General features: G+C 43.0%; 1 protein-coding gene across 2 annotated transcripts; it reads right to left on the reverse strand.

Moving 5' to 3' along the window:
- Positions 1-51,018: 51,018 nt before the first annotated feature.
- On the reverse strand, positions 51,019-60,158 carry FAM174A (family with sequence similarity 174 member A). 2 transcript variants are annotated; one of them, XR_010352813.1, is made up of 4 exons: positions 59,798-60,158; positions 54,992-55,126; positions 54,775-54,887; positions 51,019-51,580 (listed from the first exon to the last, which is right to left on the reverse strand). XR_010352813.1 is itself a non-coding variant. In XM_064403998.1 (3 exons), exons 1-3 carry the CDS (start codon positions 60,106-60,108, stop codon positions 51,559-51,561), a joined length of 468 nt encoding a protein of 155 aa, XP_064260068.1. In that variant the 5' UTR covers positions 60,109-60,158; the 3' UTR covers positions 51,019-51,558. The 2 variants fall into 2 exon arrangements, 1 of the variants encoding a protein (XP_064260068.1); XM_064403998.1 differs by lacking the exon at positions 54,775-54,887.
- Between the last annotated feature and the right edge of the window lie 790 nt (positions 60,159-60,948).

The following is a 60,948-nucleotide window of genomic DNA, read 5'->3' on the forward strand; positions in this document are numbered from 1 at the left end:
TCCACTCCAGGATTAGTAGAGGGTCTCGAAGTTGAGTGTCCCATTGAAAAATCAGTCCATGGAACCTAGGTGCTTTTCCCAGAATGACGAACTGGAAAGGCAGGCTGGGCTCGAAGCAATGGGCTTTGCGTGAAGACAGGGCTTCTTGGACCTTGGTGATGGCATCTCGGGCCTCTGGTGTTAGAGTGCATGGAGAGTCCAGATTCTCCTTGCCCCGAAGAAGGCTGAACAGTGGAGCGAGGTCCTCTGTTGTAATTCCTAGCAGTGGACGTACCCAGTTGATGGATCCGCACAGACTGTGTAAGTCTCTCAGGGTTTTTGGGTCGTCTCGGATGGTGAGCTGCTGCGGTACGATGGTCCGTTCCCGGATCTGGAGTCCAAGGTAAGTCCATGGGTTGGTGTACTGTATTTTGTCCTCACGGATCTCAAATTCTGCCTTTTCTATGGTTTCAATAGTCCTTTTAACCGCTTTGTCCAAGTAAGCTTTTTCTGGTGCACAGACCAGGATATCGTCCATATAGTGATGGATGATCGCATCTGGGAATAGGTTCCGAACAGGAGACAGGATGTGAGCAACATACCACTGGCATATACTGGGATTGCATCTAAGTCCTTGAGGAAGAAAACGCCAGTGATACCTTTTGAGTGGAGCCTCTCTGTTAAGAGAGGGAACGGAGAAGGCAAACCGTGGAGCGTCCTGGGGATGCAGCGGGATGCTGAAGAAACAGTCTTTAATATCAATGATAGCAAGTGTCCAGTCTCTAGGCAGCATCGATGGTGAGGGCAGGCCAGGCTGGAGGGGACCCATGTCCTCGATGACCTCGTTGATTTTGTGAAGATCGTGGAGGAGCCTCCACCTGTCTGTTCCAGGCTTTTGTAGTACGAAGACTGGAGAATTCCAAGGGCTGGTGGTCTCTACGATGTGGCCTTTGGCGAGCTGTTCATCCACAAGGGCATGTAGTGCGCGCAGTTTGACTTTAGAGAGGGGCTCGATCCAGATCGGGTCATGGCATTTCCAGGTGAGACGAGGAGTGTCTGGCAGTGCGTGCTCCTCAGTGGCCCCAGTTAGAAATCCGGACTGGGAATACGTAGGGAGGCTCCCCACTGACATAAAATGTGCCGTCCATACAAGGTGATGGGGGCCCTTACCACGAATGGGCGGATGGTTGCCAACTTGCCTTCAGGCCCTTCGACGAGGATGTTGTTCTTGCTCTGCATGGAAACTGTAGCTCCACCGATCCCTGTAATCATGCCTGCCACAGGTTGTAGCTCCCAGTGCGCTGGCCATTCAGAGCGGGCGATGATGGTCACGTCTGCACCGGGTGTCCAGCATCCCTGGTAGGTGGAACTTCTCTCCTCTGCAGGTAAGACCGCACTCGATGACAGGCTTACTCGGTCCCACAACTTGTATCCACATTGCTGTGGGGTTGAGAGGAAGCTGTCCCCTGTGATTCTTAGGGAGTAGAAAGGCCTGTGCAAATGGGGTACCCTTTGGAAGAAAATATGGTAAGTCTGTGCAGTACACCTGGACAAAGATTTCTTGTCCCGGGTGCACTGTTTGTACTTCTGGAACAACAAATATTTCCTTTGGGCTATGGAGAGAATCACCTATAATTAGGATGTTAGAAGGACCTCCTTTTGGCCCACGTTTGCCTGTGGGAGCACGATAAACATTGTCATTTTTAAAGTCAATGGACAGTGCAGTTACCAGCTGACGGCGCGTTCCCTTTGGTATTGCTCCATGTGTTGGATCCTCCTCATGTGGTCTGGAATCTCCTGGGATGGTGCGTGACTGGGTCTGGATGGCCTTTGATTTGGTGTCCTTGCGTGGGGCCCCACCACGCTCCGATGGAAGTTTCCCGGACGCGGCTGATAGTGCTGCTGATTCTGGGGCCTTTGGTAAAAATTGCGAGGGTACCTGGGAGGTGACCTCTCTGGACGGTCCTTTATAAAATGTCCAAAATCTCCGCAGTGGTAGCAGCGGACCTGGTCTTTAGAAGCTATTACTGCATATGCACTAGAAACTCCTTCTGTAACACCCTTAGTAACTGCTTGGGCCACTGTATCTTCAGTGGACAGGTGGCATGTGCAGCTTTCCAGCATTTGCTCTATGGTAGGTTCTGTGTCTAAGGGTAAGGCTCTCAGAATTGCTTTACATTTTTCATTCGCATTACTCATGGCAAGTTTACACAACAGTTCTTTTCTTGCCTCTGTGCTCTCTATCTGTTTTTCCAGAGCATCCTTAATTCTATCCACAAATTTGATAAAGCTTTCATCTATTCCTTGTTTGATAGTAGAAAAATATTGGGTGGGGGTAGAATCATCTGGGGTGAGAAGTAAGGAGGTTTTTCTGCTATAGCCACGTCTTGTAATGTTGCCTTAGGTAAAGTATCAGCTTGGTCAGAGGGTTTCTGCAAATCCCCTTCACCAGCCAGCTGTTCGAGTGTAAAATTTGACTTATCAGCATCTGCAGCATAGTTATCTGATAATGTTTTTAATTGCTTTTTCCAATGCCTTTCCCAAAGCATGTACTCGGCGGGAGAAAGGAGGCACTGGGCAATATTTTTAATATCATGGGGTACCAGAACATGTGCTGAGAACGTAGCTTCTAGGAAATTTCTGAAAATATGTGAACTTCTACCATGTTCTGTGGCTGTATTTCTTAATTGCACAAGTTCTTTATTTGTAATAGGTTCCCATGTCTTTCTAGTGGTGGCACCTCCTCGTTTTCCCTTCTTATATTCTACTGGAAAGGCAGTAATTCTCTGAGCTAATTGCCAGTCCCCTGCCTGTGTGGCTTCCATTTTTATTTTTGCCCAAGGATCTACATATTGTATTTCCAAATCAGAATCGCTGTCACTGCTGTCATCAGATGACGGCAAGTGAGGGCTAGCAAGTCGTGCCTTATGTTTCTTATGGCTGGCTGGAGCACCATTTGGCAGAGGTGCATGTGGCTGGACAGGGTATAAGGCAGCACATGGCAGAACGTGGCTACAGGGAGGCCGCATGGCCGGGGTGGCTGTGCAATGCGTGATACAGCAGGCACAGGACTGGGGGGCGTGGGGAGGGGGGGCAGAACTGAGGGAAGTCTGGGGGGTCCCGACCGGGGGCTGCGGAGCGTGGGTATGGGGTTGCGCAGCAAGGGTATGGGGGCAGGGGAGGTGCTGGATGTAGGAGGCGGCGGGACTGAGGGAGGGTGCGGCGGATACAGGATGGCTTGGATCTGGGGCGGATACGCGGGCGGGCACGATTCCGGCGGCAGGCAAAAGCGCGATGGTGGGGGGGGGGCGCGGGTGCGCAGGCGGGCTGATCCGGTGCCGCAGCAGGGATGATGCCGGGGGCAGGGAAAGACGCGATGGTAGCGGGGGGGGCGAGGGCGGGGGAGGGAGTGGGGGCGGGCGCGGCAGGGACAGGAGGGACGGCAAAGGGGGTGGGGGGGGGCCCCAGCAGGGTCGGGGGGAGCAGGGGGAGGGGTGGGGTTTGGGTCGGTCCTGGCGGGAACTGGCGCAGATGCTCTCGGAGATAACACAGAGCAAGGAGGCGCGCAGGGTGTAGCTCCCGAGGGGAAGGCGGGGGGGAAGAGGGGGTGGGGAGGGGCCGTGGGCGCCCTGGGGTCGGGGGATTGCGGCGCAGATGGCGGGACCCTAGGACGCAGAGGAGTGCTGGATTCCAGGGTGGAGGGGGTGTTATCTCCTCCATTAGCATTTGAAATAGGCGCTTCTGTTGAGGCAGATAAGAACTTTCCGTTTCGTTGACAGAATTTAGCCCTGAAGTTACAATCTTTTTGTTAGTTTTTTCTACAGCTTTAGTGATAGCGTGAAATATACGTAAAAACCGGGTTACAGAAAAGTCTTGGTTAGTTTGAAACTTATATATCGTGGTCCCAATTGTATCCCAAAAGGAGTCTAAGGTAATAGTCTGTGTATTAGTATCTGGGAAGTGGCAGAGAATCCACTTTATAAATTTTTTCAGGTTAGTTTTTGAAAGGTTACCTTTAGAAAAAGAAAAGTTGTTAGAAGATAGGATTTCTAGGATTAGGGAATATAAATCTCTCTCGTTCTGGGATCGCTTAAACGTACTAAGCTTTGATCCCATTTTTCAGTTCCCGCCAGCAGAAAAAAGAGAAAAAAAAGAAAAAACCCAAAAAAAAAGGACCCAAGGAAAAAATATTTTTGCGCGCAAGAGAGGCTGTGTTAAACTTTTCAGCCTGTTGTGGGTCAAAGTTCTGCTGGGGGTCGTCTGCTCGTCAGCCTCCACGGACACTCGCGTGCCCAGGTGTTGGGGTGCGGGTCGGCTGACCTCCTGTTCAGAAAAGTCCTTCTAAAACGAAGAGCTTCTCCTTCCAGGATCCCTGGCGAGCGGAGGCAGTGACAATTTCACGAAGAAATGCTGCTCCTCTGAAATGCCAGGTCCAGCATTCAGTTCCGCGGCCAGGACATCGCGGCGGTTCAGATGTCGGCCCAGGGGCCCCTCGCTTGTTCGGGCGTCCGCTATGTTCGGTGCGCCAGCTCTGTTCGGTGCGCCAGCTATGACTGGCTATTCCCCTCAGGGCAGAAGCCCAGCGGGGAACGCCGGCCGGCCAGGATAGCTCAACGAGGGTCCAGGATCGCCCAGCGGGGGGGCTCAGGCAACCCAGGCAAGCTATAGTGATTTGCAGCTCAGCTCTTTAGTGATTTCAGCTCTTTTAGCTCGCCTGGGGCCGTCGGTACCGCCGCCGCAGCAGACGCAGAGAGAGAGGGAGCAGCGCTGTATGGGTTCCGCAGGGTTCTTTTATTGGGGTCTCCGCGAAGGGTCCAGTGACAGCTCTCCTCTGCCGAACCGGGCAGAGTTTAGGGGTTTTTATACCTTACGGGGTATTGAAAAACTGTCCAATAGTAAGGGTCAGGGGAAAAGTGACCTATGGATATACAGGGAGATAACAGGGTCCGAAAGGCAGAAGAGAGGGGCTTCTAAAACCTTAGTCATGCTGACTTTGGTATTTCCTAGCTCAGGCTTCTGATCGCCAAGGCCTTGCAGGCCTTGTGCCTGCTACATAGGATGATGTTGGCATGTGTGGATTGGTTCATAGAGAAGGTGCACTTGCCAACAAGGGCAGAAAGTATTGGAAATTAAAGGTAAATATCTAATACGTAGTTTTCACTATAAAAGAGACAACCGCCCCATGGGCGGGAGAGAGTGCTCTTGGCTGTCTTGCTGATCAGACCTCGGCTGGACAGACAGAAAAACTTTGTAGATAAGGAACAATAAACTCAACTGAAGACCAAAAGCAAGAGTCCAGACTCCTTCTTCAAGAGTGCGGCCTGCCCGGAACCACCTTTTCCCATGCTGGGGAAGAGACAACTAACAGCCGACCCCAGCAAGTCTCCTCCCGGGAGACTGCCCCCCTTTATAAACTGTTGTAATCCCATTCTCTTTGTTCTCTTCTGCGTGTGCTCCGTTTCATTGTATCATCCCGCCGCTTCTCCCTCGGGGGAAGAATAAACGTCTTGGAACTTTGCCACCAGAGAGTCCCTCTCTCCCTTTGCGTCACTCACCATCGAGGAGGAACCTCTCCGGGTGCCCACCTTCAGCCAGGCCAGGTGGAAGGGGAGGTTCCAGCCGAAAGGCCAAACCGCTACCCTGGGCCCCGGCTAAAGGAGCTCGAGGCGGGGAGCGGCCACTCGGTAGTGCCGCTTAGAGGAAAAGGGCTGGGCAGCTCGCTAGTTACGAGGCTCGCCCTTTCTCCCGGGGTCCAGGCCGCGGCATCATCTGATGGCAGAGCTGATACTGAGGAGTAATGACAAATCCTTGCTTCCTCCAAGCAGGGACAGTGCCTCTCGAACTCCTGCTCTGTGAAGGCCCTAGCCTTTGGTTTTGGTAGCTAATGTTTGGAGGAAATGTCTGAAGAGTGCTAGGTGTTGACTCCTACACTTTACCCAATATCTTTTTGAAGTGGTATTGGGACTTTCAACGGTACTTCATTTGTGCTATGAATTACGCAGGTAGTATTCCAGTAATAAAATTCAAAAATCTATTCTGTTACAATGTTAAACTTTCCAAAGGCAATTTTAGGGGGCCAGAAACTCAGATCCAGTTTAATACTTAGAAACTGGGTTCTGAAAACTGATTCCAATAGATGGCTTCCTATCCTTTTTAGGAAGAATGAAGACTGTTCACTGCCAGTGTGCCAAAAACCAGCCCAGTTTGTGTTAATTAACCATACCAGCAAAGGAAATTGCGAAGGGAAGATCTAAATGAGCACCATGAATCAGAAAAATAAAAAGAAAACTTAAACCTTGGATCTTCGTCAGGGCTTGTTTTTCCCCTTCTATTCTTTAATGAGTCCTCTAGGTCTGACTACTTTTTCTTTACTTTTCATTTCTACCATGTATTGGATAAGCTGATCCTCTGAAAATGAAGATGGAAACCATTATTTTTTTCAGTAAACTCTTATAAATATGTTTAACCAACTAAGGATTTGTAATACTATCAGCTCCTTCAAAACTGATTTTTATGTTGATTTGGGCGGGGGGGGGTTTGTTGTTTTTGTGTTTTTTGTGGGGTTTTTTTGTTTGTTTGGTTTGGTTTGGTGTTTTTTTTTAACATAAGCAAATGCTTCGTGAAATAGGAGATAGTCAAAGCATTTTAAGAAAGTCATCCCCAGCTGCACTAGAGATGCTGCATTAATTCTGTTAGTAAAATTTTGGGATTAAATAAAATTTAGTTCTGAATGATCAAATGGTTAGCCAATCACAGCTCATTTGTGTGATGCCAACTGCTGGGGTGGAGTGCCTGTGTTAGAAGATCAAAATTTAGTCTACTGGATTTCCCTAATATGGGTTTAGAAATAACTCAGTAAGTCAGACATAGAAAAGATCATTCATTCTGTGGAGTTTTTCAGCCTTTCAGAGAAGTTCATAATAAGAAATTATTGGAAAGTGAAATTAGGCAAAATCAACCATGAATGCAACTGCCATTTCCTAGACATGGCATCCGGCTCTGGAAAAATGTATCAGAGAATAACAGGATCTCAGGATCTCTCTCACTCCTTCAGGGGGAGAAAAAAAAAAAAAAAAAAAACCAAAAAAAAAAAAAAAAAAAAAAAAAAAAACTAAATGAGAGGTAAAGACAGGATTGGAAAGAAAAAGGGAAGAAAATCTAGTCCAGCCATAATGTAAACATTAGATGCTAGGTGCAATGTGTAGTTAGTGTGAATTGTAGAATATGTGCAGGCAGGCAGTTACAGCTTCCTAGGGAGGTGGTCGATGCCTCAAGCCTGTCAGTGTTTAAGAGGCATTTGGATAGTACTTTTAATACCATGCTTTAATTTTTGGTCAGCCCTGAATTTCTCAGGCACTTGGAGTACGTTGTCACTATAGGTCGCCTCCAACTGAACTATTATATCTTTGTCTATTTTAGATCCTTATGCAATGCTACTAATACTGGACCTCCAGTATCTGCCCTGTTCTTTGCCAAGTTTTATTCCAGAAATAAATTATTCTTCTGCCATACCAGATTGCCTCCAAAAGCACAGTCTTTTACCACATTTATAAATTTTCTTGGAATAAACATCTTTCTTTTGAGATTAACAATCCCTGTGTATTTCATGGGTATGGGCCTTTGTAAAAAGTTTGGTGTTTGTTTCAGACCACCACATGGTGAATTATGATTGCATTTGAAATTTCTACTTTTGAAGTTTCTGCTTTTTAAGTACTCTCTCTACTGAAGAATAATTGCATTGGAAGAATGGATCAAAAAGAAAATAATTTTAATCCTACGTTCGCACAGAGTGATAATTTGAAAGAATTTTGGAGCTGGAAAGCTGTTGAGATTTTTGTCGTGCAAAAGCCCTAAGATGTTGTAAATAGGCAGCCTAACAGTTTCACAGGAATAAAACTGAACTTAAATGTCTGCATACCTGCTGTGCTCACAAAAGTCCACACTGTTTTCCTAATTTCTTCAGGCTAAACTCCCAATTTCTTCACACATACATACATACATACATACATACATGTATAATGAAAGCTTTGGCAGTTTGATAGAATGTACACTGCTAGTGTGGCCAAAGGAAAAAATAATTCCATATTCAATTGAACTTTTACATTCTGGTTTCCATAGAACACTTGATGTTGTGTTTGAAAGATTAAATTTTTGTCTCTTCTCTATTTGACTACCACTTTTTATCTTTTATTTTTTATGTATAGGAAGATAATGCCTTCAAGGACTCCCTTTCTCAGGGCCAGTATTTTCTTTATTAAGAGAAGCTAGCAGAAAGACTTTTGTACCCATGCAGATAACGCAGTCATGTTTGTTCCCTTAGGAAGATAGGCTAAACCCAGGAACTTAAAATCACAATTCCACTTCAATACTGTGTAATCAAGCTGAGATCCAAAGAAAAGCAGAGATATTTGATGTTTCATTCTACTGGGAATTATTTTTTGCATTAAAAAATTGCTTGACAGACAACTTCACAGTAATTGTAACAAAAAAAAATTATGTCTGGAAAAGGTGCAATTTTACATACAAATAGGAATAGGATTCTATCAAGATAAAAACATAATTTACAGTCCATCCAGTAATACAAAATATTTATCATACAAAAGTGTACATCTATGTATTTTATTATTTCCAAAACATATTTTGGAACACATTTTTTGGTAACGTAAATCCAAATACAAACTGCTATCCATAATGATGAGATATCAGTACTTCAGATTTATGTTAAATTTATCATTTTGAATATTATCCAATAGACATTTATGCTCAAAAACCCAAATCCAATTTCATGTGTTTGATGATATTTAAAATACGTATTAGAACCAAAAAAAAAGTTCTTCAAAGGAGGAAAGAATGCTATCTGCAAGGTTAAACTTAATGGAGGACCTTGTCCTTATCTTTCCTCAGGTATTTTTTATTCTGTCCTGTTGAATCCTCCACAAATTAGATGTTCTGGCAGGAACAGAAAGTATAGTCTGAATTTGGCAGATATAATTATTTTTCAGATTTTATTAGTCACCAAACAAGTACACAAAGCTTTTACTGAAAGTAGCACACAGGATTGACATGACTCCTGAATAATAGTACAGAAATAGTGTCAGGACACTGGGCAGGATGCAAGAGAGCTCTTTGTGCCTCACTGTATGTGCAATAAAGCGCCAGTTTGCTTGTTTGAAGAGAAATAGAAAACAATGAACATTATAGCTCAGTGAAATACATGAGTTGCTTATGCATTCTTAATTGCTGTTGCAAATTCTCAGAGAAAGCTACTGCATTAATGCCATAGTGTGCATCTTTGTGTGTATTTAAGAAATATAACTAAGAATGGAAAGAGAGTGAATGGTTATGTATGGATCAGATAATTGTATGAAGACTACAAATTTCTCCATGTCCTTTCACTCACTATATGTGATTTCTCATTAAACTGAAGATTTTCTGAGTGTATATTTTTTATAAATACTAGTTCTACTTATGTAAAAATGCTCAAAAGCTACCCTTTTCCAAGATAGTTTGTGTGTACTAGAAATTATTTTTTCCATTGTTAAAAACAGCTACAGACAGAAAAGAATGCTGGACACTCAGAATTTTTATTAATATGTCATATTTATCACACCTTTCAAATTTTGAACATGTGCCTACAGAGGCATTTTCTACCTTACTAATGTTGCTAATCTCACTGGTGAAAAGCAAAGGCTCTTTAGACCAAAGGTTGTTCTCTAACATATAGCAGATTATTAAACATGCTCTCCAAAGTAACTGAAGTATGGCATTCAGCTCTGTTAGATATGTGCAATAAATAAAAGACATTTTAAAAAGAGATTTTTAGAATCTTTTACTGTTTCAGACCAAAGACAAATACAAAAATGAAATTCTAAAGAGGACATACAATAAAGACCTAAATACTTAAAGAGGTTGCTTATGCAGCGCCTTTTCCCTAGGGGTATGATTTAAAGCAGGCCCAGCTGAGGACAAAGAAGAGCAAATATAAAAAAATGCTCAAACCTTGAGGAAACATGAAACTCCATTGAATGGATGCATAGATATAAAGCAAATAAAGCAGCTGGCTTACACAATCAATTAGGAAAAATATCTGGAAAATTATAAAAAATTATAATATTATTTTGTTCATCATAAAAAATTCAGTAATAGGAGTACCGCCTAGTAAAACAAAGATAATTCAGAGAAAAAAAATTATTTCTCTTTGCCAAACTGGTTGCATCAATTTACAAAAATATGTCCATTTGTCCATTATAAGCTTGCTGCAGGCATTGCCAATAAGTGTTGTTGTCAGTTTTGACATCACAAGTATCTGTCAGTGTGCCGCTTCTCTTTCCTTGCCTAGCTGATGACAAGAAGGGGGGGGGCGGCATGTTCCCCCTGGAGCTCTGTTGAATCCCAGTCGTCAATTGTTTCGGCGCAATATAAAACACAGGCAGCACATGCAGGTCCCAGGGAAACTTTATTTGATGGTAAACTTCCCCTTTTCCTCTGCTGGGACCCTGATCAAGGGGCAAACAAAGACTTATATGTGGGGGAAGGTCAGGAAAAGGCGTTAACTTTCAACAAATCAGGAGAGTTGGGAGTAAAAAACCTAGGCGGGGATAACAATAGTGAACCAATAAACTTCCAAGGGAGGAAAAACGGTTTCAATAAATGGCTAAAGTTTGGAGAAGTAGAAACTAGCTGACGAAATAACTGGGAAAAGGCGGAGACAAAAGGAAAACAACCTCAAGGAAAACCACCAAACCACAAATCAAACCATAAACCTACTAATAAAACAAAAAGCACGATACAACACCAGTGGAAATGACAGAGTTGGTGATCAAAGCATAAATGCATTGTAACGTGCAAAGGGTTTGCAATCTGCATATGACTTATGCAGTCAGCAGTGTTCATTTCAGAGAACAAAAATACCTAGGAAGGTGAGGCAGTATAGGCATCTGAACACATGAATCAGAAAGAAAATTAAAGCTGATGAACAATATCCAAAGGACGAATATTCCTGTCTCTCCTCCTTGCTTTGTTAGCTTTTCAGATTTATAAAAAATATAAAACTGAAATACAAAAATACAATGACAAAATCTGAAACTCTTGTGAAGTAAAAATATATTATTAATAATGTGAGTATTTAATGTCTGACCTTCATCCCAAAACACCTGATCTTATGTTAGAGATTTTGGTTCTGAACCTACAAGCTGTCCTGCAGATTCTTTCTTTTTTATTGGTGTACCACACAAACACAAAAATCTGTCTGCAAAACCTAGGTAGAGCAGACCTTGTGAAACTGAGCTGCTACACAGACATGTACTTATTTTTTCTTGCAAAATATGAAATTTTTGCATTATATGTTCAGAGAATTACTCTGCTAGCTGGAAGCATTCCTTTTCCAAATTCCCTCAACTCTTCATCTAGAGCAGGTAAACATTTCTGCTCCTCTTTGGGAGTAGATCAGACTAACATCCATCCATCCATCCATCCATCCATCCATCCATCCATCCATCCATCCATCCATCCATCCATCCATCCATCCATCCATCCTCCTTTCTACCCACTTAATTATATATTGCTTTTACTAAAGGCATCCTAGGGAAGTGATCACAGCACCAAGCCTGACAGAGTTCAAGAAGTGTTTGGACAATGCTCTCAGGCCCATGCAGGAATTCTTGGGATGCCCTGTGCAGGCCCAGGAGTTGGACTAGACGATCGTGATGAGTCCCTTCAAAGCCAGCATATTCGATGAGTGTAAGATTCTAGGATTCTGTGTAAAGTGATGAACCTCTGTGTGTCAGAGGAAATAAAACACAGGTGAGCAGAAATATCACACCTTTTTGTAAACTGAGTATTTGCCCGTTCCTTCTATAAATACAGTCTGCTAAAAGTTCGAATAGGTCTTCAGGTTTTTGACCTATATTTGAATGATTTTGCAGCACAAGTTTTCTGCTCTTGGTTGAAAAGCTATCATCCAGAATACCTAATGTACAAAACTTTGGAGAAATACATGCTATTGAAATTTTAAACAACTGAGGCTGAAAGAAAGATTGTACTTAAAATTTTGGCAATCAGCCACCCTTTCAGACTGACAAATGTTTACTCCTTTTCAATAAAACTCTAGTGATTTTTAAACTCTGAAATTATATGCATTTCTTAGCTTCATATTTAGTTTATTCCATTCTTCACTCCATCAGTATACAAACTTGCTGCTTTGGAGGGTCTTTTTTGGCTGGCTTTAATTTTCTTTCTCTTTTTTTTTTTCATCATGAGTATTCAAGAGGGAAAAAAACATTTGTTAGAGCACATTCCAGTACATTACAAAGTTAACTCTACATTCACATCTACAACCTTCAAGATTTTGCAACAGGGCAGACAGCAGTTGTGCGAATCTTGACTCCATGTTTCAGAAGGCTGATTTATTATATTATATATTATATTAAAATGATACATTAAAACTACAAAAAGAATAGATAGAAAAGGATTCATCAGAAGGCTAGAAAGAACAGGAATGGAATGCAATAACAAAGGCTCCTCACTCCCAGAGTGTCCGAGCCACCTGACTGTGATTGGCCATTAATTAGAAACAACCAACATGCACCAATCACAGATGCACCTGTTGCATTCCACAGCAGATAGTCATTGTTTACATTTCTTTCCTGAGGCTCCTCAGCTTCTCAGGAGAAAAAATCCTAGCAAAGGATTTTTCATAAAATATCATGGCTACAAGCAGTCCCCTTAAGTTGGACATTTCTTCTGGTATGTTTCTCAATAGGTTATGTCCTGGCATCTTCATACCTGCTGCCTAACAACTGAAATAAGATCCAGTATTGGTTTCCATTTGTTATTGAGGAAGTACTCTACACCATGGTGAAGAGGGTCCCGTGGAGAGTTGGCTGAGTAACAACAATCACACCAATATGGCTCCATGTCGTTCTCCTTTTTAAAGCAATTTTGGCATATTTATGCTGCTCTGTACACTGTTTCATGCCACTACTGCTTAATGCTCATTGGTTAAGTGGCTGCATTCACACATACGTGTTATTTAGTGATTGATTATCATGCTATAAGCATTTTTAGCTAAGGTATGCTAAATCAGCAGTTCTCATATCGTGTTTGGCATCTGGCTTTGTCCTTGCACAATGCTCATTCTTCCTTGTTGTATCTATTCGAGGATAGTACATGGTCTTCAAAGTAACTCTGTAATCTGCAGGCCAGGGTTGTGCAGTCCCTGGAGGGGTATAGCATGCCCTTGTTCTGCCAAAAATTCTTCTACACCATGGATTCACAGATTCATTAGGATTGGAAAAGACCTTTAAGAACCTTAAGTCCAACTGTCAAGCCAGCATCACCACCATGTTCACTATTAAACCATATCCTCAATTGCCATATCCACACATACTTTGAACATTTCCAGGGATGGTCACTTCACCACTTCCCTGCAGAGCTTGTTTCAATGTTTGACAACCCATTCTGTAAAGGAATTTTTCCTAATATGCAATCTAAACCTCTCTGGCACCGCTTGAGGCCATTTCCTTTTACCATGTCACTTGTTGCCTGGGAGAAGAGGCTGATCCCCATCTGGCTACAACCTCCTTTCTGATTGTTGTACGGAGTGATAAGGTCCTCCTGACCCTCCTTTTCATTAGGATAAACAACCCAACATCCCTCAGTTGCTCCTCATCAGACCCTTCCTTGTGCTTCAAATGCTCCAGACCCTTGTCCAGGTCCATTGCTCTGGACTTGGTTCAACACCTCAGTGTTCTGAATTGAGTGGCCCAGAACTGAATCCAGTGCCCAAGTTATGGCCTCACCAGTGCTGAGTGCAGAGGAGTGGCCACTGCCCTGGCCTGTTGGCCACAGTATTGCTGATCCAGGCCAGGATGCCATTGGCCTTCTTGGCCACGTGGGCATTTGACATTTCTCCTCAACTTTACTCCACACATTGGTAGTTATGCCTAGGACTGATACGCTGAAGCTATTTCCTCTTGGCTCCTACCTGGTCCCCTAACTGGTATTTTAATACAGACCAAGGGTTGCACAGGTTGTAGCTCAGTTGTGACCTCTGGAATCCACCTTGTTAACTGGATTTTTGGTCATTGATGGTAGATTTGTCACTCAGAATAAAAAGAAACCTTTCTTATTCTCATATTTCATTATTCATCTATGCAGAAGTACACTGGTTAGACATTTTATGGAATCTGCTTTAGCAGAGAAAGCCGGAACCCAGCCACCTAATTTATGTTACATGATAAGATGGGACATACCTTTCACTGATTCAGAAAAGTCACCTTACTTAAAACTGAGCCTTAAACAATTATCCTTATATGATTCTTTTATTTCTCCTTCATTAAGAGGGGAAAAAAAGGAAAAGGAAAAGGAAAAGGAAAAGGAAAAGGAAAAGGAAAAGGAAAAGGAAAAGGAAAAGGAAAAGGAAAAGGAAAAGGAAAAGGAAAAGGAAAAGGAAAGCCTCTGCTCTCACTTTTCTTGAGTGAAAGATCAGACCAGGTCAGCAAATAATTTATTGTTTGCCCCTCTTGGTGCAAAGTTTGTGGCAGATTATAGTGGACTCTACATATTATAGTGGTAAACTGAAGACACTGCTGCTTCTTGTCTATTAAACCTTGTCTGCTTCACTTACTTAATTTCAAAGCTCTTGGTCTGACATATTTATTTGTAAGTAAACCAAATACCAATAGCTGGGAAGGAAACAAAAGAGGTATCTCCAAACAGACCACATAGCTACACCATAGCAAGACAGATTACCGACGTATATGCATAGAAACTGGAATAAAGCATATCCTCAGAGAGAATTTAAAATTTACAATTGCAGATAAATGGTTCCTTCAGCCTTTTGGTGCAGATTTGCAAGAGGTTATTCAAAGGAAATAAATTCAGAATTACTTTATCTTGGATAATGAAATAAATTGAAACCTGTGGAAAACACTCCAAAGACTGTTTTTTATCCTTGAAAACATCATCTCAAATCCCCTACCCTTAAAGAAATCCTTCCTCCTTCAGAGGAATATTTAATAAAGTATTCTATTCCAAAACAATTGCAAATTTAACAGTTGCCAAGTTCATCCTTTTTTTGTTTGGTTGGTTGGTTGTTGATTGGGGTTTTTTTTTTTTTTTTTTGTTTTTTTTTTTTGTTTTTGTTTTTGTTTTTGGTGGGTTTTTTTGACTCCTGAATAGTGGCTTAGTTCTCCAAACACAAATAACTTTTCTTTAATCATAGCAGAAGAAAGTTGCCCCCTTGTGCATATCACGGCAGTACAGCCCTTAGTTACATAATTAGAAAGTATTTTTCCCTCTTCATTCAACATATCAGACTCGGTACAATTGAGGAATGAAGGAGGGATGCACATCTATGTGCTTTATTTCAAGCTTAAAAGGAAAAAGGAAAACAAAAGTGAACAATGCTCTAGAGGAACTGATTCCATTCCAAGCTCTGCCACTGAGTCTCCAAGGGATGTCAAAAGAATCTTTTAACTCAAAATTTGTCCACTTTGCCATTCACAATGTAGTTCTCATTTGTTGATCAGTCAAATTAGCATTCTGTGTCTATAAAATCTCATACAACACAAAAATGAAAAAAACAGCACATACACAGAACATATTAAATGTTTCAACACCCTGGAAAATCATCTCTAGCTGTTTTAACTGAAGAAAACTTACTAAAATTAGTAAAAATTTCATTTCTCATGGTCTTGGTACCTTAACTGTAGAGTGGGAATAAGAACTTCTGGTGTTTCTGTGAAAATTGATTTAGTTTTTATTCATTTGAAGGCCTAAGATACAATTGATGTGGGTGTCTTGAAACAAAACTAAGGAAAAACTAGTTACTCTTCATGTAGAAAAACATTTGAAACCTGGAATGTGGCCTAAATCATGCAAGTGTGTGAGGAAAAGAGTACAATGAGAGTTTATTTATTTCTCCATCTTCCAGTAAACAAGAAAAATCCTGTGGAAAGAAAAATGAGACACAGTCACTAATAATACCATTATGTGTGTAGAGAATTAAAATAAGATTGCTGAGAAAATCTGTACTTTCCCCAAAATTTAAGCACTTGATCTTTTGTTGTAAATTGTAACTGCTTTACAGGCAATAAGGACATACATAAGCCACAAAAGAACCTAACAAAGGTCAGAGGACTTCTGTTTTAAATACTGTCTTTATAAATATCAACAGTCAATTCTCCACTAAGTGATCAAATATGTTATTCTAAAAAGTTTGTATTTAAAATTTAAGATTTAAAATAGCAAGTGTATAAAACCAGATCATTGATACACTTAGTAAATGAAAGTCAGCAGAAAAATCCACAAACTTCTGATCATTAAGACCAAAAACACCACCTTATGGTAACAGCGAGGATTACTTGAAACAGATATTAAGGAATTCATGTATTTCCATCTGTCTTATACAGAGACTCATAGCAAACAAGAATCTTCAAGCAAATTAATTTCTTTTTGACAATATAAAAAATCTTATTGTCTTGTAAAAATTGATTAAATTTTTACTTCAGTATAAAGCAAAGGATAATGTTTAACACATGTAACTAAATTTTTTTATACTTCATACTACTATTAAATATGTAACTGTAAATTTTAAGTCAAGTGTTCTTTTTTGTACACTGAAGCATCTGGCCTTCTGAATGTCTGGGGAGCAACACATATAATCAAAGTGGTTAGCAAGTTCTTCATATGTTGCAAATTTTTATTTAAGTACACCTACTTCAGATTAAGCCAGAACTCTGCCATAAGGCTTACTTAGTACTACTAAGTACACAATTCCCTGACATGAACAGGGTATGGTATCTGCCTGCACACTTTTGACAGGGAATGGCTTTGCAGCGGCCTGGTCTAGTTATCTGATTCTTCCAGAAAAACTGGAATTCCGTTACTACAATTTAAAATGCTTCAAGCTAAGCAGAGACATTAGACATAAAGTTAAATCCAGCTGACCTCCATGGAAATTAGGCACATGAGTAAGTGTTTTGGTAACTTTGGTTATTTTATATAAGCATCAATATTTTTGCTTAGTAAGAACATTGCAATGTCGCTATAGAGTGTGACATAGCGCAAGCACCAAGACTCGGATCAGAAGGCTGTATAGGCTATTTATTAAAGCAACAGGTTGCCTTTATAGTTTTACAGGATGTTTACACTTGCTTAAAAAACACATACACTGCCCATTGGTCATGAAAAAGAAACAAAACTCTCAATAGGTGAAAAGGAGCCACATCACTCTGTGAGCCAACCAAAGTCCATATCTTTTGACTTGCTCTCTTTCTTCACGTTGTCATGGTGATAGCCTTGGTACCTTCCTTGAGAGAGATAAGAGGCTTTCCTTATCTTCAGGAAGCCTTCACTGGCTCACAAGAACAGCACAAAAATGCCTTTCCTACAATTTCCCCTTCTTCTATTTGACCCACAAATGCAACTGCTACTGGCTTCTGCAGGGCCCTTGCAAAAATCCAAGCAGACAGAGGATCCGTTCTTCATTCACTTACAGATAACCAACTTCCACCAACTCCACAACACAGACTCTCACAATCTTAACATTCATATACAAACAAGGCACATAAAAAATAGATCTTCAAATACTGTTATAGACCTCGCAATTTCCAGATGACACATTTATAGCAGAATGTCACCTTCACCTCTAGTCAAATAACTTTCTCCCACACGGAGTCAGAGACCAAGTCATCTGCCTAGTCACCACTTAGAACCTAGTAGCATCCACTTAACTTTACAACTAGTTGCTGCTATCATAATGGGCAACCAACCTAGTTGCTCAAAGTGTGGACTTCAGCTACTAATTCAACCCCTATGGAAAGGCAAAACTTCTCCCTCAGGTCATCAGATTCCCCTATTTTTGAGAGCATTGGTGCCTTGCAAAAGGAAATGGTACAAGACACATTTCTCAGTACTACCAACCTCTCTGTAAGCGGATTCAAGGAAAAGAAGCAAAAGTAACATCCATTAACTTAAATTTTGGATTTTTCAGCATAAACCTATAACTCCCTTTACTCTGTCTCTAATTTCCATTTTTACCAGATTCTTTGAGGGGCCATGCTTCCATCCACCTAATAACCAATGCAATTACCTACTTATTTTGCTTCTGCTGTAGAACCACCCATCCTGTCCTTTCCGGTGTGCTCCAAATAAGGTTTAACACAATGTGCGAGACCCAACGAGGGTCATTTTCTGTTAAAACACATGCATATCCTCTTCCCCAGTTACTAATTCCACTGGGCCAGTCCATTTTCCCATGATTAAAATTTACCCATACCTTAACACCTTTCTGAAACTTTGGCTGTTTTGAATTCAAAGACAAAATTCAAAGACAAAAAAGGATAGAATATAGGGGACAATTGTAAGTCAGGTAAAGGACACAGAACATTTAATACATAAACAACTCTGTCTAATCTCACTTGAGGCGACCCCCTCTGCATTGCTCATTTTTGTTTTTGTACTTGATACTTCAACACACCATGAACACATTCAATAATTGCTTGGCCCATCGAAGCATAAGGAATACCAGTGGAATGATCAACACCCAGGCATGAAAAAGCACTTGCAATTTCTTAGAAAAATACGCCAGGCCTATATTTGTCTTCACATGTGATGGAACCCCTAAGATTGAAAAGGTGCGGCAAAAATGACAAAAAACATCCCAAGCTGTTTCACCTGCCAACACTGAGGCAACCATGGCATGAGAAAAGGTGCCAGTTGTAACATGAACATACTTTAGACAGCCAAATTCAGGCATTTTTGTAACATCTCTTTGCCATTCTTGCAAAGGGAGTAAGCCTCTAGGATTAGTACCATAATATTGTGAAACATGAGACATATGACAATCAGGACAAGAAGAAATAATTGACTTTTCTTCACTATGTGATAATTTAAATTGCTGCCGTGCCTGATCACCCTGATGAAAAAAATGGTGAGATACAACAGCTTGCTGTAACATATTAGGCACTGTTTTTACTGCTGACGCAGCCACAAGGGAATCCACATAGGCATTACCTTCAACAAAAAATCCAGGCAGCAATGTATGGCAAAATAAAATGAGAATATTTTTGATTACGAATAACAGTCCACAATTTCAACAACATAACAAATAATGGTTTCTCCTTCACATTATACAACACAGCTTGATCCAACTGTTTCACTAAATTAGCAACATAAACAGAATCAGTAACAATATTTACAGATCTAAGAAATAAGGTAAAAACCAAAAGTATGGCACAAAGTTCAACTAACTGAGGAGACCCTTCTTCAACCATTACTTCATATTCCCAGTGGTCATCCTTCTTCCAGACTACAGCAGCTTTTCCAGTTTTTCCTGATCTATCTGTAAAAACTTCCACTGGCACAGAAAATGAAGTTGTTTCCCCTGAAAGGGAATCCCCTTAGTGAAATTCAAAACAGGATGAGAAGGCAAATGATAAGCTATTTGACCTGTAAAGGAAGATAAAGTGGATAGCAACTCATGATTGTTTTGAAAACACCACTCAAAATACCATTGTTGTATGGGTATGACAATAGTTACAGGATCACGGCCTAAGATTTCATGTCAGCCTCTGCGACCTTTGATAATAATGTCTGCAAAAACCTCATACAGACCTGGAGATGTTTTTCAGGACCTGAAAGATAAAAATATCCATTCCAAAAGATGCAATTTGGCTTCATATTTATCATTCCATTGATGCAACAATCCACATCATCATCTCTCAAAATAAATAATTGCATAGCAACGGAAACATCTATCTGTAGGAGTGTAGGAGAGTGCCCCCTAATGACAGAGTGGCAAAGCTAGCCTTTGTCCCCCAAAAAAGGAAAGAAGCCCAGAAGTTTCTCCCAACGATCAGGTGAAAAGCCACCTTATAGGACCCCAGAGACTTCACTAAAAGCTTGGGGTCACCTAATTGGATAGAAGCCAAAAAGTCCCACCTGGGCCATAAGGTAGAAAAAGAGGAGGACAAAAGAAGTAAACAGCTTTTGTGAAGGTGTTTGTACCAGGGGCAGACCTCTGTACCTGGCTCGGATTTTCTGTTTGTTATTTTGCCTTTTATTAAACCTTTTTGTTTCTTAACACTGCAGCAGAAGCCATCCTGCTCATTATTTCCCTCCAAAGGTAATAGCTAAGCTATCTTTGGGTGTATTAGGTTCCCTTTTGAAGGCTCATAAAACCCTGGCCCAACAAAATAGAACCTAATATCTATCCTGGTAACAAATTTAAATGTCAAGGCCAATTCAACTTCTTCTATAGCGGTCAAATGTCTCTCATTGACAGAGGAAGTAATCCCTGACAACAGGTCATACAAAGGCTGCAGTTGAGGATTAGTTATCCTCAAGTATGGCCTAACCCAGCCTATTACACCAAACAATTTCTGTACGTCAGCAGCAGTTTTAATTTCAATGTCCAATTTTACAGGTTGAGGCACAATTTGTGTATTGGTGATTATCAACCCCAAATATTTCCAAGGCATCTGTCTTTGAACTTTCTCCGGGACGATAAGCAAACCAAAGGCTTGTAAATTTTTCACAGATCATTGTTAGAGAGCTGATAATTGTAGTTTATTTTCGGATGCCAACAAGATATCATCCATATAGTGATAGCAATAACAATTGCTAAATTGCTCTCGGACCTTAGATAAAGCCTGTGCCACATACCATTGACAAATACTTGGAGAATTTCCTGTTCCTTGAGGCAAAACTGTCCACTGATATCTTTGGCCCAGTTCCTCATGACTTAAAGAAGGCACACTAAAGGCAAAGTTTCCATTATCCTGATCAGCCAAGGGAATTGTAAAAAAGCAGTCTTTCAAATCAATGATAATTATTTCCCATCCTTGTGGAACCATTGTAGGTGTTGGGAGACCTGATTAGAAAGCACCCTTTGTGGCCATCACAGCGTTTATCCGCCGCAAATTGTGAAAAAGTGTCCATTTACCTGATTTCTTTTTTATTACAAACACAGGTGTATTCCATGGGCTAAATAATTTTTCAATATGTCCAGCATGTAATTGTTCTGTCACTAAGCCTCACAGGGCAAGAAGTTTTTCAGTAGGCAGGGGCCACTAATCAATCCAGACAGGCTTATCTGTCAGCCATGTCAAGAATATAACTGGATGTTTAAGGCCCTGCATCTCAGTGGCACCCACTAAAAATCCATTTTAATTTTAACACCTCATTGGGTTAAGCAATCATGTCCCCATAAGTTAGGTTGAGCATTGGTAACATCAGGTCTGATGTTAGCTTTTTGGCCTTCAGGATGCGTTACGGTAATCACAACAACAGATAAAGCACCAGCAGTTGACCCACCTAACACAACAACTCCAAAGGTTGATTGAGTGAGGGGCCATGTTGGAGGCCAAACAAACTGTGAAATTATAGTTACGTCTGCTCCTGTGTCAAGTAAACTTGATACTGTTGCAGTTTCTGGGTGACATCCCTTAGCAGTGACCAAGCATTGTATTTCTGGATGCTCATCTGTCACCTTTTGAGTCCAAAGAACCTCAGGTGGTCCTGTAGATCCAGAACCTCCAGTGCCATGACTCCGGTCCACTACAGTTGGAACAGAACTCATAAAAGGAACAAGATGAGCAATACGAGTGCCTTTCTGAATAACAACAGGAGGTTCACTAACAGACACCATAGCATGAATTTGTCCCACATAATCAGAATGAGTAAGACCTAAATGGACATTAATACCTTGAATAGTGCTACTAGATCTTCCCATCAGAAAACTACTCAAACCTTGGCCTATTGGACCATAGGCATCAAGAGGCACTTTACTTATACCTCTTATCAAAATAGTTACTGTGTCTGCTCTCGGTATATCAATCCCTGGCAAGGCTCTTGTGACTCCTGTGTATCATTCACAAATGGAGAGCTTTGCAGTGCTGGCAGGGCTTGTGATTGTTGTTGCGGTATTTGTGTCTCCATGCACCCCTTTGCATTCTTCTTCCAGTTTCCCTGCACTTGTTGGCCACCTGAAAAAGATCTTGACTTACAAAATTCAGCAATATGGCCAAAGTTACCGCAATGATAACAAGGCACTTTACTGGTCCAAATTACCCTAGAGTGTACAGTGTCCAGCGGTTTGAGGGCATTGTGTCTTCACATGCCCTGATTCTTCACAAGAAGAACATCTGGGTGAAGACTTCATGACTATTGCCAAAGCAGCCATTTTATGCTCAACCAAACCAACCTTTGAGCGTGCAACTACAAGATCAGACAGCGAGGGATCTCCCCGTAAAGAATCAGTAATTCTCCTGCAATCATTGTTTGTGTTGTTCCGGGCTAACTGTCTGCATGAAATTTTCCTTAACTTACCATCTTCTATTTTCTTCTCAAGGGCTGCAGCAACCCTCTCCACAATCTGCAGAAAAGGTTCCTTCACCCCTTGCTGGATGGTAATATACCTTGGTTTAGGAGCTGCAATTTCCATTGTTTTAAGAAAGGCACTCATACCCAGCTGCTGGGCCTGTGCCAAAACCAGGGTGTCCCATCTGGCCTGCAAATCTGGGTTAGAGAATGGTCCATTGCCCAGCAAGGCATCAATTCCCACAGCATGACGTGGATCCTGCTGAGGTAACTCCATATTGTCCAATGCTACTCTTTCAACCATTTGTTTCCAGGTAGCTTGAGACAGACCATACTGCACTGCTAAAACAGAGTCATAGCAAGGTGAACAATATCATAAGGCGCAAGTACATCAGCATTTAGAACATTAATCACTTGCATCACCTGTGAAGAGTTAACACCATACTGACCTACTTTTGACTGGAGATCCTGCACAACCCTCCATGCAGAAACCTGATACCTATCTTGTTGTCCTGAATTAGGAGCAGCTTTGAAAACAGGAAAAGCCACAGGCCCAACAGAAGCAGCAGCACCTGTCTCCATCCTTTTAGGTGGCCCTATTTTCTCTAACAAATTCCAATCTCCCACTTAAGCTGCTTTCATTCTCACATGCTCCCAAAATTGCAAAGGGTGTCAACAAGTCACAGCCACCTGGCAGGGAGGCAGAGTTCAAGAAGCAACAGGCCTGGATCTGCTACAAGGTCTAACAAAAATAGATTTCTCCGTCTTTCTAGATGTACTTATAATCGGCAATTCATCATCAGAACGATCACTCAAATCAGGCATCTGAATTAGGTCTGGACCTCCACAACGTACTTGCTGCCTTCATTCATTTTAGAGTACCCTTCAACTTCTTTTTTTCTCTCTCTTTTTTTTTTTCTCCCCTTTTTTACAGTCCAGTTACAATCATGGCAGGCAGCCACCAGATGTCTCTATAGAGCACAACACGGCACAAGCACCAAGACTCAGCTCAGAAGGCTGTATAGGCTACTTATTAAAGCAACATGTTGCCTTTATAGTTTTACAGGATGTTTACATTTGCTTAACAAACACATACACTGTCCACCGGTCATGAAAAAGAAACAAAATTCTCAATAGTTTGTGGAGTTTGTGAGGGTCTCAGGACAAGGGAAGAGATTAATCTGACTCCATGTTCTCAGAAGGCTGATATATTATATTATATTATATTATATTATATTATATTATATTATATTATATTATATTATATTATATTATATTATATTATATTATATTATATTATATTATATTATATTATATTATATTATATTATATTATATTATATTATATTATATTATATTATATTATATTATATTATATTATATACTAAAACTATACTAAACTATAGAGAAAAGGATGCATCAGAAGGCTTAACAAGAATGAATAATAAACACCCATTACTGACTCTTCAGAGTCCAACACAGCTGATGGTGATTGGTCATTAAGTTAAAACAATTCACATGGAACCAATCAAACAATCACCTACCACATTCCGAAGCAGCAAAACACAAGGAGAAGCAATCAGATAATTATTATTTACATTCCTCTCTGAGGCTTTTCAGCTTCCTAGGAGAAGAAATCCTGGCAAAGAGATTTTTCAGAAAATATCATGGTGACAATAGGTGAAAAGGAGCCACATCACTCTGTAAGCCAACCAAAGTCCATATCTTTTGACTTTCTCTCTTTCTTCATGTTGTCATGGTGATAGCCTTGGTACCTTCCTTGAGAGAGATACGAGGTTTTCCTTATCTTCAGGAAGCCTTCACTGGCTCACAAGAACAGCACAAAAATGTCTCTCCTACATTGCAAGGCAAAGCTGTGAGTAGTGCAGCTATTCTGGAGGTAAATATTTACACAGCTTGTAAGTAAACTGGACCTCCTCTTAGTACACTCTGTTGTCAATGTAGAAGAGTCTATCTCCATTAGACTTCCTTAACAGAGAATTAAATACATGGTAATGAGATATAACCATCATGTCTAGACTGCTCCTTCACTTCAAATCTAGTTTTTAAATGAAAATGTTATAATCTGCCAACTGCCTGTGCTGATATCTATGTAAAATGAGCTAACACAGATGCATTCACCTTGTAAAAAGTAATCTGTCACAAATATGAGCCAATGACCTGCACATGCCTGAGTGACTATGTATAGGTCAGCCAGACATTATTTTCAAGGGTTTATTTGGGCTACACATTTCAACTGTATGCACAAAATATTCCCACATGGAAAAGCACCAATATATCTTCACTTACACTTACACTAACAAAACCACTAAACAGAGGGACCACTAAATCAAGATTTAAAGAGGCATGATTTAAGGCAAAATTTACAAGATTTGCTTTAAGTTTGCCAAGCCTTTTCTGGGCCTCTTTTCACTACCAACTCACCAACTCATCAGCTCCTCTCTCATCTACCTTGGTTTTTTAAGGTGTACCTCCAATTTACCTTCAATGACCACACACATCTCACTGAGGCAGTATGCTGCCATGACAAGATGGAGGTAGATAAGGTAGAGTTTTTACCAAGCAGAATTTCAAGAGACATCTAGTAAAGCATGAGAGAGGCAGCCACTCAATCTACAGCAACTTGGTCAGAAAAAAAAAAAAATACTAAGCTGCTGTCTGAACAGTTTTGAGCTGACAGTTTTTGAGCCTACGTCCACCATTGTTAAACAATTACAGGTATACAGGCTGATCCCCTCAACTTCTGTACCCATAAATTTCTAGGTGCACAAGGTTGCATTCCTGAGCTAGTTTTTGGAGCTGGTGCTCTGTTCAATTTAGTAGCCTCCATTTTCTGGGCTTTTCTTCCAGCAAGCAACACTAACTTTGAAGGGATGAGCTTCATAGCAGTTCAATACTGCAGTTAATGTAGTTACAACAAAGATCTGTGGCACCACCTGAAATATTTAGTGTAAGTGCCACAGAATTGAGGACACATATCATGCGAGCCCATAGATAAGAAATCCAGTGACTAACACAGGGAGCCTGCAGTCTCAATCAAAAGAGCAGTGAGGTCACAGCCGCATCTCAGCAGAACTGTTTCATTCACAGTCACATGAAAATACTGGCTGTAAACACTGATGTGTGTCATGTCAGAACTCTAGCAGTTGTCTCCTCAGATAAGTTGGCACCTGTTCCAAACATGGGACATCAACTACAACATTGTCAACAGCATTACATTACTACTACTGTTCCAGTGGCTAACATGGCTCCAATTCAAATCATCAATGCTACTGGAAATACTTTCCTTAATTTCTGCCAGGTAACCATGAACTGAGCCCCCAGGCATTCCCGTGCACATATAAGGGATGGGAAACCCAGGGCCTGATGTCTGGCAGGTTGGCTTTGATTCTGGATAGCAATTGTGCTTGGGAGAGCATTTCATCGGAAGGATATGGTTCCTTGTCAGCACTTAGTACACAAGAGAAGAGGGTTCCCTTGTTGAAAGAGGAAGGAAGGCAGAGAGGAAGGAGAAAAGAAGGAAGAAGGCAAGACAGGGAAATGTTTATAGTCCAGCAAAATGCAATCACTTGGTTCATACAGTCATTAACAGCACCTTTGTATGATACCTATGCAAGAAGGTTCGCCTTTCCATTCCTTTCATGACTCCTCAAAGGCCTCTTCATATTCCACTGCAGTCCATTTCATTTCTTATTCCTTTACTGGAATACAGCCTCTCATCCTTGAGAAGCAGACAGCACAACAACATAAAATGCAGCATTTACAAGTCATAGACAGAAAGAAAACAAATGCCTTTCTAAGACAGAAAACCTGTACGTTGTAACATGCAACTGCTTTGTTGCTAAAAGTGCCAAATGTATACTTAAATATAAGGGGACAAAATATGTGTAGCAGCACTTCATCCATGTTCCACTGATAGTTGTTTATAACTGAAGGGTACTGCCCTCTCATATTAGTAGGAGTAGTTCACATAGCTTGCCTGCTTTGACCAAATCCTTGTCCGCAGCCGCTTCACAGAATGGCTAGAGGGGCCCATTTTGGGGTCACCCTGACCCTGGGGAAAAATTCACAAAATCCTAAATCAAATATGTTTCTTGAGTGCTTGGCGATAAGGAAGAGGAAGGCTGGCTGATTACAATTCAGTTTGCGAGATACTGCTGAAGAAAAGTCCAAGCAGCCTGACAGCAGATAGTCAAAATAAAGAAAAAAAAGAGGCTTGGTCTAGCAGCCATCTTAGCCAGAGTTAGTAATAGAGTGTCAGGTAGCACATTCCAGAAGAAACATTTTACTGTTTAGCAGTAGCCCCAACAAAGTGGGCACTTGGCTTTCGCTGGTAATGTTAGTAGATGGATGCTCTGTCAATGACAATAGGATACCTGCTGCCACACATCTGCGTTAGATATATCACAGACATTATTAGGAAATATTCTCAGGGGAAAAGCCTGTGAACACTTCTTTTTGCCATTGTTGGTAACAGAACTTCTGAGGCAATATAGGCTGAATGTTGACCCACCGCCTATATTTCTGCAACAGGCAAGGGAAACTCTCATTTTCTTTCCACAGTTAATAACACTGCTTGACGCTGTTGAGTCAGGAACGGAAAGAAAGACTCCAGTCCTCAGGTGGATCAGAAGGTAAAGTGTTTAATGAAAATAGCAGGTCTTTTTATAATGCGACTCATTAAGGTGAGTCTACTTGATTGTTCTCAAAGTAGAAACATCTCACACTATTGGTGCACTATGAATAGCACCAACACTCCAGAGAACTTTATCTATAAACAACGGTTACAGAAAGAGTGATAATAATTGTTTTAATTCTTTCTTCTAAGATTCCCAGGCTCAGCCTGGGAGAAATTATCACTGTTCTTTCTTCAACTGAACTGAGAATATCCACAACTCCTGTGAAAGTCTTGTTGGAGTCAGTTTATTCTGTAAACTTCATGATGGTGGAAGTGGAAGATACTATTCTGCCATGCTAGTTAAGTTTTATAACACATCTATTTCATCCATATGACCTCTTACTGAGATTAAATAACATCATAGGAACTAGATTCCTGATTACTAGGTAGGAAGAAAAGAGACACACTTGGAAACCTTGCTACAGAATTTTTAAGGGGATATTGTCTTTTAGTGTATGGGCACTTCCTGAGAAGTCTGCCATGAATTAGGATTAAATGTCATCAGTTTTGAAAAGTGCAAAGGACATTATTGACACATGCAACAATAGTCAAAATAGGTCAGTCTATTTAACAACCCAAAATGGTCATTGGTCAAGGGCTAAACTTGGACAAAGCATATGTTCTCTTCCTTCCACTATTAAGAGTTACAACTTCACTATGAACCACTAGCCAAGTTTATAATGCTTCTTCTACACAAAAGGCTTGTAGTCAATCTTAGACTTTAAGTAGCTTCTGAATAAAATATTCAAATTAATTCTGAAAATATGAAACTATTATCATCTTGCCATTTAACCAGAGAAAGATTTTAAGAAGCTGTAGATTTTACTTTGCTGAATAAAACATATTCACAGTAGCCTTCCCTTGCTTTTGCTCACTGGAGAATGGTGCATATGCTACCCAAAACTGAACTTGTGTTTGCTGCAAGAAAAGAAACAAAAGACAATCCTAAATGTTTCAACAGGATTTTGCTGTGGAATGTCATATTCAAGGCAAGCCTCACAGCTTGGCATAAGGGGTTTTGAGTACATTTACTTCATTATACTTTGCACTCGAGACCACAGTTGAGGTGACAGAACAGTTACTACAGCAATAGCACACAGATAAAACCCCAAAACTTGCATTTTTAATAATAATTTTGCCCTTTTATGAATTTAGAAAGAAAACAAAACTGAATCTAACATGATTTTTTTCTAATTTAAAATTTGAAACATTACAAATAATTTTGTTTCTGATTTATGGTATCTAGTAATGCAAACGGGCAGAACAGCATATACAGTATTAAAAAATGAGGAAAATATTTCAGTTTCATCGATACTGAAGACATGTATCAGCAATGAGGACAACAGAGTTTGTATTCATAAAAAAAAAAAAAACATGTTTTATAATTAACAAGTTTTTAATATATCCTACTTTAGCTTTCTTTTTCTAAAACTTACACCAACACAAGTGAGTTTAAGGGTTTTTCTTGGGGACAGCTAGAGTTGCCCAGATTATAAATTAAAATCTTAATGAGTACCTACTCTTATATCCAAAAGACTACAAATACTTCAATTAAATCAATATCACATACTGGCATCTGGGTATTTCATGGTATGTTAGTGGAAAAGATAAAAAATTGGACCAGAAGCACCACAGCTGCTCAGGCAAATAAGCCCTGGTCTTATATTGCCTCTGGGAAAATGAATGCTGTCATGTCCAGCTTGGACAGAACAAGGTCTAGAATGTCTATCCTACCTGCAGATATAAAGCACATGTGTACCCATATTAATTATGGGTACATAATTACCCATAATAAAGTACCTATTATTAATAGCCATATTAAATTTAGAACCCTATTTTCTGCATTTACTTTCTAGTATCAAATGGTTCTGAAGCTGCTACAAAATCTAAGGCTCTAAATCAACTGAAGTTATTTAGAGAGCTAAAATTGAGAATGTATGGGTAAAATTGAGAATTTGTATGGGTAGAGGAAGAGGGAAATTATTTATACAGCTCAAGACAAAAAGTATGACAGCTGCACAACCTTTGTATGTGTTTCCATCACCCTATAATCACAGAAACATAGAATCACAGAAGGTCTCAGATGACTGTAAGCGGGCTAACATCCAAATTTTCAAGAAGGGCAAGAGGAATGACACATCATCACAAGCACAGCAACTGGCTCATGGGTTGGGCACAATGGGTGACAATGAACAGGATGACATGAGGCTGGTGATCTGTCACTAGTGGGGCTGGGGTTCCGCAGGGCTCCATTCCAGATCCAGTGCTATTCAATGTCTTCATAGATGACTTAGATGCAGGACTTGCAGGCATATTAAGCCGGCTTGTCAATTATAACTATCTTGGGAGGTGTTGTGAATTGACCTGGGCCAGATGCTAGTTACCAATGAAAGCTGCTCAATAACTTCCCTTTGCAGCTGGACACAGGAGAGAAAATATAACAAAGAGTTCATGGGTTGAGGTAAGGATCAGGAGAGATCCCTCATCAAATACCATCATGGCCAAAAAAGGCTCAACTTAGACATTTAATTCACTTAAATTAAGTGAATTTATTACTAAAAACAACAACAAAAAAATCACAGCAGGGTAATGAGAAGTAACACAAGCCCTTAAAAGCACCTTCACCCCACCCCTGTCTCCTTCTTAGCTCTATCTCCAACCCCAGCGGTGCAAGGAGACATGGAATAGAGGTGATGATCAGTTCATCTCTTGTGGCTTCTCCTGCTGCTCAGGAAGAGGAGTCATCCCACTGATGCCTTGTCACTATAGGACACGAGACAACACGATGCAGACATGCTGTTGCTCTCAAGGCAGGAAAAAGGCAAGTTTATTTTCTGACTCCAGCATTTATAGATTTCCAAAGGTGACAGTGGATTGGAGGGTGAAAGTGCCACCTCTCCAAGGACACTGGACAAACCAACAGTCCATCAAGTTTCTCCTCCTCCATAAAAAAAATGCAAAACAGTAAGTTGTTTACAGAAAGTGTGTGAGAAAGTTTGTACAAAAATGCAAACATCAGAAGGCTTAGAAAATCTTAAAAAATCAGAGCAACATCTCACCCTTGTCAGTTTAAAAAAAGAAAAGGGAAAGAAAAATGAACAATGTGAAAAAAGAACCATGAATAAGATTCAGTGTCCATTTCTGGAGAAATCATCGGAGTGATCACTCCCGTCATCTGCATCCGAGTCATCACTCAATGATTCACCCACTTGATGCCTTTCAGGTTGGTCACAGTTTCCATTTTGCCCGTTGGCCAGATTCTGTCTCTGCGGTTGCAGGTCAGGGTGAACACACTTCCAAATACCCAGCGTACCCCAGTATCTGTGGATACACAAGCATACCCGCGCCCCAAAGCGATAAGGTCATAGGGACCTTCCCACTATTTGGTGACTAAATTCCACACCCAAACCTTCACTCGAGGCTGATGTGCCTCGTCTGCAGCCTACAATGAGAGATAGTGATTCAAAATGACAGGGTTATTTGAGTTCTGCGGCACTGTAAGATGATTGATGGTGTGCAATGCTTTTGCCAACCGACTGTGCGGGGTTTCACCCTGCATTCCCTGTTTTTGTTTTTGAAGAACCCGCTTCAGAGTACCATGAGCATGTTCTACAATAGCTTGACCAGTCGGAGAATGAGGGATACCAAACTTGTGTGACACACGACACAACTGCAAGAACTGCTGCACCTTTTGCGATGCGTAAGCAAGACCATTGTTGGTTTTCACAGCAGAAGGTATGCCCAGAATGGCAAAGGCCTGCCTCCAGTGGGCAAGGACATCACGGGCCTTTTCTCTGGTGTGAGCAGAAGCCCACATTGCAGAGGAGAACGTGACCACCATGACAGGCACATACTTGAGCCAGCCATACTCGGCAATCTGGGTGACATCGGTCTGCCAAAGCTCCAAGGCCATAAGGCCTCTGAGGTTTAGCCCTGCCGGTAAAGGCAGGGCCAGCGCATGGCAGTCATCACATGACTCAACAATGCCATGAGCCTCAGTTGGCATCAGCTGAAACTGCTTCTGCAAAGTATGGGTGGAAAAACCCATGCGATGCCTTGGCCTGCACAAGTGTATCAGGCTGAGGTGCTACCCACGCTGGGTTAGCCAACTTGTCAGCCCTCGCGTTACCTTCCACTATAAAGCCTGGCAAATTGGTGTGACTCCTCATATGCAGAACGTAGAAAGGATGAAACCGAGCCTGAATGGCACACCACAAGGTCTTCAATAAATGAAACAAGGCAGGGTTACTGACCTCCTTCAAAACCAAATGACCCAACCGCTGTGCAATATCAGCCACACAGGCAGAATCTGTGAAATTGAAAGGTTCCTGGGCAAATTTCTCAAATGCCATGATAGCAGCCTTCAATTCAACCAATTGGGCTGACCCATCCTCATGACCTTCCACAACCTGCCACTCAGATCCGTCCCTCCAGGTAACAATGGCCTTTCCCATCCTCCCTGAACCATCAGTGAAGACGGTGGGTCCTTGCACGGGTTCCTGACTATTTTTGGGCCGCAAAGAGATTTGTGTGGATTTTGCCATATGCAGTAGCCTATGGCTGGGCAGATGGTAAGTGATCTGCCCTGAAAAGTTTTCCAGAGCACTCTGCAGGGACACACTGTTTGCAAAGTTCCAGTCAAAGTCCTCCCGCTGTACCAGAAGTATGATCTTTGCGGGATCCGCACCAATCAATTGCAAACACCGTTGCCGACATTTGATTATCAAGCGAGCAAGAAGCTCAGACAATGGGGTCACCGTCTTCTGCAGCTGATGGGGCAGGAAAACCCATTCCAAGATGTGCAAGGAATCAGACCATATGTCACTCCATTGGCCAATGATGCCCGCGGGATGCGAATCTGGAGTGGTGATGAACACAGTGACATCAACAGAGGGATCAATGCAATAAACTTGGCAAGCTGAAACAGCCTGCTGAACCACCTTCAGCACCTGATGTGCCTCAGGGGTCAACGTGCAACGCAACTTCAGATCAGAGTCTCCTTTCAGCAAATCATACAGAGGAGACATACAGAGTGCATCGGTTAGTCCCAGCTACAGATGTAAGCAAGTGATGACACCTACCAATTTTTGAGCATCATTCAGTGTCTTCACAGAATACAGAAATTGCACTTCCTGGAGACAGATTGTCTCTTCCAGAATTTTGACCCCCAAATACTTCCAAGGCGGTTGTTGCTGAACCTTTTCTGGAGCCACCTGCAGTCCATGCGCATTCAAAGCATCAAGCAACTGAGGCTGAATCCTCAGCAGCTCATCCTGGGTGGACACAGCCACCAAAATGTTGTCCATATAATGATACAGATGTGCACCAGGAAACTGCTTGCAAACTCCAGACAAGGCATGGGCCATATACCATTGGCATATGGCTGGAGAATTGTGCATTCCCTGGGGAAGGGTCCTCCATTGATATCTCTGTACAGGCTCAGCGTTGTTCATTGCTGGTACCGAGAAGGCAAATTTTGGTCTGTCATTGGGATGCAAAGGAATTGTGAAGAAACAATCCTTCAGATCCACAATGAGGACTGGCCAGTCTGCAGAGAGCATGGTAGGCGATGGCATGCCCGCCTGCAATGTTCCCATGCCTTCCATCATGGTATTGACCTTTCAGAGGTCTTGCAACAACCTCCATTTCCCAGATTTTTTCTTGATGCAGAAGACAGGAGTGTTCCAGGGACTGGTAGAAGGCTCCAGATGACCCTGGTCCAACTGTTCCTGCACCAGATTTCGAAGGGCAACCAATTTATCTTGAGGGAGGGGCCACTGGTTTTCCCAAACAGGTTTGTCCACCAGCCACCATATAGGAGGCGTAGGACAGTCTGCGCCCTTCATCGCAGTGGCCCTTGTCAAAAACCCGTCCCAATGTGCACCCCCCACGCTGACAGAACATCCCTCCCCCAGAGGTTAGCAGGAGTAAAAGTAACATGAGGCCTAATCCAGGCCATCTGTCCCTCTGAGTTTGTGACCAGCACAGACCACTGGCTCATGTAACACTGCACCGTTCCCCCCAGTCCCATGACAGGCGTCTCCACTGGATTCAGGGGCCAGTCCAGTGGCCAGGCGGCAAGGAAGAGAACTGTGATGTCAGCACTGCTGTCAAGAAGCCCGCGAAGGTGGATCTCTGACGGCGTCACACCAGGGTACACATCATCTCGGGACGTTCCTTGGTCAGGACAGCAGTCCAGTGAACTTGAGATGGCCCAGTGGATCCAAAACCGCCAGCTCCATGCAACTGGTCAGCTGCCCTGCAAACAGAGAACTTAAAAGACACAAGTTGAGCAAGTCACGTCCCTTTCGGGATTGTGACAGGGGGGTGGGTGTGGAAACCATTGCATATATTTGCCCTATGAAGTCTGCATCAATGAGCCCCAAATGCACAATGATGCCCTGAAGGGTGGCACTAGACCTCCCCATCAGGAGAGCACTCATGCCCCCACCCAAGGGACCAAAGGCATCCAGGAGAACCTTGTGTACTTGACAAGATTCTAAAACAACTGTTGCTGCTGTGCAGACGTTCACACCTGCTCAGGCATGGGTGCTGGCTGCCAGCTGGCTGAGCAAACCTCCATCGGCTCTGGGGTCTGGAGAGAAGCTTGTGTCTGAGTGCGTCTCCCCTTTGCACTTTGCTTCCCGTTTCCTGAGCCTGGCAATACTTGGCCATTAGCATGAACTGTTGCCTTGCACACATTTGTCATATGGTTTGGCCTTCCACACCGACCACACAGAGTAATGGGAATTTTTGCCTTCTGTGCTTTCTTCCTGCTTCTTGCCGGCTGAGCATTCCCCTGCAGTCGCTGCCAGCCCTGTGGCACCGCCCAGAGCAGCTGTACAGCAGTAGCCCTGGCAGCCATCTTCTGAACAGGGGGCCTACGACCAAACAGGCCTCTGTCATTTGCGAGGCAGTAGGCTCACCAGGAAGAGCCTCTATAACTCTCTTACAATCTGCATCAGAGTTACTTCTCGCTAGGTCCGCAATCACAGCCCCCCTTGTCAAAGGATTTGTCAGTTGCCTCTCCACCGAGGCAGTCATCCTTCCCACAAATGTCATGCAAGGCTCATCAGTCCTCTGGACAATGGTTGCAAACAGCTGCCTTGGAGCAGCCATTTCCACAGTCCGAACCACTGCTGACATGCCTAGTGCTTGACACTACTCAAGCACGCGGGGAGGGAAGCCAGCTTGTCTCTGAGGATCAGTATAATTGCCTGTGCCCATCAGCATGTCAATGCCAGCCACACTCCTGGGATCCTGCGGCCCCAGCGTAGCATTGTGCTGTGCTGCGGTGGCTGCCAAGTGAACCCACTTGGTCTCAAAAACGCCAAAATGCAGGTCAAAAAGAGCACACGCCACTTCATGGACATCGGCAGGTGTATGCACCTCAGGAGAAATCATGCGAAGCATTTGCATAACTTCAGTAGACCCCACACCATGTCAAGCAACCGTCTGTTATAAATGGGAAGCTTGACTAGGCCAATATTCAAGAAGCAATCAATTTATTAATTAATATGGTAAAGTATGAGCAATACAGCGCTGGGTACAGTGGGGGAAATTTTCCCTCCAACTGCATGCCGATATTTGGGACTTACAGATATTTATAGGGGTACTCATAAGCTTTCTCAGCAGTTTCTATTCCAAATTTTTACGTCACTATTGTGATTTAGTTTTCTCAGGATGTATTCCAGATAGGAGTATCCCCAGATGATGGGGTCCAGCTTCCGAAAGAAGTCTCCCAGCTGGTGAGGTCCAGATTCCAGATCACCTTTTAATTGCAAGGACTATAAATCTCATAACACTGATGTCCAGCTTCCCTTGGTCGAAACTATCAATCCTTGAGTTGATGTTCATCTTCCTTTCTCAAGCTGCTTTTCACTGTTTTGTTAAGGCGTCGAGATAAGCATGTTTCCTTTTTATACATTCTAAAGCTATAGTTTCAAAGATCCTTACTACAAGAAATATTCTAAAATTATACTTCAAAAGGTTATTATTGCAAAACTCTTTTTAGCTAGAAGCAGAAAGTTCCTGTCAAACAGCAACATCCTTAAAGCTTTAATTCGAATGCTCCTAAATCAACTTAAGACTTATAAAGGTTAATTGCAAACAAAGGATAGGTTCAAAGGCCTTCTTCCATGCTTTACTTCCTCAGTTATTTATTAGAATTGTCTTTATAACTGTCCCATGGTCAGTTTCCACACATATCACAATCACAGTACACACGTTGCCTGTATGTACCTGACACAAAACACAGCTTTGTATTTCATAGAGTTTAATCCATGTCTTAAATGACAGAGGTTTATAGGTGTTATGAGCAAGACCCCTGATCACAGGGAAAGCCTGGGGGCCCCCTGGCGAGGCTGCAGCACCTGCCGTGTCCCGTTCCGTGGGCCCCACGGGAACAACAGCAGCTGCCTGACTGCGAGGCGGTGCGACAGCACTCGACGCCGCATCCCCCACAGTACCAGCAGAGCCAGAGGAGCCTCCTCCGCGATCCCGCAGACGCTGCGAGGAGGCAGGCTCGCGCACCTCATCGGCCGTAGCTCCGACTTCCCTCCAGAATCGCCTGGGGTCCTTCGATCGCACGGTCACCTGGCACGGGGGAAGAGTCCACACACCCAGCAGGGAGGATCTGCGGCCCCGGGAAAACACCGGTCTCCCGCCGGCCGCGTCAGCAGTCGCGCTAAAGATGAGCACCCCAGCGCCCTGCCGCACCGCGGCCCCCGCGGAAGGCGGGGGCTGCGGCGCCGAATCAGCCGGCCGCCCGGCAGTGCCGTCCGCCACAGCACTGGCAGACGGCGCCGCGGTGGACGCAGGCACCGGCACAGACCGCGAACCCGACGCGGAGCCACCCTCCCCCGGCGCAGGAGAGGGACGGGACGCAGAGAGAGACGTAGCGCACGGATCCACGCCACAGAGGGACGACACAAGGGAGGTTGGCACAGCCCCTATCAGCACCTGCCCCAGATCATGGGCGGCCGCAGCCGACCCTGCCACCGCTGAACAAAGCGAGGCGGGCAGCCCGCCCACCATGCACCACCGACCAACGCCCCGCCTCCGGCGGCTTCCACCGCCTGCGCATGGCCGGCGGGCTGCGCAGGTTCAGAAACAGGAGAAATTGCCCCTCGGGGAGACGGATCCAAATCTGGAGCGGCCGACCCTGCTCCCGCCGCCTCCAGGGGATATGTTGTGGAATTACCGCAGTGCGGACAGAGCATTGTCACCGAGCCAGGCTCAGTCAAAAACGGACGCTGATCCAGAGGCTCCCCATCGCCCTCGAGTGCCAGGAAGGCACAAGGGGAGGGCGGCTGCTCCCCGGCTCCGCCGCCTCCGCGGCTCGGGGCGGGTCGGCCCGGCCAACCCGACTCCCCGGGGCCGCCAGGAGCCTGCGGGACTCAGCCCTCCGGCTGGTCACCCGGGACCAGCGGACTGGGAGCCCGATCCTTCCCGGGGGACCAACCATCTCGCTCGGAGGCGGAGCCGTCTTCCAGCTCCCCTTCCTGGGGGGCGGGGGAAGCCTCTATGTCGCGGAGAAATTCAAATTCCCCTTCGTCCCCAATCAAGACGGAAAGGTTCCTCAGGGACCTCCGAGAGCTACAAAATCCAGACGCGCCCCAAACCACATTTAACATCTGCCACTGCACCAGCATCAATTTCACGCCAGTAGAACGATCATCAAACGCGTCGACCATGAGACGGCGCCCCACGAGAGACCACGTCTCCCCGGAGAGCGCCTCCCCAGGGTCGGAAAAGAACTCCTGCTGTTTGGCCCACAAAAATAATCTTTCAAAATCACTCCAGGAAACGGAGACCTGGTTTCACTCCAGGAAATGTCTCCAGAGGTCCAAAACCACAGACTCCGTCATGAGACCCATAGGGGTGCCGCTATCACAAGAGCAGCAGACAAAGCGCCAAACGGGGGGGGGGGGGGTGGGGGTGGGGGTGGGTAAACAACACGATCTCACTCGACATCCCGAACTCTGTGCCTCCAGCCTATGCTGCAGTACACGTCGGCGATCACCACATGTCACTATAGGACACGAGACAACACGATGCAGACATGCTGTTGCTCTCAAGGCAGGAAAAAGGCAAGTTTATTTTCTGACTCCAATATTTATAGATTTCCAAAGGTGACAGTGGATTGGAGGGTGAAAGTGCCACCTCTCCAAGGACACTGGACAAACCAACAGTCCATCAAGTTTCTCCTCCTCCATAAAAGAATGCAAAACAGTAAATTGTTTACAGAAAGTGTGTGAGAAAGTTTGTACAAAAATGCAAACATCAGAAGGCTTAGAAAATCTTAAAATATCAGGGCGACAATGCATCATGGGGTCTCTCCCATAGGAGACAGTTCTCCATTAACATCTCTGACACAGGTCCATCTCATAAGCAACAGCTCCCTGCAAACTGTTGCAATGTGAGTCCATCCCAAAGGCAGCTGTCCTCCCCAGACTTCTGCAGCATGGGTCACTCTTCCATGGGGTGAAGTCCCTCAAGGACAGGCTGCTCCAGTGCAGGAACAGGATCCCACTCTCCACAGATCTCCCACAGGATCACAGCTTCCTCTCAGACATCCACCTGCTTTGGTGAGGGCTCTTCCATGAGCTGCAGGTGGATCTCTGCATCCCCATGGACCTGCAGGGACACAGCTGCTTTGCCATGGTCTTCACCACAGCCTGCAGATGAATCTCAGCTCCAGCACCTGGTGCACCCCCTCCATCTCCTTCTCCACTGACCTTATGGTCTGCATTGTTGTTCCTCTCACATGTTCTCACCTTGCTCTCCTCTGGCTGGAATTGAAACTGTGCAACAACTTGTTGCGCATCTTTCTTCTTAGAAGTGTTATCACAGAGGCATTACCACTATTTCTAACTGGCCCAGGCTTGGCCAGCAGCATGTTTATCTTTGTAGACTCCAGGGGTTGGCTCTGTTGAACATGATGGAAGCTTCTAGCAGCTTCTCACAGGAGCCACCCCTGTAGAACCCGTCCTACCAAAAACCAATGCAAAACCAATACAAGAGGAAAGAAATTGAGGGTGTCTTGTTCAGACAAGATGGAGAGGAAATATAATGATATTGAAAGAAATGTCAGATCTGCAACAGAACAAAGCTCTTTTTACTATTCACTGTAGCTTCAGTGCAATAGGCTTACAATTACTAGAAACAAGATTTAGCTTTCATATCAGGAAAGGCAAAATTAAAGATCTGACAGAATAGACAGTGAAACTTTGAATTAAATTTTACCACCTGTCTGAGCAATCTTCTTACTGCAAGTGTACTGCTAACTTTCAGAAACATCACAAAAATGCTGAGGTACACATGTCTGCTTTGATTCAGCAGATTTAATCTGTAAAACTTTATCTTTGTAAAAGATAAAGTGTTTTCTGTTTAGGAAGATGAGAAGCCTTTGGACTCTATCAGAACACAGAATAAAAATTACTGTATTTGGTCTGAATAGAAATCCACAGTCACACATCTCTTTTTGGACAATGCCCAAGGCAGATAAAAGGAGCAATATCAGCCCAAACATATTCCCTGTGAAATCTCCCAGGGTTCAAAATGTGGGATATAGACCTTTCAATAATGTAATATTTTGAAGAAGTTTCTTTAAGATTCCTCATAAATGCCATCACCTTACCTACAGGCTTTTGGCTGGATTTATCTTCTTTTTGTAAGAAAAAGCTGTCAAATAATAAAGAATTTGTTTCTTAAAAATGAGTACTTCTTTATGCAATGAATGATCCAATCAGCTGTTGAACTGAAACTAACTTTTCTTTAAAACATGAACAATTAAATGCTTGGCTGAGAATCTATCTTTATGGATCAAGTTTTCTGAAGCTAATAAGAATGGATGTTTGTTTCTATTAAACTGGATGAAGCTTAGGAGAGAAAATTGATGAACAAAGTGCCCATTACCTAGACTGATACAAATAGGTATCAAAAGGAACTCTGGCATAACTTTTGAACTCAGACTACGCCATACATCCAACCTGAATTCCACTGAATGCAACCTCTTTCCAATCCCATCTGCCCTTTCACTGGTCAGCAGAGACATCATCATCTCCCACTCAGCAAAGAGAAGTCTATTCCGAAACTATGAAGCAGTCCACTCATACTGGATCTTTTGAGACTAAAGTTTTTCAGTTGGCTTATGTATAAAAAGATTGTTCCTGGCTCTTACTGGTCAACGCAGAAAATAAAAATGCTTTCTGACTCTTCAGTCACATGGATTTCTCGTGCTTGGACCCATTAATGATATCACAGGATGTCTGCTCCATTATCCTATCAATGGACTGAACTAATGTATTCAGACTTGATCAGGAACTACATATTCTTGTACAAGCTGTGCCTCAAATTAAAATACTGAAGGAAAAAAGTCACAAAGCCTTAGCATACAGTAATAGCCTTAACAGTAATAGATATGCTGTGATAGCCTTAATACTGTAAAACTTGTAAAACATTATTCTTTTTTAAATCTTCCAAGATTCTTCTCCGCATTCCATTTTCTGTCTTCAGAAATTCAAAGTTATAGAAGAAATCTAGCCTTTCTCCCAGTTTATTTCTCATTAAACTTGGGCTGTCTCCTGTCTTCAAGGACAGCAGCAGATCAGCTCACATTCTTTACTGGCCTATTAATATTTTAGTTCAAATGGGGATAAAATTTTCCATACACAGCTACTCAGTTGCACATTTCATAATTACTTGTCTTCATTTTTTTAAAGTGATAAATAAGCTTGAAATAAACTTCATTTCTCTTTATGCATGGGTCAGTTGTGTGGTGGCATATTCTTTCCCAAATTTTTGAAAGTATGTTAGAACAGCTCTACGAACAGCTTTTCACAAGCAGTGGGAAATGGTACTGATGGTGTTGCAACTATCAACAGGGGCTGTATGTAACTCACAGCTGCAATTTCCAACAGTTAAGACTAAGATATACAAAACCATGATTATTTTCTAACTAGTGTCTGCAAATGCAATGAAAACCAATTCAGCTACTTAAATTAGATACAAGCTGAATAAGGCCAAGGAAGCTTGCTCCATCAACCATATGGTATTGGACATATCAGAAACCAAATCTGTTCCAAAACTTATTACCAGTCATATGATTGCTTCACAGATGGTTTTCCTGTAAATAGAGCATCATGATTTTGGAGGCATGGATGAAAGAAGCCTATAAAAAATTTTTGAGAAAATTTGTTGCAATGTTGCAGTGTGTTATCATGGTGTGCCTCAGTTTCACTGGTCTCTCCCCTGAAGATTCCTTCCCCAGGTGTCAATCACCTATCCTTTCCCCCACCCTGACTCCTGCTGTCTCCCCTCCACCACTGTCAATCAACCCAGAAATTCCAGGGGAGCATCAAGTGATTGGCAGGCTCAAAGAATGCTCTCCACCCCCTGGGGGGCCATTGGCCCATCCAGGTGTCCCTCTCACCTGAGATGCCCTCCCCCCTTACCTGGTTGGTGGCCCCTGTGTTCCCTCCCCTCCCCCTCATCCCTGGGTAAAAGGACAGGACACCATGTGCTGGGGGAGTTCTGGTGGAGCTGTTATTGCATTCAGAGGCCATGTGGCCCAGAATAAAAACTCTGGATTAAATCCTCCATCAGGACTGACTCCTTCTTCACCATCACCTTAAAAGGTTTCTCCAGCACAGGGAGGCCTGAGGAGTGACCTTCTTCTACCAACAAACTCCAGCCTATAAGCACTGGAGCTTAGGCATGCCTGGGCTTGTCCTCATGTGCCCAGCTGCGACCCACCGGTAGCTAAATAGCATCTCTGGGGAGAAAAGACCACAGGTGCCACTATTTGGTTCAGCAGCAGGGACCAGACAAGCCAAGTATTCAGTAATATTGGTAAAATCCAGTATGGCTGGGGGGTTTTTCCACCATAAAAATTTGCATGGAAACATAAATAATCTGTTCCATTTTGTTTTTTTCTGCAGGAAAACATAAGGTTTACCCACAGCATATACAAGAGCTTAAAGAGTGATTGCATTTTCAGTGATTTTAACTTGCTTGAACAGTTCAAATATCTGTGCATAACATGGATAACACCTCTTCAGGGTGGCTCAAAGCCTAGAAAGATTCTACAGGTTTGAATTCTAGGATGTCAGGAACAGTCTATACTTCTGAAAGATTTCAATTATTTTTAGTTTAACACTGATGGTCCCCTCTATATATGGAAACAGCATACTTTGTCGTCTGTCATTTACTGTTCTCTCACCTGCAGTCTACAACCCAGTTATTTACTATTTACTACTTCTTTACTGTCTCCAGATTGCACAACTAAGCAGTTCCAAGAATTAGTGCTGCATTTCCAGTTTAGTTTTATCTTTACACATAAGCAGAAAAAGCTATGTATAACAGGACGCAAAAAAAAGACTTGCATTTATTGTAAATACAATCTATTTCCCAGCTGTATGTGGCACGTGGGCAACTGTAGGTGAAAATTACCTTGGGAGGCTGATTTGACATCTGAAGTGTTATTAGTGCAAGTAAGAAGGTTTCAATATAACAAATCAGCTGGTAAAAGTAAGGAAAATCTACAGCAGACTCCCTCCCCACCCTATCACTGTAGAAATTACCTCAAAGAAAAGTACTTCAATTTTGTTCAAACACCAAGACGGTGAAGAATCAAGAAAAAATATTCCTCTTTCTCTATAGCCCATAACTTAGGCACTTTGAGGACACATATCACCCCCACCAATACTGCTGTAGAAAGCTTATGGGATATATGGAATTATCAAAAAAAGTACATATTAATTCTAAACTAGAATTTGAACATTTTGTCTACATTATCAAGATTACGGTGGAAACTGCAACACATTAAAAAAGTGTATCTTCCAGGTCTTAAAGATTGTTCTAATAATTTTCATGGCACTAGCCAAAAACTAGATATAACTGCTGTATGTCAACTACATTCATGAAAGTACTACCACACATTTCAGTAACAGCTGCTTCTGATGTTAGTGTTTCATTTTAGAGTTACAGAATATTTAGAATTTTCCTAAAGGTTTATCTCTGCTTCACTACAGGTCTGAATACTGACATCACACAGCAACACCCTAAAGTCACTGAGCCGTATCTGCTCACACAAGTTGAAGACAGACCCCCACCAAAAATTAAGTGAACAGTTGCAATCAAGAGTCTTAACAGCAAGAAGATGTTGCAATAGCATGTTTTACATAATTATATTAATATCCCAATATGGCCCCCAGGGGCAGCAGCCCAGCGGGGAGGCCGGTTGTCCAGGATAGCTCACGGAGGGTCCAGGATCGCCCAGCGGGGGGCTCAGGTAACCCAGGCAAGCTATAGTGATTCGCAGCTCAGCTCTTTAGTGATTTCAGCTCTTTCAGCTTGCCTGGGGCCGTCGCCCTAAGTATCGCCGCAGCAGACGCAGAGAGAGAGAGAGCAGCGCTGTGTGGGTTCCGCAGGGTTCTTTTATTGGGGTCTCCGCGAAGGTTCCAGTGACAGCTCTCCTCTGCCGAATGGGCAGAGTTTAGGGGTTTTTATACCTTACAGGGGGATTGAAAACTGTCCAATAGTAAGGGTCAGGGGAAAAGTGACCTATGGATATACAGAGAGATAACAGGGTCCCAAAGGCGGAAGAGAGGGGCTTCTAAAGCCTTAGTCATGCTGACTTTGGTATTTCCTAGCTCAGGCTTCTGATCTCCAGGGCCTTGCAGGCCTTGTGCCTGCTACAACTCCACTTTCTGTATTTAGAAAAAAGGCGTTCCCTATGGTTCTTTTAAAACAATGGACAAGGCATGAGAACATAAGTAACACGATGACAATTACAAGAAAAATCCACAAGATTCCCTTAACCAAAGATGCAACCCATCCCGTTAATCCCCATTGACCGAAGAGATCATTGACCCAGTCTGGGGTCTGTTCTACTTTTAAGTCCTTCACAAGTCCCTTCAGTTTCTGGATGTTGGCGTGGATGGATTCCGAGCGTGAAGAGAGATTGAAGCAGCACATCCCTTTGAAGTCCTCGCAGCCATGTCCGTGGGCAAGCAGCAGGAAGTCAATCGCTGCTCGATTTTGGAGTGAGGCATGTCTTGTGGTTTCTTCTTCCTTTAAGAGATCGCTCAGGGCAGCAGAAGTAGCGTTAGCCTGCTTACTGAGCCAGCACCCAAGGTGATTTATGTCACCCAGGGCCTTTGCTGCAGCTACCCATGGTAGGAATATTGAGACCGCTATCTTTTTAGGTTTGTTCCAATCATATAATTTTGGATCGCAATTTTCATCAAATGCTGTGTAGGACCTTTTGTGGCGTTTTAACTCGCTCTCTTTTTTCCAATCGTGCAACAAGGTGATATTTGGAGTAAGGGTGGAAAGCTTTCCTAGGGTACAGGGACCTCCCTGGAGTCGTGAGGGGATCCCAGCCCATACTCTGTCACCACAGATGAGAAACGTTCCCTTGGGTAGGACTTTGGGATGGAGAGAGGACACAGAGATCACACGAGCAGTGTAATTACACCAGTCATGAGGGTTGTAGGCTTTGTTAATTGGCGATATGTCTTTTCGGTATGTGTTTTTGTTCAGGTCAATTTCAGGCAAATTATTCTTTGGACGTCTAAAGTAAAATTTGACACAGAAGGTGGCCTTAGAGGACCCCAACAAATCCAATTCTTGAGGTTCCTCAAGAGCATTGGGCAGTATTTTTGTCCACTCGTCCCAAGTTTCTACCTGGTGGGGTCGCTTACCTGTGGTGCGGAGAAGCTCTGAATTATAGGCGGGCCAATCATCGGCTACGAAAGGAATTCCTACTAGACATGTGGAAAGTGGGTTATCAAAGCTCCCCATGGATAAGCACATGTTATCCTGTTTCAATGTTCTTGCTAAGGTTACCCAGACATTATGGCTCGGCTGTGGGCCGATCCAACCGACGGCACACGGCACGGTGAGGAACATCCAGGCAGCAGTGAGGACAGCGCCAACGGAGATATTTTTCATCTTTGGGCAGGAATGGGGCTTCTGATAGGGAATATAAGCAAAACTTGTTATTTTTATGGTAGGAGGGGAGGGTTAGGGTTCCTTTCTTGCTCCTTTCCTCTGTTCCTCCCACCTCCCCCCCTTTTTTTTTTTTTTTTTTTTTTTTTTTTTTTTTTTTTTTTTCTCTCTACAGTGCTAAGGGTGGGGGAGTAGGTAAAAGGTTAGAGGCTTTTGGTAAGGGTAGATAAAAGGGACAATAGGGTTTTTAGGGTAAAAAGGGTAATAACATCTAATTCAGAGAACAGTTTGTTTTCAGGCTGTGCCTGGCCTAGGGCTTGATGCCACAGAATGTTGTTCAGCTTTCTGTTTTGTCTGCTGCTGTGTGATGGGACAGTCGTCTCCTCCACTTGTGGACGTTTGGCGACGTCTTCGTCTCCAGGCCGAGCTGGTCTGGTTTTGAGGAGGTCTTGTGTTTGACTCAGGAGGATTCTTGTCACTGCTTGTGGAAGTGGTATTTGCAGTGCCTAGGTATGGTTTTATGTTTTTCCCTGGGTACCATCTAGGACCAGATGGTAGCAGAACACACGCATATCCTCTTCCCCACGTGATGAGTTCAAAAGGTCCCGAGACTTTATGTGTTTCTGGATCCTTCACCAGCACAGGTGGTTTCTCTGAGAGCTTTGCTTGGGTGGTATTTGCAAAGTGGCGAAGTATTGGTGGATCAGGCTCTGATGTTGTACAGTTCAGGAAGTTGATGACATAGAGAGCCTTGCAAAGTCTTTCAACTGGAGATGTGATTTTTATTCCTCTCTGCTGCTGATTGAGGACTCTTTTGAGAGTTTGATGTGTCCTTTCCACGATGGATTGTCCTGTGGGGTTTGCAGGTATACCTGTCTTGTGTTGTATTCCCCACTCACTGAAGAACTCTTTTAACTTACGAGAGGTATAGGCAGGTCCATTGTCTGTTTTGATCTCCTTTGGTACTCCCAGGGTGGCAAATGCGAGGAGAAAATGTTTTATGGTGTGCTGCGCAGTTTCTCCTGTATGTGTTGATGTGAATACTGCTCCTGAGAATGTATCAACCGATACATGCACGTACTTTGACCTTCCAAAGGGTGCAAAGTGGGTTACATCTGTCTGCCACAGCTGGCAGCTGTTTAAACCTCGGGGATTGACTCCCGTCCCCACAGATGGTATCTGGTAGTTTTGACAGTTCGGGCATGTGGCAACAATAGCTTTTGCCTGATCTTTTGAAAGCTTGAACATTCTGATAAGGGCAGGCACATTTTGATGAAAAAATGAGTGTGACAACTTTGCCTGGGCAAAGATGTTAGGGACATTAGCAGTCTCTATTGCCATGGCTAAGGTGTCTGCTTTCCTGTTCCCTTCTGCAATGAAACCTGGGAGGTCAGTGTGTGACCTCACATGCATTATATAGTAAGGTTGTTTTCTGTGGGAAATTAAGCGTGTTAATGTGGAAATCAATTGGTATAACTTTGGATTGGAAACCTCTTTGAGAAGAGCATGTTCTGCTCTCATAGCTATGCCAGCAACATAAGCTGAATCTGTGACCAGATTAAAAGGTTCGTCTTTGAATTTCTCAAAGGCTCTGACAACAGCTGCTAACTCCGCAATCTGTGGAGATCCCTCCACTATTTTTATGTCAGATTCCCAATTTTGGGTTTTAGGGTCCCTCCATGTCATTACCGACTTGTGGGATGACCCTGAGCCATCTGTAAAGATGGTTAGAGCTTTGAGAGGTGTCCTACTTTGGACTAATTTTGGAGTCAGATGAAATGTTACATCACGATTAAAAAGCTTATGTTTTGGGATATGCACTGAAATTTGGCCTGTATAGCTGTCTAAGGCATACTGGAGACTCTCATTGGTCTGGAGCAAATGTTCCAGATCCCCAGTGGTCATTGGCAAATATATGCATGTGAACTCACACCCTGCAAGGGAACGGAGGCGGGTTCTAGCCTTTTTTATTAAATGTGCCATAATTTCTTGGAAGGTGGTAATGGTTTTTGTGGGTTGGTTATTTGTAAAGATCCACTCCAGGATTAGTAGAGGGTCTCGAAGTTGAGTGTCCCATTGGAAAATCAGTCCATAGAACCTAGGTGCTTTTCCCAGAATGACGAACTGGAAAGGCAGGCTGGGCTCAAAGCGATGGGCTTTGAGTGAAGACAGGGCTTCCTGGACCTTGGTGATGGCATCTCGGGCCTCTGGTGTTAGAGTGCATGGAGAGTCCAGATTCTCCTTGCCCCGAAGAAGGCTGAACAGTGGAGCGAGGTCCTCTGTTGTAATTCCTAGCAGTGGACGTACCCAGTTGATGGATCCGCACAGACTGTGTAAGTCTCTCGGGGTTTTTGGGTCGTCTCGGATGGCGAGCTGCTGGGGTACGATGGTCCATTCCCGGATCTGGAGTCCAAGGTAAGTCCATGGATTGGTGTACTGTATTTTGTCCTCACAGATCTCGAATCCTGCCTTTTCTATGGTTTCAATAGTCCTTTTAACTGCTTTGTCCAAGTACGTTTTTTCTGGTGCACAGACCAGGATATCATCCATATAGTGATGGATGATCGCACCTGGGAATAGGTTCCGAACAGGAGACAGGATGTGAGCAACATACCACTGGCATATACTTGGACTGCACTTTAGTCCTTGAGGACGAAAAAGCCAATGATATCTTTTAAGTGGAGCCTCTCTGTTAAGAGAGTGGACGGAGAAGGCAAACCGTGGAGCGTCCTGGGGATTCAGCGGAATGCTGAAGAAACAGTCTTTAATATCAATGATAGCAAGTGTCCAGTCTCTAGGCAGCATCGATGGTGAGGGCAGGCCAGGCTGGAGGGGACCCATGTCCTCGATGACCTCGTTGATTTTGCGAAGATCGTGGAGGAGCCTCCACCTGTCTGTTCCAGGCTTTTGTAGTACGAAGACTGGAGAATTCCAAGGGCTGGTGGCCTCTACGATGTGGCCTTTGGCGAGCTGTTCATCCACAAGGGCATGTAGTGCGCGCAGTTTGACCTTAGAGAGGGGCCACTGCTCGATCCAGATCGGGTCATGGCATTTCCAGGTGAGACGAGGAGTGTCTGGCAGTGCGCGCTCCTCAGTGGCCCCAATTAGAAATCCGGACTGGGAATACGTAGGGAGGCTCCCCACTGGCATAAAATGTCCCGTCCATACAAGGTGATGGGGGCCCTTACCACAAATGGGCGGATGGTTGCCAACTTGCCTTCAGGCCCTTCGACGAGGATGTTGTTCTTGCTTCGCATGGAAACTGTAGCTCCACCGATCCCTGTGATCATGCCTGCCACAGGTTGTAGCTCCCAGTGTGCTGGCCATTCAGAGCGGGCGATGATGGTCACGTCTGCACCGGTGTCCAGCATCCCTGGTAGGTGGAACTTCTCTCCTCTGCAGGTAAGACCGCACTCGATGACAGGCTTACTCGGTCCCACAACTTGTATCCACATTGCTGTGGGGTTGAGAGGAAGCTGTTCCCTGTGATTCTTAGGGAGTAGAAAGGCTTGTGCAAATGGGGTACCCTTTGGAAGAAAATATGGTAAGTCTGTGCAGTACACCTGGACAAAGATTTCTTGTCCCGGGTGCACTGTTTGTACTTCTGGAACAACAAATATTTCCTTTGGGCTATGGAGAGAATCACCTATAATTAGGATGTTAGAAGGACCTCCTTTTGGCCCACGTTTGCCTGTGGAAACGCGATAAACATTGTCGTTTTTAAAGTCAATGGACAGTGCAGTTACCAGCTGGCGGCGCGTTCCCTTTGGTATTGCTCCGTGTGTTGGATCCTCCTCATGTGGTCTGGAATCTCCTGGGATGGTGCGTGACTGGGTCTGGATGGCCTTTGATTTGGTGTCCTTGCGTGGGGCCCCACCACGCTCCGATGGAAGTTTCCCGGACGCGGCTGATAGTGCTGCTGATTCTGGGGCCTTTGGTAGAAATTGCGAGGGTACCTGGGAGGTGACCTCTCTGGACAGTCCTTTATAAAATGTCCAAAATCTCCGCAGTGGTAGCAGCGGACCTGGTCTTTAGAAGCTATTACTGCATATGCACTAGAAACTCCTTCTGCAACACCCTTAGTTACTGCTTGTGCCACTGTGTCTTCAGTGGACAAGTGGCGTGTGCAGCTTTCCAGCATTTGCTCTATGGTAGGTTCTGTGTCTAAGGGTAAGGCTCTCAGAATTGCTTTACATTTTTCATTCGCATTACTCATGGCAAGTTTACACAACAGTTCTTTTCTTGCCTCTGTGCTCTCTATCTGTTTTTCCAGAGCATCCTTAATTCTATCCACAAATTTGATAAAGCTTTCATCTATTCCTTGTTTGATAGTAGAAAAATATTGGGTGGGGGTAGAATCATCTGGGGTGAGAAGTAAGGAGGTTTTTTCTGCTATAGCCACGTCTTGTAATGTTGCCTTAGGTAAAGTATCAGCTTGGTCAGAGGGTTTCTGCAAATCCCCTTCACCAGCCAGCTGTTCGAGTGTAAAATTTGACTTATCAGCATCTGCAGCATAGTTATCTGATAATGTTTTTAATTGCTTTTTCCAATGCCTTTCCCAAAGCATGTACTCGGCGGGAGAAAGGAGGCACTGGGCAATATTTTTAATATCGTGGGGTACCAGAACATGTGCTGAGAACGTAGCTTCTAGGAAATTTCTAAAAATATGTGAACTTCTACCATGTTCTGTGGCTGTATTTCTTAACTGCACAAGTTCTTTATTTGTAATAGGTTCCCATGTCTTTCTATTAGTGGCACCTCCTCTTTTTCCCTTCTTATAATCTACTGGAAAGGCAGTAATTCTCTGAGCTAATTGCCAGTCCCCTGCCTGTGTGGCTTCCATTTTTATTTTTGCCCATGGATCAACATATTCTATTTCCAAATCAGAATCGCTGTCACTGCTGTCATCAGATGACGAGAAGTGAGAGCTATCAGGCCTTGCCTTATGTTTCTTATGGCTGGCTGGAGCTGCATTTGGCAGAGGTGCATGTGGCTGGACCGGGTATAAGGCAGCACATGGCAGGACGTGGCTACAGGAAGGCCGCATTGCCGAAGTGGCCGTGCAATGCGTGATACAGTACGCACAGGACTGGGGGGCGTGGGGAGGGGGGGCAGAACTGAAGGAAGTCTGGGGGGTCCCGACCGGGGGCTGCGGAGCGTGGGTATGGGGTTGCGCAGCGAGGGTATGGGGGCAGGGGAGGTGTGGGATGTAGGAGGCGGCGGGACTGGAAGAGGGTGCGGCGGATACGATTCCGGCGGCAGGCAAAGGCGCGATGGTGGGGGGGGGCGCGGATGCGCAGGCGGGCTGGTCCCCTGCCGCAGCAGGGACGGTGCCGGGGGCAGGGAAAGACGCGATGGTAGCGGGGGGGGGCGAGGGCGGGGGAGGGAGTGGGGGCGGACGCGGCAGGGACAGGAGGGATGGCAAAGGGGGTGGGGGGGGGCCCCAGCAGGGTCGGGGGGAGCAGGGGGAGGGGTGGGGTTTGGGTCGGTCCCGGCGGGAACTGGCGCAGATGCTCTCGGAGATAACACAGAGCAAGGAGGCGCACAGGGTGTGGCTCCCGAGGGGAAGGCGGGGGGGGAGGAGGGGGTGGGCAGGGGCCGTGGGCGCCCTGGGGTCGGGGGGTTGCGGCGCAGATGGCAGGGCACTAGAACCCAGCGGAGTGCTGGAATCCAGGGTGGAGGGGGTGTTATCTCCTCCATTAGCATTTGAAATAGGCGCTTCTGTTAAGTGAGATAAGAACTTTTCGTTTCGTTCGACAGAAGTTAGCCCTAAGGTTAAAATCTTTTTGTTAGTTTTTTCTACAGCTTTAGTGATAGCGTGAAACATAGGTAAAAACCGGGTTACAGAAAAGTCTTGGTTAGTTTGAAACTTATATATCGTGGTCCCAATTGTATCCCAAAAGGAGTCTAAGGTAATAGTCTGTGTATTAGTGTCTGGGAAGTGGCAGAGAATCCACTTTATAAAATGTTTCAGGTTAGTTTTTGAAAGGTTACCTTTAGAAAAAGAAAAGTTGTTAGAAGATAGGATTTCTAGGATTAGGGAATATAAATCTCTCTCGTTCTGGGATCGCTTACTAAGCTTTGATCCCATGTTTCAGTTCCCACCAGCAGAAAAAAGAGAAAAAAAAAGAAAAAAACCCAAAAAAAAAGGACCCAAGGAAAAATATTTTTGCGCGCAAGAGAGGCTGTGTTAAACTTACACTTTTCAGCCTGTTGTGGGTCAAAGTTCTGCTGGGGGTCGTCTGCTCATCAGCCTCCACGAACACTCGTGTGCTCAGGTATCGGGGTGCGGGTCGGCTGACCTCCTGTTCAGAAGAGTCCTTCTAAAACGAAGAGCTTCTCCTTCCAGGATCTCTGGCGAGCGGAGGCAGTGACAATTTCACAAAGAAATGCTGCTCCTCTGAAATGCCAGGTCCAGCATTCAGTTCCGCGGCCAGGCTATCACGGCGGTTCAGATGTCGGCCCAGGGGCCCCTCGCTGTTCGGGCGTCCGCTATGTTCGGTGCGCCAGCTATGGCCCCCAGGGGCAGCAGTCCAGCGGGGAGGCCGGTTGTCCAGGATAGCTCACGGAGGGTCCAGAATCGCCCAGCGGGGGGCTCAGGTAACCCAGGCAAGCTATAGTGATTCGCAGCTCAGCTCTTTAGTGATTTCAGCTCTTTCAGCTTGCCTGGGGCCGTCGCCCTAAGTATCGCCGCAGCAGACGCAGAGAGAGAGAGAGCAGCGCTGTGTGGGTTCCGCAGGGTTCTTTTATTGGGGTCTCCGCGAAGGTTCCAGTGACAGCTCTCCTCTGCCGAATGGGCAGAGTTTAGGGGTTTTTATACCTTACAGGGGGATTGAAAACTGTCCAATAGTAAGGGTCAGGGGAAAAGTGACCTATGGATATACAGAGAGATAACAGGGTCCCAAAGGCGGAAGAGAGGGGCTTCTAAAGCCTTAGTCATGCTGACTTTGGTATTTCCTAGCTCAGGCTTCTGATCTCCAGGGCCTTGCAGGCCTTGTGCCTGCTACATCCCAAGTATCCTTAAAACATACAGTGTTGGAGCATCACACTAAATGCGAGGAGCACTGTAAACACATTTTATTTTTTCACTGAAGTTTACATGAACAAAACATGTTAATTCAGCTTTTTTAATTCTCAACACAGAAGACAGTGGTTTGGCTTTTTATTGGTAAACAATATGTCATCTCCTCAATTAAAATAATGTTCTAACAATTCTGAGAAGTCCACAGTGGCTTTATTTACTTACAATTTAATATCAGAAGAAAAAATTAACATTCCAGGTTACTGTAGAAAAAAAAGTGTATACCACACTTGTAATGGCATACAAGACTTGTAACAAGCAAAAAATACCCTGTTTTACAAGTAATCTCCCTTTTAAATAGGTTTTTATCTTATCACAGTTAGTATTCTCTCCCCATAGGTTATACAATGAGAATCTCTATATACAAAAAGATACAACAAATTGATAATTACTTATTGCAAGATGCAAAAGGATGCCATAAAATACACAAATTAAATTAGTTTCCCCCCACTTGCATACCCTCTTGCTTCTTATTTCTCCCATAAAGCAGTCTTCTTCTCTGGTTCTAAGATTAAGTTCTTTCATTGAAAGGCACGTACTTCTCTACAACAGAAGAAACAGATGCATTAATCTGAAATGCCCTGTTTCAAGGCAAATTTAGCCTACGTATTTAAAAATGACACACTATGAAAGAACCCAGAGAGATGTGACATTTTATTATTAAATTTGACTGAAAAAACTCATAGTTACCATATTACTGTGAAGTAATGAATTCATTTAACCTTTCCAAATAGAGAGAAATCTCATTTACAAAAATAAAGAGGGATTTACCATGATAAATATATTTTGAAACTTCAAGGCTCATGAGTTCCTAGTGAAACTCTGGCAAGTCCTGGTAGCATTCCAGTTATGGAATATTAGAAAAAAAAAAAGAATAAATTCCTGTCCTTGTGCCTTGCAGCACTGAGCAAGTAGTTTCTGTGTGAAGTCATTCAATGAGGATTGTAAATTCAATGAGGATTGTAGTGTGATATAATTTTGAAAAACAAGAAATAGTGTACTGTCCCTCAGGCAGCATGTATGTAAAGTGGTATTGCAATAGAACAAAGGCTAGAATTTCACACTTGGGCATTTAATAGTAAGCTGTTGAGCTAAATGGCTAAAACCTACTGTTTTGGTAAACTGTCCCAGTCAGCAGCAGCACAGAGACTAGTTACATGGATGATGATCACAGTGGGAGTACACTTAAACTGTGTATATGTTACAGCTGAGGGCACCAGGGACCTTTTTTCATACAGCTCTGAAAGAAAACAGCAACCCTTGAAAGCAGTAATGTATCTGGACACCAGTATACTAACACTACCATGGTGATTTTTAGGAGAGAAGCCAGTTTCTCTGTCTAGTCCTGCAAAGAGTCTAACACAATTAACAGCTAACCCAAAATAAGCCTACAGGAATTTCTAATATAGGCACACTATTTTGTAGAGTATCACCTTAAAAAAGCTTGATATTTTCAAGCAAGAAAAATGAAAGCAGACTGGGTGCCACTACAGTCTTTTAACAGGTCACAAAGAAATTAGGAAAGAAGACATATTTTTATATATAAAACAATACTTTTTTATATATATACCAAAACTTGACTACTTTGATGTCAATAACAACTGTAAATGAACATGGAGAAAAGAATTTCCTGTTACTGTATTGTTTTTTAGTGCCTTCCATTATGAGTTGCAAGGGAAAGGAACTTAAGCACTAAATAAGCTCAACTGTTAAGTCTAAGTTAAGTAAAACTGCATGTTCTTTATTTAACAAAGCACTAAACTCAAATAAGTTTTGTTTACTAAAAGCCTCTCTTCCTTGTTCCCAGGTTTCAGGCCTGACTATATATTTCAGCTACCTTAAAAAAACCCAATTAACCATACCTCTGAATTACTATAAATGTCAGAACAAAGTGTAATGACATATCCCAAGAATATGCAAGTATCATTTTCATGATGTTGTCCTCAGCATCAAGTTGTCTTTGCTTACTTAAACATTTTGTATTCCCTTTGGTCATTGTGCTTAAGCAGTTATGTGAATACGGATTACTAAGTTTCAGTGCAGATGCAAACAAGCTGAAACAAGGGGTAATAAATTAACTTTTAAAAGTACATTCCCAATCGAGATTACAAAAAAGTACTCTAGTTTTCAAACTATCCTCCCAGCAACGATGTAGCTTTGCATAGTTTGCACACCATTTATCAAGCTGCTCTTATGGAGATTTATGGAGTAAATTCACATTGTTCAGCATTGCTTTCATCCTTTCATCATTTCATACAAAAAGTATGAAAATTTTAAAAGCTTCTTCCCATAAAACAGAACACAGGAAAATATCAATATACAAAACCAGAGAAAATTCACCATCTTCACTAAATCTAACTGAAGTCCTTGTTTTGATACTGGGAACTCAGGAAAACAAGAACTTCAATAATTTAAGCACATACTTTCAGAGCACTATTGAAACAACAGTTTAGATACTTCTACTATGAAATACTTCAACAAATTTTTCTTCTCCTTCAAAATGAAGTGTTTAGGAAACAGGAAGGCAGAAAAATCAGAAATAGGCTCTCTGAAAGTTATAATTCTGTGATACTGTTTGTTAATGAAGACTACCTATATTATCATTTTACTTCCTACTAAAAACATAGTCGATACTTTGTAAATAAGCATTTATAAGAGTATCATGTTAACTTCTCATCACATACCTCAACATAAACAAGTATGCTGAATTACAACAGAAGCTAAAAGATTTAAGGAAGATGTTGAGGGAATTCCTGGATATAATGTGACAATTACCTATTACATTTTACATATGTTGTGTGTATTATATATATGTACTGGAACAAGACTAGTAACACAGGGTAATGGTAAATGCCACATAATTCTAAAATGCAGAGGAATGCTAAGTTGAGATACTCTAGCTATTTTAATCTAGTGTGTGGGGGAGAAAAAAAATCAAGAGAGGCTTCTACTTATGAAAAAAAAAAATTAAATCAGCAAGATTTCCATTAAGGAAACAAAGCAGACTGAACATTTCTCTTCAAGTGCCAGAACTGCATCCAAAGTTCCTCCTGATAAAATGCATAACACCTGACATACCAATCCAATATTTTTAATTCAAGACATCATGTATTGCATTTATCAAACTGTTTTGCTTGAGATTGAATCCGATTTCACATTAAGCAGTGTGAATCAATTACTTGCTGTGATTGGAAGAATTAATCAGATCTCTTCTGACACTTTACAGTAGTCAAATAGACGTTACTATGAACTATTACTGTGATAATCCCATCAATTATTTTTATTGTATCTTCACACATGCAATGTGACAGCATTACTCAATAAGGAAAAAATTTAAGTGTGAATTGCATAAATTTAAATTCGAATTTATAATTTTTAAGGACACTGAGAAAACAGAACAAAAGTTCAAACAAAATTTGGTTTTGGAAGTTCAAACAAAATACAACAAAATTTTTCTGTGTCTACAAAGTTTCTGAGAACAGCTTAATATGAATCAGTCCAGCAGTACCAAATGTAAAACCTGGCGCAGGATCATCAGCAACTAACTGCTGACTACTTTAGCCATAAGAAAGCCAAATGAAGCAAAGCTGCTTGAAGCAGAACTCATAGGTGAGAATCCAAGAAATAACTGAGGAGCCTCCAAATTACAAAAAAAAAAGAGAAGAGAAAGGTAACAGCTAGTTGTTGATTTAACAACAAGCTTCAATGATACTGTATTTGTAACAAAAATATCCTACCTTCCTCTTCATTTCTCTGGAACTCACATGTTGAAGACAAATGGTGTTTATCTTCTTGACCACTAAATTCTTGCCCATTTAAAATTCAAGTGATCTTGACATCCCTTCTCCAACTATGCATATGAAACACAGTAGTGAGCTTTCTCAGAGAAACTGCTTATCACCCACACTCCTTCACTTCTATAGCTAGAAGTACATTCAGGTTCTAAATACAAACCTTCGAGGATGGCTGGCATCAAATAGTGTTGTATCATCATCATCATCATCTTGTTCTAACGGAGTCAACTCCATGTTTTCTATGTTCGTATCCAGAACTCCGTATCTTCGGGTTTTTCTATTTTGCCTTCTGAGCCTGAAAAGTATTTTAAAACATTCAAGTAATGTAAATCTTTTGCTACCTTCTGATCCAATAATGTAAAATACTGCTATATTGATACTTAGTGTAAGTTTTCTAAAATCTATGGTAAAATGGTAAATGTACATGCTTAGCTCTATGAAATTTAGAGGTCTGACAATTCTAAGTGTCAACAGTTTGCATGAAATTATTAAGGCCACTAAGAGTGTCATCTGTAGTTTTGTACAGGATTAATGTAGTGAATACAAAATGGCACTTAGCATCTAAATATAAGAGCCAAATAAAAATATATGCAAAAGCATACTTCTACTGAGAAAAAATTGCCTTGCTACATATTCTCTATGTGTCTTACATATCTGTAAAGAATAGCAGATCAAATCAGGTAGAAACAAAACACAGCTATAGCAAAGCTGTAACTTGTAACATAAGTTATGGCTGACACTAGAGATTTTTATTATAATTTGTGAAGTCTTTTATAGATATCAAAAAATCACCTATAATTACACTTCAGAATAAGACAGATCTTGTAGAGTCAATGTCTTGTCTGCTTCACAAAGCACAGAAGGAAGAGTCAGTAATTCATGTTTCAGGATTAAGGCACAGTGCTTATCACAGACAAGCAGTCTGTCTGCACCTGCTTTTTTCACTCTCCACAGCTTTCAGCATGGGCTTGGGTCCTACGTGCATCAGCCACACAATGAACCATTCCTTTGGCTTTCCTAAACTACTCTTTCACCCATGGAACAAGCCTTGCTCAAGTTCCGGAACTCAGACCAGTAGCCACTCACCAAACACTGTGCAAAGACATCTGTTTACAGAATGTTGACAGAGTCACCTTCAGTAACGGGCTAACAAATACATGAAAGCTATAGGACTTTAAAAAAACCAAAGAATTTGTGTCTAGGTACTTAGTGCTAAAAGCAAAGGTGGTAACAGGTCTTTCATTTAGAAATTCCAGAATTTACAACCCAAGCTAGGTGCCTACAAAACATGTTTACAACATTCAGGAACTTCAACACAGAGCATTTCTGTGCTATTATAAAATAAATTTACTAATATTACAATATTATAGTATTGCTATCATATTACATACAACACATTATACTATACTATTGTATACTGTGCATAGTGACTTCTCTGTCCCACGTTTAGGCACCATTTTAACCTTTTTGTAAGAGATATCAAATACAATACCGAGATTCTCAGCTTCAAATCCTGCCCTGAAACTCTAGTGCACTTACACAACTTGTTTAAATACCCTTCTTGAAAGAACACACAACAGCATTCAATCTTGGTTTATCTTTTCACTACACTCCAATGTATAAAATGTTTCTCCTTTTGGAACTGAGAAGTAAATGTAACCTTGTAAGAATGGGAAGGAGATAAAGTACATACCATTCTTCAAAGTTCTCAAATTTCTAATGTTATAAGAAATAATTAACATGGCCATTTCCTCGACTCTCAATTATTACGTGAAAATGCAGCAACTGTTATCGCAGGCATTTGAGTGCTTCAGACCAGAACAAAATACCATAAGAAAGCCAAATGATTTTTCATTTAAAGCTAAGGCTACTACCAAAACCAAAAATTTCACTTTTCAGTTCGAGACAAAGTCTTTTCCATGTTCTTCATTTATTTAATCTGGTTTTTATTCCTCAACATAGAAAGAAGTTCTAAAGAAGTTCTACTTCAAAGCACCAAGTAGAATAAAATTCTAAAACTTTTAAGATGACAGTATGATGAAAATAGGGTTGTTTCTTACATATTGTACCTTTTGGTTTTCACTACAGTAGAAGTTAAGCAATTGGGACTACGACAAGCATTGTGAATAGCCTAGCAGATAAGAATCTATTTTAAACACACACACACACACCAAAAAAAAAAAATTAAGAAGAGGTAGTACATGCTACTCAAACAGTCAATATTTCTGTCAATTTCACTCTACATTTTACCTTTTTCCCTACATTTTACCTTTTTCCCTTAATGGATTAAAATGGAAAGTAAGTGGCTACTGTGATTTGGGAGTAACCTAGGACAATCATGGCAAATGTCTAGGTTGTAGAAAATGCAAATAAAACTTATCACAAAGTTGGCACAGATTTTAGATTCAAGCAAATCCTGTTGAAAAAACACTAATCACTTGCAACTCAAACCCTTCTCTGTGTAAGTAGTTTTAAAACTACAGCTGTAGGAATAGTGGAGATGCTTACTCAACAAGCATGTATGGTCATAGCCATGACTCTAAAGCAGTGTCCTGAGTGTTAACAAAAATAATTTAAGATCTTTTACTCTGTGACTGACAACCGCTCAATTGGAAGGGACCTACAACTACTATCACGTCAACTGCCTGATCAATCCAAAATTTAAAGCATGGGTATTGTCCAAATACCTCTTAAACACTGATCCCCTTTCTAAGAAGCCTGCTCCAGCCATTGACCACACTACCTGTAAAAAAATGCTTCCTAATGTCCAATTTATACTTCTCTTGGTGCAACTTTGAATCATTCCCATGCATCCTATAGCTAGGATCTCAGCAAGAAGGGATATGCATCTCCTTCCTCAAGGACCAATGGCACCTCAGGGAGCAATGAGGTCACACCTCAGGCCTCATCTCTCAGCTGCTCCTCAGAGGACAGGCCTTCAAGCTCATTCATCAGCTTGGTTCTCCAGTCCGGTTGTATTCATGTCTTAGTATGCTTCTTACTGTACACAGTTACTCACAAGAAGTGACAATGCTGAATAAAGTTGGACAATCTCCTCTCTTGACTGTTTGGCTGTGCTGTGTGAGATGCACCCAAGGGTGAAGTTGCCCTCCTGGCTGCCAGGGCACATGTTGGCTCATACTGAGCTTGCTGTTAACCAGCACCCTGAGATCCCTTTCTGCATGGCTGCTCTACAGTTGCTTCTCTCCCAAGTAAAACTAGTATCCTGTTCCAGCTGCAGAGCCCAGCATTTGTTCTCGTTATATGTCCTTCCACTGGTGATTGCCCAATGGCCAATCTATCTAGATTCCTGTGCAAGGCCTCTTGCACCTTGAGAGATGCAACTGCACCTCCCAGTTTCGTGTCATCAGCAAAGTTGCTAATGGCCATCCAACTCCTGTCTCTAGATAAGAGTATTGAGCAAAACTGGCCCTAGAACTGAGACCTGAGGAGCAGGTGACTGGGCACCAGCCTGATGCACCCCTCCTTACTACAACCCTATGAGCCCTCTCATTTAGCTGTCTCTTCTACTAGTGCACCACAAATTTGCTCACCCCACAGCTACAGAGCTTGTCCAGAAGGGTACTGTGAAGAACAGCACCAAAAGCCTTACTAAAATCCAGAAACACTACACACTTTCTTCCCTTAATCCACTGGGCAAGCAAGAAAGTAGAAAGTTTGCAAAAAAGTTTTTACATCTTACAACAAGATATGCCTTCATACCAAGGAAACCTATTCAAAAAATAGGTCATTTGCACTTAATCCTTGTATTTCTTATATAATCACTGCAAGAACATTTCAGCTACAGGTTCAAATTCAAAAACATACACTTTACCTATTCCAAAATTCAGAAGCAAGATGGAATTACAGAATAATGTGAGGTGTAAAGTTTCCAGTTTACAGAAGCACCTAGAAGACAGCACTCCAGCTGCAAATGCAGAATAGCAAAACAGGTATACTGCCAAAACCAGAATATCAAGTAATTACTACTCATCCAGAAAATAATGGCAATAGATGAAAATTTTCCTCTCCAGCTCCTGCACTGACAGACTTTTATTTATCTATTTGGCCTTTCCACAGTACTCCTCACATCTCCAAATCCAAAAGGCTGGTATTACAAGACACATTAACACTGAAAAGTGCCCTCAAGGCTTCTCAAGAGTGATTTGCAAGAAGTATGAAACAATCAAAATATCCTAGTTTACTTGGACTTTGTATCTTAGTACATGATACACAAAGAACAGTCCTTCAACTGCCTTTCTAAACTAAATGATGCAGATATTAGACACAATAGGTATATCTAAATGTAATGAAAAGTACATGGAGAACTTGGTCCATAACTGAGGTGCTTTATGCATAATCATACATTTGGGCCTTGCTCTGAAGAATTCAAGTTATTAAAGCATGAGAGAGAGAAGTAAAACTACCAGGACAAAAAAATACAGGGACAAACAATGTACTTAACTGCAAAAGCACATTGAGATACGTGAGAAACAGAAAGACAGGTAAGTGGTAGCAAGCTTCCTAAGTGCCCTTTTCTTTAAAAGACACAAAATAGGTTAATTTAACTGTGAAAGAAAGCACAGAAGAAAGATGTTTACTGACAAAGTCGGGGAGGACAGCTTTGGTCGTTTAGCGATACAAAAGTTTGCAAACTTATCAAAAATCACTCCAAGAACATACAAAATAAATTTAGATGGGCTGACGGATGCCAGCAGCGACAAGTCCACCCGGAGGGCACAGGAGGGAGTCGGGAAAGGCCCAACACTGATGCGCGATTCTCTGTGACGCGAGCAGAGCAGACCGAGCTGCTCGCTACCCACACCGGGGAGACTGCACCGGGAGCTTCCCAGAGCAGTCGGGCGCCACTCGCCGGCCCCACAAGGAGGCGCGGGGTCGACATACTCCGCAGCCCCGGCCGCGCAGCTGCGCACCCGGGGCTCACACACCCGCTCCCAGCCCTCACCGCACGGTCCGGATCACGAAGTAGACGATGAGGGCGGCGCTGGCCAGCACCAGCACGGAGAGGGCGCGCTGGGTCATGGGCTGGCCCTGCTCGGGCGGCGCCGACACCTCGGCCAGGCGGCTACTGCTGCTGCTGCTGTTGCTGCTGCTCCGCGTGGAAGCCCCGCCGGCCGCCTCCGTTGGGCGCGGGGAAGCGGTGGCGGCGTCCCGGGGGCCTGGGGCCGCAGCCTCCCCGCAGCGGGCGGCCTCCAGCAGCACCAGTAACACCAGCAGCGGCCCCACCAGGAGCCGCAGCAGCGCCGGCGACCGCATCTCCCCGGGCCTCCCGCCCAACACGGCCGCGCAGCGCGGCCGCCGGAAGCGGAAGCCCCTCCACTCCCTCTCCTAGGTGGTCAGTAGAGCTTGAGCGCGAGTGAGGGGCTGCTTCGGATGTAACAAATTTAAGGCGGGGTAGTTTTGTGGGGGTTTTTTGTGATTTTTTTTTTTTTTACCAGTCCTCTGTTTTAGCCCGATTCTATGTACAAAAGAACCGAAATTTTATAACTGACTTTAGTGAAAACACAAATGTTACGGAAACTTCCCAGTGTGACTATTTATGAGACTCCCTGGCAGCCAATTCCCAATGTCAGAGCTGCCACTGCTGACACCGAAGCCCCTTCGCAGCAGCGGACCCAGTGACCCGATGTGTCCCCCCTTATCTCCCCACACACACCACTCACGCGGTCAGTCCGGATTTCCCACAGCAGTCTCAGATGCCTTGTTTGTTGACGGTGCAAGACCTGGTACTCCGATGCTGCCGAGCTACCTGTAGTAGATGTATTCCTCAACAATAAGAAAAAGGATGATTTGGAAAGTGGTAGATCCTGAAAACTCTAATTTTTGCTTCAGCTGTGGTCCAGTGGTGGAAAGACCAAGAAAGGGCTGTTTCTAGACGGACCACAGCTGAAGATGATGGAAGAGTCAGTGTATTACAAAGCCAGTGAACATGGATGACAGGACCCTGACTATGCTACAGAGTTACTCTCCATAAATTTATTGCTCTTGTGTCGAATTGTTCCTCGACTAAACGCTGTCCTGACAGGATAATCCCTTAGTTGTTAGAATCCATTATAAGATTCTTTTTCTTGGCTTGTTTGTTTGGTTTATTACTGT

Source organism: Passer domesticus, chromosome Z, assembly GCF_036417665.1.
Source record: "Passer domesticus isolate bPasDom1 chromosome Z, bPasDom1.hap1, whole genome shotgun sequence".
Lineage (NCBI taxonomy): Eukaryota > Metazoa > Chordata > Aves > Passeriformes > Passeridae > Passer > Passer domesticus.

What these genes read in the sequence shown, in the direction of transcription:
- FAM174A (XM_064403998.1), bottom strand. Translation starts at nt 60,108, where the DNA reads ATGCGGTCGCCGGCGCTGCTGCGGCTCCTGGTGGGGCCGCTGCTGGTG. An exon ending in TTCGTGATCCGGACCGTGCG is followed by an intron (nt 55,127 to 59,797) that starts GTGAGGGCTGGG and finishes AATACTTTTCAG; the next exon opens with GCTCAGAAGGCAAAATAGAA. An exon ending in GATGCCAGCCATCCTCGAAG is followed by an intron (nt 51,581 to 54,991) that starts GTTTGTATTTAG and finishes CTTCTGTTGTAG; the next exon opens with AGAAGTACGTGCCTTTCAAT.